The following is a 72,089-nucleotide window of genomic DNA, read 5'->3' on the forward strand; positions in this document are numbered from 1 at the left end:
CAAACTATATGTGACTAGACCCTAATTCCTTAGACCTTCTTAGTCTCCTCTAAAATTCATTAACCACCAATTCCTTGGTCAATTAATTCCAATTAAAGGGTACATGATCAAATTCCAGTTTGCATGCCACAAAAACTCTAATTGCCCAAAGAAATAAAGGATTATATGTCACGTATCCCGTTAAATCCAGATAATTAGAATTTAGGAGAATATGTTTTCAAGCTGTTGTTCAAGTATAGAGCTTTTCCAAGTTATACAAGAACTCAAATAGAAAGAGGGTCATACTTCCGTTCCACCCAAATTCATAAGATAAAGAACGAAAACAATTCTTAAATATAAATCCAAAACATAAATTAAAATAGAAAAAGTAATAAAATCAATCCATACAAATAGACAGAGCTCCTAACCTTAACAGTGGAGGTTTAGTTGCTCATGGAATGTAGAATGTAAATTTGTATAGAATTTCCTAATGGAATCCCCCCTAATGTCATCTACTTAAGTGAAGAGAAGTCTCCCCTAATTGTCCATTCTGCAGCTTCTAATCTGTGTTTTCTGGGCTGGAAAGTGGGTCAAAACAGCCCAGAAATCACCCCAGCGTTTTCTGTATTATTGCAGATCACGTATGTGACGCGTCCGCGTCGTCCACGCGCTCGTGTCATTTGTGCAGATTCCAGTTCACGCGTTCGCGTCAGGCACGCGATCGCGTCATTACAATTTCTCCATTCCGCGCGATCGCGTGAGCCATGCGTCCGCATCGGTCTTCGCTGATCATCTCTTTGGTTTCTTCTTTTTCCCTGTAGAAACTTCATCAAATCCCTCCGAATACCACCTAAAATAAATAAAATTGCACAAAACTCAAAATAGCATCCATAGTGGCTAAAATATAATTAATTCTTAATTAAACTCAACAAATAGATGCAAATTCACTAGGAAAAGATAGACAAGATGCTCACGCATCATTGGTCCCTATAGTTTCGCGAAATTTTTAATTAGGTCCCTATACTTTTTCCTTTTAATTGGGTCCTTGCTCCAATTTTTTTTCAATTAGGTCTCTCTTAGTAGTAATTGGCTTAATTGTATAGGGACCCAACTAAAAAAAAATTAGCTTATCTCTAACCCAACTATAAGAAGGAAGAGATTCATACTAACTTCCCTTTTTAAACATGTCAAAGAAAAACAGAAAGATTTGACATGTTTGGTTTGCAAATCCAGGATATTCTTATGGCTTAAAAGTATACGCAAAGCGGAAGATACAAGATAGGCTTGATGCAAAAGAGTTATAAGGTAGGCTGGTATTAGAACGACGGGTTTATCACTTCTAATACTCGCTTCATCTAGCTCCTAAGTTCTGCCGATTCTAATGGTGTCATCATACGTAATACTATCGAAACTGGTTCAACCTCTGACACTGAATCTATCACAACTTACTCTTTCTCTCAACACCTAATCGGTTATCAAAGAGATATTTCTATTGGCCTAAACTCCTGGTTCGTATCCAAGTCCAAAACTACGTCCAGTCTTTCCAGTCCTAAACTTCCATATCCGATTATGTAACCTAAATGAAAGCGGGGTCCTAGCTCTACACACAACAAATCTGTCCTACGCGTTCAGTATCATACTTACCTCGATCCTATCATGGCCAACCCGCATTTGCGGCTCACCTACGTGTACAATCCCTAGACATGTGTCCCGGTGCTCCACATCGAAAGCACATTCCCAGTCCGGCCCTGTGTGGCTCCTCTGGAGTAGTCTCACCAAAGTCTTCCTGTAGCAGTGTCCACTTCATGGAGCAATCTTCTGCGAGCTGGATCTTCTTAACCAACTTAGTGAAATTTGTTAGCTTTTGTGGATACACGTAATTAAAGATATCTCTCCTTAGTCCTTTCTCATACTGAGCACACTTCCGTTCCTCATAATTGGCTGGATTTCCTTGACAAGTTTTTGAGAAACGGCACAGGTTGTCAAATTCACAGGTATAGTCAGCAACGGACATATCCTTTTGCTTCAGCTGCATTAACTCCAATTCCTTTACAGTGCGAAATGCATGCAAGAAATATCTCTCGTAAAACTCTATCTTGAATCTATTCCAAGGGACATCCGTTAACTCTACCTGTAAGGTATGACATAACTCTTGCCACCAATTCTAAGCATCTCCCTCCAACATATGAGTCACTATCTCCATTAACTACTTCAGGAATGTGCTGAGTGTACAAAAACCTCTCCACTTCTCAAAACTACTGATCAGCCTCCAGGGCATTGCCGTTTCTGTTAAACAGAGGTGGACCATCTTGAGGAAGTCAGTAAGGGTCATTGACCTATAGTATCGACTTACGTTACTTGTACTAGCACTAGACTTTCCACCTCGACGTCCTTTCATTGGTTCAACCATAGGATTTCCTCTCTGAATACCTCGTTCGGATCCACGAGACGACATTTGGTCTGTGTTCACACCAAACAAGTGATATCAAGTTGATCAGTCTCAATATCGCAAGTCTAATGCTTCAAGTTCCAAATTCATGCTCATGAACATTTATACCACATATATCAATCAGATATCCTAATAGCACATACACACACCCAGAATATGCCCAGAAGCATAATCAGTCCATCCCTCAGGCTCTACAGGAACGAACTACTCTGATACCATATTGTAACACCCTACCACACAGAGCCTTACGCTTAAGTCGTAAAACAGAGGTGGAAAGGTATTACGACCTCTAAAAGAAAAGAAAATATACATAAATATAGTTGGATGAAATCATATCCAGGAGCCTTGAAGGATAAGCTAAATAAAAATGATATTTACTCATATCATCGGATATCAAACTCGATAATAATATTATTATCTAAACCCTATTTTTAAATTAAAATATCAATTACTCAAATTTAAATATACATATAAGTTTCATTACTTCTAAATTACTAGAATTATAGTTTTAATTATGTAGAAATTTCACCATAATATATATATATATATATATATATATATATATATATATATATATATATATATATATATAACTTTGATTGAACTCAAATAATTATAAAAATTAATTCAATTACTTATAATAAAATGATTTCTAAAAATAGGAAACTCCAATTTATAAAATAAATTGTAACATATTTATATTTATATTTTTAAAATTGAGGGTCGCTACAAAAACTATCTCTGAATATTTTTAATTGTATCTTTAAGATTTTATATGATGTTAAGATTGAGAAGTAATTTTGATGTAAAGTGAAAACGTTAAAAATAAAATTGAATACAGTTAAACGTTAGGACTATCTTTGAAGAAAATTACAAATATCAAAGACAAAAAATATACTTTATCCTTTTGATATGTAAGGAATCCTTAATATTGGTCTTTTAAATATGATTGCTTTTCCTGAATTATATACGGTTCAAACACACACAAAAAATCAATTAATCTAAAATAATGTATATATAATTTTTTTTATTCTAAAGTTAGGAATAAGACTCAAATATGAGACTTCTAGGTGCGAATAAAAACACTATATTATTTTAGTTATAGCTTGCTGACAATGTATATATTTTATTGAATAACATTAAAAATATTATAATAATAATATATATCGGACAACCATCATTGTAAAGATTAAAATGCAAATCAGAAGACATACTTTTACAGATTTATATATATCTTCAAACAACAAGCTAAGATCACACTAACCTGGTTTTGATATCTTTCAATACAATATTTATTAGGTTTTGAGAACCTTAGCTAATGTGTTTATTAGCTAATGAAGCTACCGAATTCATATATAGAAAAAATTTTCTTAGGGTAAGAAAAAAACGTAGGCTACAGTTTAGGGATTGTAAAACAATATAACAGCTAAAATATCAAAATTCAAAATGCAAGTTTCGAAATATGAATATCTTCTCATAAATTCCCCAAATTTTCAAATTACGCCAATCACCTATCTTCTTTTCATCGTTATTTTTCAATTTCCGTTCCCACCAAAACCTCCCCCAAATTGTGCACAACACTAAAAAAAACCCCTAAAATTTCCAAATGCACTGCTAGCGCGAATTGAAACATGAAAGAAAGAAGAGAAGAACCTGAAACAACGCAACGAAAGCAACGATTCCTTCAACAAGGGCAAGACCGACATTGACACTAAGCAAGAGACGCGAAAACAGTTGCCGCCTCTGAGCTCCGACATCTTCCCACATTGTCCCTTGTCGTATTCGCTTTTGGAAGGAATCGGTTAAAAGAGGTGGCGCTGACGCTGATGCTGACGGTAAGGATGCTGGTAATGGTGATGAGGAGACGAGGCGGAGAGGGAGCGGAGGCTAACGACGCAGCGAAGGTGGTACTGGTGACGACGGGGATGTGAGCTCGATTAGGGTAGCAAGGGTGAAAGAGTGACCAAGGGATGTGAGCTCGATTAGGATTGGGGACCGGGTTAAAAGACCGTCAATTGGGTTGGGGACCGGGTTGGGGGCCGAGTCTTAGGGTTTTTTTTAGAAAGCTTTTGACCACGCTTTTAAAGCGTGCCAAAAGAGTACCAGGATATGGACGCGTTTTGTAAGCGTGGCCGTAATGAAACCTTGTCGCCACGCTTTTAAAAAGTCCCTCTTCTCTCTATGGCCACGCTTTTGAAGCGTGGCAGAAAAAAACGTGGCCGTTTCTCTAATCAATTGCCACCATTCCAAAAGCGTGGCCGTTGACCCTTTTCGCCACGTTTTTAAAAAAACGTGGCCAAATCTCTATTCAATTGCCACCCTCACAAAAGCGTGGTCATTGACCACTTTTGGTCATACTTTTAAAGCGTGGCAAAAAAAGCGTGGCCATAAGCCTTTTTTCTTTTAATGTAGGTTTCTACATACATGATTTTTTCTTTCTTTCTAATTTTAGTTCTTGTAACCTTTTTTCCCCTTAATTTTCATCCCCTGCGCCTTATCAAATTCGATTAATGTTTTCAAAAAGGAAATTGGTTTTTTTGTTACAACGTTATTAAATAGTGATTAACTAACTTCTGACTTTGTTTTTTTTTTTAATACTTCAAACTCACAAAGGTCCCAGTAAAAAAAGTGAGCCACTTACAAATCAACAATTTAAGAACAAATATAATGACATCTAAATATCATCTAAACAGAAAAAAGTACAAAAAAATTTTAACTTGTGACATGGATTAGTGTTGGATATAACATGAACAACTACAGATATAAAATCATAAAGATACAATTTTAACTTTTGAATTTTATAAATTAAAGACCTAAAAATATCTTATAAAAATCAAAAGTAATGATATATGTACAATTTTTTTGTCAACTAAATTGGTCTATAATATTTCTCTAACTTCTAAAATGCACCTATCATAATTTGTTAACAGTGACAAAAAGTTTATCTAAACCTAACAGTAATACATTTTAATAGTTTACCATTTGGGTAAAACTCTTTTAAACAAAAAGAAAAAACAAACCTAAACAAAAAATCTCCAAAATACACCCTGAAAACAATAAAAAAATAAAAGTAGTAATGGGCAGTTGGAACGACCAAGAGAAAGAGGGAATGGGTGGCGGGAAGGGAAATGAAAAAATGGCGCGAGAGTGCTTTAGTGCCATAGCCCATAATGGATCATGGATTATCCTATTTAGACCTTCAAGGACAAACACCGTTACTGCTTAGCTATTACACCTCAAGAGATCGCTCTCATAACTTTGATTTTCTCAACATTATGACTTCTGGTGAACACTAGAAGAAAAGAAAGAACTTCCCCTGATTTTATATCTTGTTACTCAAAGGTGAGCTCTTTCTTTCTTTCTTGTTTTTTAGTCATTGCAAGATTGTCTTTCTGTCATAATCTACTTTTTAGAGACTTTTGTTTCAGGTTCTGTCCCTTTCATCACATTATATAGTTTTTTCTTCTAATCTTTTTGCTTTTATTAGTTATTACTTATTTCAAACGTAGACACCTGACGAGAGATTAGGGCAGAGGTAGTTCTTTAAAAAATAAGATGAGGGCAAATTTAGTTTTTCAAAGTTATGTCTATTTTTCTGCTCTGTTTCCTTTTTTTCTTTTTTAATTGGTTATGTGTCTGCAAAGGAGTTGATAAAAGAGTTGAGATTATTATCAAATGAAAGTTTGCTTTTTTTTTTTTTAATAAAAAGAAGATGAATCTTGTAAAGCTTTTGTTAGGTGTAGTGATTGATAGTGCAATAACCAACTTGTAAATTGTAATTTACTTGTAGGAAGTTATTGCAGACAAAATGTTTGGATCATCTACCACTCGTGAGCATAAGCCATTTCTGAAGAGACAGAAGCTGAATGAAGATGAAGACATGATCAGCAACCTACCTGAGGTCCTCATAAGTCGGATACTGTCGCTTCTTCCCACCAAAGATGCTGTCCGAACAAGCGTGCTGTCAAAGAAATGGAATCACCTTTGGATACTCATCACTAATTTGAATTTAGATGACAGTGTTTACTTTTCTCCCAAGAAAAAGGTTGGAGGGAAACTACATTTTATGAACTTTGTGTATAGGGCACTTCTTCTTACCAAATCACCAACCTTGGATTCCTTCAATCTTTCAATTGGTCACAATAATAACAAATATGATGTGTCTCTTCTTAACAGTTGGATCTCTAATGCTTTAAATAGGAGGTTGAAAAAACTTAGCATCAATTCTCAAATAGAGCTCCCCTTTTCCTCTCTTACCACTCTTTCCCTTGTTGACTCCAAGTTGTTGGAAGAATTGGTGCTTAATATGCACAGTTTTGCTGCCATAAAAGTTCCAACCAATTATGTTTCCTTAGGATGCCTAAAATCATTGAAGTTAGTTGGGATTAGATTCACCCTTGACTACAAATATTCAAAGGATTTGACTTTTGATTTCCCAGTTCTTCAAAATTTTGAGGTAGTGAGTTGCACTTGGTTACATGCAATTCGTGTTACTTTCAAAATGCCTCTACTTGAAAGCTTTTTCATGAAACAAGAAGCTGAATCTGCATCTTATAAGCCAAGTAGCTGCCCGATCTATGTTTCTGCTTCACATTTGAAAAGATTCAGATACTGTGCTTATGGTTTTATATCACAGTGTATTACACTGGTAGATCCACTGTCTGCTCATAATGCTTTTGCTGATATCACTCTGTGGAAATGTGAGAAGGACACACAAACAGGACTTCATGCTTTTCTACTTCTCAAACAATTAAATCAAGTGAAGTATATCAAATTTGAGGGTTCTGAGGTAGGCTTCTTCTCAAAAACCTCTTTTAACTTAGTGTTGACAACTTGACATGAAGGCCATATTGCATGTTATATAGTATATCTTTGTAGTTTCTTTTGTAAAATATTATTTTGTTTGGAATGGATTTTGCAAACATGAGCTGGAGCAAAAGCTTGTTTTGTATTAGATTTTATGTTAAGAAACTTGCAATTGATTTTGGTTAATAAGTATCATGCATTTGAAACTTACCATGAAACTAGTTTTCCAAAATAGAGCTACATTTTATGGCCTCTTTACACTTCTCAAGCAGGGGTTTAGATGCAAATGTTTGATTGAAATTAATCAAAACAAAATTAGTTTAAAAATCATATCACCTACTCTAAATGGGAGTTTATGATTGATACCATAAAACCAAACAAGCAATAAAATATGCTTCAATTGAGAACTTCCTGATATCAAATTGTAGTTTCCTATACCAATTGTATTAGATACTAGATAGTAACACTTTACTGATTAATTAGAAATCAATTATGTTATTATTTATAAAATAGTAACATGCATGAGTATTAATTCAGCTTGCTAGCATTAGGAGAAATATATGCTTTTATACATTTGTTTGTTCTAGACAGAGATTTATTATTCCATCTTATTTTTATATCATAAGTTTCATACAAATTGAGATTCTTTATTTGTCATGCAGGTTTTGCCACCATCAACAGGGCCAATATTTCCTTCATTTGGAATGTTGAAGCATCTGGAGCTTGGCTTAGTTGCTGGTGAAATTTTGTTGGGCATACTTCTCAAGTCACCAATTCTCAAGACTTTAATTTTAAAGGTTGATAATTATTTTAATTAAAATTAGAGACACTATTCTATACTCATATAAGTATCACAGTGATTATGCAGCCCCTAAATAATAGATTTTATCAATTTGAGAAAATGTTTGGTTTATCAATTTTACTTTGATTCTCATCTGGACTTTGTTTAATGATTGATCATCATCAGGGACTAAAATCTAAATTTGACAAAGAGCTTTTTAGCTCTGCTGATGTGCCTGAGTGTTTGCAAAATACCTTGGAGGTTGTGAAATTCGGAGAAGTACATGGACTTGAGCATGAGTTGTGGTTAGCTAAATTTGTGATGGAAAATGGTTTGGTCTTGAAGAGGATGAGTTTCTCTGTTCCTCCCTGGTTAGGCAATTTTAATGCCATTGAAGAATTTAAAGAGAAGCTATTCTCTTTCAAGAAACCTTTTAGTTTTGCTTTTGTTGAATTCTCATCTCTTCGAGGTGTTAGATAAGTTTGTAATTACATTTTGGTTTAGTTTCTATGGTAAGGTACTTCATTAAAGCACACGTGTTATTAGTGCTATGTCTAAATGGGTTTTTTGGGTCCACCATATCTCATTTAAATGGTGTGATTAAGATCATTTTACTATTTGGCAACTATTAGAATTTAGCAGAAGTATTTCACTGGAATTGGTTATGTTGAACTTTGTTGAAAAATGATTAACAAAATATTAGTAAAAATATTGCTTTTATATTTCTCCGTGCTTATTCTTTTTGAAAGCCATTGAAGATTATTAGATTATAAATGTAAGTTTTATTATTTTTACTATGTCAAAAGTTACATGTTAAATCTAGATTATCAGAAATAAATTAATTTAGCCAAATAAGATAATATAAACTGTCTAGACAATCTAAAATTAGATTATCATGTATGAATTTTACCATTGTAGTCTCTCAAAAAAATGAGCTCCAAGTACTATAATGGTCCTTAGAAATCTTTCTGATGATGACTAAGCTATGTCACTGCTGATGTGGCTATCCACGGTGGAGCATACACGACTAACTCAACGGACCAAAGTGCAATTTGTATACGATTTGATCTCTCCCTTCTTCTTAACCCTAACCCTCTTTGCCCCCCTCCCAATGAACATTAACTTCTGGTTCTTCCTCCTTTTTTCTCATTCTTCTTCTATCTGCTCACCATCTAGTGGCTACTAGTCAAGAAGCCTAACCTCTTCATTTTTTTTTTTAAAATTGCTCTCATAATGATACATAATGTCCAATAGTTCCTCCATATGAAAAAAAAATACCACATACATTACTTCAAAATTCAGTAACAAAGAACACTATTTTAATCTAACATATACACAATATAACAACATCCCAAATTCTAGACACCATCTTTATCAACCATATGTCACTCTATTAACCCACCCCTGTTCTATTTAAAAATGCAGAGGCTGAATCCCAACATACCAGAAAAATAAAAAACCTTAGCAACTACAGCAATGACAAAATGGAATATCGAGCGACATTCACATTGCAATTATAACGAAGAATTATCACCTCATTGCACAATTTTTTTTTTTAAGAAAAAAATACATACGTTCATTATGGACGATAATGGCGAAATCGCTAGTGTCCACGGGAGGGTGAGATGATCTAGCACAGTCCGGCGATGTAAATGAGGTGGTCGCAAAGTAAAGAACTCCAAAAACTCAACTCTAGAGTGGCGTCATTCATGAAGAAAAGTAGAAGAAAAAGAGTGAGAGTGACGAAGATGGACGAGTGTTTGTGTTTGTACACAAACCGTTTTTGAGCATAAGCTTAACACATGAATTCGTTTTGCTCTACAATAGGTACCAAACCAAAACGACATCGTTTTGGACTTTTGGTACATTCCAGCGAGACACACGATAGTTACGTCAGCATGACATAGTTGAGTCATCACTAAAAAAATGTCTAAAGGCTACAATAATAATCAGAACACAATTTAGAAAATTATTATAGTGAAATCAGAATCTCTAAGACTAAATTAGATAATTTTATGAATTTCAGGAACCATTATTCAGATTTACTCTATAAAACATGGTCTTAATCACACCAAAATATAACCAGAGTGGGCAGTACCTATATATAGTTAACAAGGATCACTTATAAAATTTACATTGTACCATGTTTGAATAAAAGCTACGACAGAAGAGGAGCATTCTTTAACCCATGGGTTAGAACTTCCTAAAGACGAAAAATCAAACACACTTTCTCTTTAGTTTTTCCTCCAAGTTTAAAGATGGATCATAAAGGAAGAAACCCATTCTCTTTATGAGCTGATGATGAATCTATCAGGGTAATACATTGTGGCAGATAACTATTGTGACGAATAGTGAAGTGTCTCAAAGGCGAAGCAGAAAATTCAAGGTGAATTCTATGATACTTATAGTACGGTGCCTAATTTTTGTCTAATTTACTTGATATGATAATTTTAAATATTTAATAATTTTTTATTTTTATACTTTTAAAATTAAATATTGATTTTTAACCCTTTTAGGAAGTTAGACAAACATTTGTAGGCACTGTAACATTCACCAAAATTTAATTGTATTTTCAAAAAATTTAAATATAAATAAATTATAATTTATTTTATTAATTGAAATTCCTTATTTTTAGAAACTAATTTATGAAGAATAATTAAATTAATTTTATGATTATTAAAGTTTAACTTAATTATGATTTATTCTATTAATTTAAACTATTTTTTAAAATGATTTTATTTGGTAAAATTAAAATTATTTTTATAATTATTATTATCATTTGAATAAATTAAGGTTATTATATAATTTTTTATAATAAGATATTTTACTTAATTGATTTTATGATAATTAGAGTTTAAATTAATCAGGATTTTTATATAATTTTTATTATAACAAGATATTTTGAGAAAGGATAAAATTATTATTATTATTATTATTATTATTATTATTATTATTATTATTATTATTATTATTATTATTATTATTATTATTATTTTATCCTCTTTGATTAAAATAAAGTTTAGTTAATATCATTACTATTATCGAGTTCAAAATCTGCCAATATGAGTAAATATCGATACTCTTCGGTGAACTTAGCTTTGCTAATGTTTCATCGTATATCTTTTATTATTATGTTACTAATGTCATTTATATTAGTAACTCATACATATTTATCCATATATATATATATATATATATATATATATATATATATATATATATATATATATATATATATTATTACTTGTGTTTTAATATATCCAAGTCGAGCCACTGAATCTTCCATAATCGCAGTTGTGAGGAGCATCGCCGTCAAGTTGCCGCAAGAAGAGTCAGACGAGATAGAGAGAGGATGCGATGGAGAAGAGAGGAAGGGGTGGTGGTTACGGGTGGCAGGAGTACCCGAACCCGCGGGTACCCGACCCGCACCTACCCGGTCGGGGCGGGTAATTACCCGCCCCAGAAGCGGGGCGGGTGCACTGGCGGGGTCGGGGCTGGGGTGAACCCGCCCCTACCTGCCCCGGAGTATATATTATATAATATATATTATAATATAAAATAAAATATATAATATAAATATATAAAAATTATTAAATATAAAAAATATATAAAAGAATTTTATAGTTGTGGGCTTTGTGGCTAGGGTTTCACGTTCAGAGTTTCACTCTTACTCTTCAAAGTTAAAATCCTAATTTCTTCTCCAGTTGAGCTTCTTCTTCTCCAACCCCCCTGGCTGCCGTCGTTCTCAATCTTAGAGAAGGGCTTCGCCTCCGTCCTCCGTTCGAGAGCAGAGCTTCGCCGCCGTTTTCTGTCTGAGAGAAGAGCTTCGCAACCCACCTGCATCTGAGAGCAAAGCTTCGCCATCCTCCTCCATCCTTCGCCGTGAGCCCGTTGCCGTCGCCGTCGCTGTCGTTGTGAGTCCGTCGCTGTCTCTGCATCCTGCAAATCACTAGATCTGTAAGTTTCTCTTTCTCTTTCTCTCATATTATGAATCTGCAACTAAACCCTGGAACTAGAACACTGGATCTGTAACTAGAACTCTGTAACTGTGAGTTAATTTCCTACTATTTGATGTTGATGGGTCAGGTTGTTCTGTTTATCTGAGTCATATTAGGAGGTGTTTGCAACGTTCATACTTGTATTGTTTCTAATCCGTGGCTAGATATATAATGTTTATTCTGGATTTTCTGGTTTTACATTAAAATTTCATAATGATATATGCAATGGCTACAGAACACAGAGGTAGAAGAATGTCGCTACCCACACCCACACGAACAAAGAACCTTTTCCTTTTTTCTCTATTAATAACTGTTAACTCATCATTTACATATTAATTATTAATTAACAATATACATCATTCTAAATAAATAGTTGATGGATAGGGATGAAATACTATTATTGTTTTCTTTATATAATGAGCTATATTATTGTTCCCTTTTGGCTTCGATTCAATCTTCATTTATCAATTATTCAAAGGAAAGTTTGTGATGTACATTGAGATATCCAATTTGCACGAGGGCCTCTGTTTTGTTATCTTGTGTTTTTTTATCTCTTGGCAGAAATTCATTACATTTTTTCTTTTTATTTTCTTCTTCTTCAATGACATTATAGCTTCTCCTTTTAATAATTGTCACTCCTACTTCAATGACAACATTTGACAATAATAATCATATTTTCATTCTAGAATGATGTGCATCAAAGAAAGAAAAGATCCTTCTTATTATTGACAAATCATGTACTTTGAATTATTATTGTTCTGTTTATCTGAGTCATATGCTTATGAGTTATTATTGGCAACTGAATCTGGACAATTATTCATTCTAATAATTTAAAGTCTTATACTATAATAGCACTTAATTAATTTTTTCCATCTGCTTTACATTTACCCCTCGTGTGTTTGAATGACCAAATACTTATAATTTATAATACTATATAGTGGTGTGTTGTGTTATTATTTGTTTCAACTTATATTAAGAAGACTAATATGCTGTTTATTGTCATCATATATTACTTGAATTATTTTTGTTTGTTTGTATTGAAGGATATTTTATGAAGATGTGAAAAGTGATCAAGAATAAGGATTGAAGACTATTTTATATCTAATATTGTAATTTATTTATTATGTTGTTAAATTTATAGTGATTTAACACTAGCTTTTTTTTTAAATTCAAGTTATTTGAGCTAATGACATTGTATGAATTTTATGTCTGTATTTTAATTTATCAATGAATTTTAAGTTTTTGTCTTCATTTATATATGAATATGTAAAAATTAAAATGATATTCGATTTTTATAACGACGGGTAGGGGCGGGGTGGGGCGGGTACCCGCAGGGGCGGGTTAGGGTACTGCAGTTTACTACCCGCGGGTAGTGATGGGGCGGGTAGTACCTGAATAAAAGGACGGCGGGGCGGGGTCGGGTAGGCCAAAAACCCGCCCCTACCCGCCCCACTGCCACCCCTAGTGGTGGTTTCCTTCACCGCCGTTGCTGTTTGAGGCTGACCGGAAGAGTGGAGGTGACAGTGGCACTGCTGCATGTGACAACAAGCAGCTGCGTTGTGCCAAAACTCTCTGCCGCTGTTGCTGGACAAGAGAAATAAGGTTTTTAGACGCGTTTGGTTTTATGAGTTCGACTATTTGAGGTAGGGGCTCTTTTCTTAAACTTTTTATTTTCAAGAATTGTTATAAGTCGATATTAATGCGAAAAATGCATTTTTATGATTTTTGTAAGCCTTAAATTGAAATGAGTTGCCTTGGATGAATGAAATTATTTTCTTGATTGAATTATTGATTTGTTTGGGTTGGTGTGGTGTTGTTGATAATAAATTGATTTGGAAAATTGATTTGGTTGAATATTATGAGTGGTTTTCTTGGTTTTGTTGATTTATTGAAAATGATTTGATTTCGGAAGCGGTTTGATTTTGGAATTGGTGTGATTTTAAAATGTTTTAATACTGGAAATGGCTGAGAATAGGTTGATAGATGGTTTGGTTGGGACCCTTGAAGGGTGGCAAAAGTCCGAGTTTTAGAAGAAATGCTGTCGAAATTTCTATAAAAATTGGATATTTGATTTGAAGTATTATTTAAAAAAAAGTTTGGATTCAAGAATGATATTATTTGATTTCAAATTATTAAGAAAAGAAATGAAGTATGTTTTGGAGCTTTATTTATTAAGAAAAGTATTATGTTTTGAATTTGATTTATTTAAGGAAAGAATTATGTTTTGAGACTTTTGAGAAATTTTGATAAAGTGATTATGAATTGAGTTTGATTATGATTTTGAACATTATTGAAATATGATTGGCAAGGACGGTGGTCTTATCCCACTTGCGTGTTTAAGATTGAAATGCGAGTATAGTTGATGTTGTGAGGACGGTGGTTTTGTCCCGCTCACAGATTTGGTGAGTTGAGGATGAGGGATTCCCTCGTCGTGGTATGGATGTGGGAAAGGTAGAAAGACACTCTCTTTCGTATTGTTTTTCTCCACATCTTTCTCTGGTTGTAAGGTGGAAAGATACACTCCTTCGATGTGAAAATGCACCCTCCTTCGTAATTCCTCTAGAAAAATGTGGAAAGGCACTCTCCTTCGTTTGTGTTCCTTCTGGGGATGTGCAACCTAGAGATAATGTCCGGGTTAGCTACCAGATGTGTCAGGTTCTAGCAAAATAACTGATGAGCGGATAATTTATACACTTTTTGGCATTATTTTTAGGTAGTTTTTAGTATGATTTAGTTAGTTTTTAGTATAGTTTTTATTATTTTTTATGAAAAATTCGCATTTCTGGACTTTACTATGATTTTGTGTGTTTTTCTATGATTTCTGGTATTTTCTGGCTGAAATTGAGGGACCTGAGCAAAAATCTGATTCAGAGGCAGAAAAAAGACTGCAGATACTGTTGGATTCTGACCTCCCTGCATTCGAAATGGATTTTCTGGAGTTACAGAAACCCAATTGGCACGCTCTCAATTCTGGTGTTCCATGTCAGCATAAAAATTCTGGCGTAAAACGCCCAAACTGGCATAAAAACTGGAGTTAAAAGCCCAAAGTGGCACCAAAGCTGGCGTTTAACTCCAAGAGAAGCCTATGCACGTGAAAGCTTCAATTCTCAGCCCAAGCACACACCAAGTGGGTCCCAAAAGTGGATTTTTGCACCATTTACTTATTTCTGTAAACCCTAGGTTACTAGTTCTCTATAAATAGGACCTTTTACTATTGTATTTTCATTCGTTTGATCATCTTTGATCTTGGGATCAGGTCTTTGAACCCTTTCTGCCATGCCTAGACCTTGTTCTTATGTATTTTCAACGGTGGAGTTTCTACACACCATAGATTAAGGTGTGGAGCTCTGCTGTTCCTCATGAATCAATGCAATTACTACTGTTTTCTATTCAATTCAAGCTTATTCTTGTTCTAAGATATTCACTCGTACTTCAACCTGGTGGATGTGATGATCCGTGACACTCATCATTATCCTCCCCTATGAACGCGTGCCTGACAACCACCTCCGTTCTATCTGCGAAAGCTTGAGTGTGTATCTCTTGGCCTCCTGGTTCACGACGCATGGTTGCCTCTCCTGACAACAAAGCTTCCATTCCGTGCGATCAGAGTCTTCGTGGTATAAGCTAGAATTACATGGGCAGCATTCTTGAGATCCAGAAAGTCTAAACCTTGTCTGTGGTATTCCGAGTAGGATCTGGGATGGGATGACTGTGACGAGCTTCAAACTCACAAGTGTTGGGTGCAGTGACAGTGTGCAAAAGGATCAATGGATCTTATTCCGACATGATCGAAAATCGACAGATGATTAGCCATGCGGGAAACCGTAGAGGACCTTTTTCACTGAGAGGATAGATGGTAGCCATTGACAACGGTAATCTATCTACATACAGCTTGCCATGGAAAGCAGTATGAATGATTGGATGAAGGCAATAGGAAAGCAGAGGTTCAGAAAGAACAAAGCATCTTCATACGCTTATCTGAAATTCCCACCAATGAATTGCATAAGTATTTCTATCCTATTTTCTATTCTATTTCGTTTTTCAATTATCAAAATGCCATATCCATTTGAATCTGCCTGACTGAGATTTACAAGATGACCATAGCTTGCTTCAAGCCGACAATCTCCGTGGGATCGACCCTTACTCAAGTAAGGTATTACTTGGACGACCCAGTGCACTTGCTTGTCAGCTGTACAAAGTTGTGTATCACGATTTCGTATACCAGTAACTGACATGTGAGTTCACAGCCAGTAGAACATGCATGCATCATACTACATTTATTTGCTTTGTCTGGGTGTACTTAAGTATTTTGGTTTGCCTATCTAATAATTTCTGTCTAATTGTTATTTATTGTACTTGCTGTAATTGCTCTCTGATTGTGTTTGCCTTATATTATTTGTGCCTGTGATTGATTCTATTTTGGGATTGAGTTTTGATGGAGATTTGTTTTGAATTTAGGCTGGAGGTCGAGTTGATTTGATTTAGGCCGAAGGCTATGATTGGTTAAATCAGTGGTAAATTTTGGTTAAACTGATTTCTTAGTAAGCGGTGAAATGTGTGAAATGTTATTTTGCATGAAATTTTTATAAGAAAAATATGAATTTTAAATTTGGATAATGAACGGTCGATTACTGCGGTTGAAAATAGTTTTATTTAAAATATTTGCTTCTAACAATTCTTAAATCCTCTATTGAGAACCACTAATCTCAAATACGGAGACAATGGGTGTTGGTAATGGTGGCAACCACTGAAGAAGCTTGATTGAAGCAATACTCTAAAAAATATAATTAGCCCGGAACTTCGAAGATTTTGAAAATAAAGACACCTCAAGTTTAAAAATATTGTGAACTGCTTCTAACGCCATGGAAGTACTCTCTCAAGCTGCCCTGAGATAGTTTTCCCTAGTTCTTCTCATCTCAATGTTTTCTCTTTCTTTTCTTTTAGATGTTACATGTTATATGTTTGGCATTTGTCACTTTTTTGTTTTGTTTTGTTGTCCTTTTGAGGATCAACCACGTTATTAATCAGTTAATAAAAAAGGGAAGTTTTATGGTGGCATGAAAAGTGGTGGTTAAGAATGGCCAAAAATTGACTAGCCTATAAGAAGAGGATAGGTGGTGATACAATGAGCTCTACTTTGACTACGACGCTCTAACTCTCTACAAGTCTACCGTGCTCCATATGCTCCAGCGCTGCTAAGTGTCAAGCTTGTAATATTTGAAAATTTTTCTAAAATTGTTCAAAAAGAGGTTTGTGTTGTGAAGATGTGGATGACCACGTATGTATTGAGTGGACTAACCTTCTCAAGATTGAAGGAAACAATTTTCAAGAGAGACTATATTTAATAAGGTTTGACAAAGTAACCTTATGTATGTATATAAATAGAGGTTTTGCCTCTAACAAAAGACACAACAATAACAATAAGAATATCAAATATTCTTCACTCTCTCTCTTTTACTATTTTCTCTCTTATATATTAAACATATTAATTATATCTATTATATTGATATAGTAATTCTAGTGAATATTACTACTAGAGTTATCCAATTATATTTCCATATTTTACATTTATTACCTCTTTCTTATTTATTTATTAAGTTATTTTACAACACGTTATCAGCACGAAGCTTTAACAAAATTTTAAGAAGACTTCAGGTAACAAATTTTTATTATGTCGAAACTCTTTCATCTTGAATTTAATACTTTTGATATATCTGGAAACAATTATTTATCATGGATACTAGATGCTAAAATCCATCTTGATTCAATGGATCTTGGAGATACTATTAAGGCTGAAAATAACACATCCCAGAAGGATAAAGCCAAAGCTATGATTTTCCTTCATCGTCATCTTGACGTATGATTGAAAAATGAATATCCCACATTAAAAGATCTTGCAGATCTGTGGAAAGACTATGAAGAAAGGTACAATCATCAAAAGACGGTGATACCTCCTCAAGCCGATATGTTAGAGAAAACTTTCTCAACCTTCCATGCCTCGAATGTGCTCCTGTAGTAGCAATCGAGAAAAACAATTTAAAAAATATTCTTAGCTAATTTCTTGCTTTCTTGTTGTTGAACGCAACAATGAGTTGCTCTTAAGAAATCATGAAGCGCGCCCAGATGGCGCCGCCCCATTTCCTAAAACAAATGCGACAAATTATAACCCCAAAAGAGGTAAATGGCAAGATTTTGATAACAAGAAAAAATTATGGAAGAAAAAGAAATTATGTTCACAAGAAAGGATCTCACTAGAAGTGGGATAAAGAAAGAAACAATGGGCAAAGTAAATCAATTGAGGATAAATGCTTCCGTTGTGGTGGAAAGGGCCATTGGTCACGTACCTGTCGTACCCCAAGGCACCTAGTTGATCTTTATCAAGCATCCTTGAAAAAGGATGACAAAGGAAAGGAAACAAATTTTGTTTCAAATGATGAAAATTTCACCACTCATTATGATATATCTAATTTCTTTAAGAATTCTGAAGGAAATATTGGCTATTTGATCAATGATAGAATAGTTTGATATGTGTATGTGTTTGTTAAGTATTCATGTGAATAATTTTACTGTGCATGTACTTCTACTCATTTTATTATTATTATCATTTGTCTTTGAAGAAAAATGGCAAGGACATATTCTGAAGATATTTGCCTTGCGGATAGTGCAAGTTCGCACACTATTCTTAAAAGCGATATATATTTTACCCATCTTGTGTCAAAAGAATAATATGTTAATACTATTATTGGCTCAGGCAATATGATAGAAGGCTCCGGAAGAACTATAATTTTTTTTCCTGGAGGAATAAAATTTATAATAAATAATGTACTATTATCTACTAAGTCTCCGAGAAACTTGTTGAGTTTCAAAGATATTCACCGAAATAGATATCATGTTGAGACAATGAATGAGAGAAATCATGAGTATTTATGTATCACAACTCATGATTTAAATAAAAAGGTTATATTAGAAAAGTTACCTTCACTTTTATCTGGGTTGTATTATACCAAGATTAATACAATTGAATCACATGCCATTGTAAACCAGAATTTTACTAGCCCAAATGAATTCATAACTTGGCATGATAGATTAGGTCATCCGAGAACAACCATGATGAGGAGAATTATTGAAAACTCCCATGGACATTCACTAAAGAACCAGAAAATTCTTAAAACTAGTGAATTTTGTTGTGCTGCATGTTCTCAGGGAAAGTTAATTTTAAGGTCATCACCAGTAAAGATTGGATTTGAGTCTTCTGAATTCCTAGAAAGGATTCAAGGTGATATATGTGGGCCTATTCATCCACCATGTGGATCTTTTAGATATTTTATGGTGCTAATAGACGCATCTTCGAGATGGTCACATGTGTGCTTATTGTCTTCTCGTAACCTGGCGTTTGCGAGATTACTGGCTCAAATCATTCGATTAAAAGCACAATTTCTAAAAAATCCAATCAAAGTAATTCGTCTTGATAATGCTGGTGAATTTACTTCCCAAGCTTTTGATGATTATTGTATGGCTAATGGAATAAGTGTTGAACATCCAGTAGCTTATGTTCACACATAAAATAGATTAGCAGAATCACTTATTAAACGCCTCTAATTAATTGCTAGACCCTTACTTATGAGAACAAATCTCCCAACCTCGGTTTAGGAGCATGCTATTTTACATGACGCAACACTTATTCGTTTGAGGCCAACGAGTTACCATCAATTCTCTCCTATGCAATTAGCTTTTGACCAGCAGCCAAATGTCTACCATTTAAGAATATTTGGGTGTGCGATATATGTTCCTATTGCACCACCTAATCGCACCAAAAAGGGACCCCAAAGAAAATTGGAGATATATGTTGGATATGATTCTCCCTCTATAGTAAGGTATCTTGAGATACAAACTGGAGATGTATTTAAAGCCCGATTTGCAGATTGTCATTTTGATGAATCAAAATTTCCAATATTAGGGGGAAAGAATAAGCTTTCTGAAAAGGAACTTAATTGGAATGCATTATCGTTGATGCATTTAGATCCTCGATCAGGGCAATGTGAACTAGAAGTTCAAAAGATTATACATTTGCAAAGAATAGCAAAGGAATTGCCTGATACATTTTCTAATACAAAGAGGATAACCAAATCTTATATACCAGCTGAAAATGCCCCTATTTGAATTGATGTCCCAGTAGGACAAGTAGCCAGTGAAGCAAATTCACGCCAGAAGCGTGGCAGACCTGTCGGTTCCAAAGACAAAAATCTTCGAAAAAGAAAAGAGGTAAATACGATTCCTATTGAAAAAGACATAGTAGAGACACCTGCAGTTGTCCAAAATTTTGATATAGTTTTAACGCCAGAAGACGTTCATGTACCTGAAAATTGTGAAAATGATGAGATCTCGATAAATTATGTCTTTACAGGAGAGAAATGGGACCGAAATAAGACAATTATCAATAAAATATTTGCATATAATGTGGCATTAAATATCATGCATGAAAGTAAGGATCTTGAGCCAAGATCAGTCGAAGAATGTTGACAAAGAAATAATTGGCCAAAATGGGAAGAAGCCATAAAGGCTGAATTAGACTCACTTGCAAAACATGAAGTCTTTGGACCTGTAGTCCGTACAGCAGAAAATATAAAACCTGTTGGATACTGATGGGTATTTGTGAAAAAAAATGAAATGAGAAAAATGAAGTTGTGCGCTACAAAGCCCGACTCATGGCATAAGGGTTTTTACAAAGGCCCGGTATAGATTATGAAAAAACGTATTCCCCTGTAGTGGATGCGATAATATTGCGTTATTTGGTCAGTTTATCTGTATATCATAATCTACATATGCATTTAATGGATGTGGTAACAGCCTACTTATACGGCTCATTAGATCGGGATATCTATATGAAAGTCCCTGAAGGACTAAAGATATCTAAACCATCCAATGAATATTCGCAAGGGTTATACTCAGACAAATTACAAAGATCTTTATATGGTCTGAAGCAATCTAGACGAATGTGGTATAATCGTCTTACTGAGCATCTGGCCAAAAATGGATTCAAGAATGATGATATCTGTCCATGTGTTTTCATAAAGAAATCTGTATCTGGATTCATTATAATTGTTGTGTATGTTGATGATTTAAATATTATTAGAACTCCTGAAGAGATTCCAACAATTATAAAAACTCTAAAAGAAGAGTTTAAGATGAAAGATCTTAGAAAGACTAAATTTTGTCTCAGCCTGCAGATCGAGCATACAAAAAGTGGGATCTTTATTCATCAAACAACATATACAGAAAAGATCTTGAAGAGATTTTATATGGATAAGTCACATCCATTAAGTACCCCAATGATTGTAGGATCTTTGGATGTGGAAAATGATCAATTCCGTCCTAAAGAAGAAAATGAAGATATCCTTGGTCCTGAAGTACCATATCTTAGTGCCATTGGAGCACTAATGTATCTTGCTAATAATACATGACCTGATATATCATTTGCTGTGAATTTACTAGCAAGATATAGTTCCTCTCCAACCAGAAGACATTGGAATGGAATCAAACAAATCTTTCGATATCTTCATGGAACGATTGATATGGGATTGTTTTATCCATATGGATCCAAGTCACAACTAGTTGGCTATGCAGATGTTGGATACTTGTCTGATCCATACAAAGGGAGATCTAAAACAGGATACCTGTTCACATATGGTGGTACAGCTATATCATGGAGGTCCACGAAACAGACGATGGCAGCAACCTCCTCTAATCATGCTGAAATACTAGCGATTCATGAAGCTAGTTGCGAGTGTTTTTGGCTGAGGAGCCTGATTCAATATATTCGGTCATCATGTGGATTGATTGATCATAAGATAGCTCCAAATGTCCTGTTTGAAGATAATACACCATGCATTGCTCAACTTAAAGACGGATACATCAAAGTTGATAGAACAAAGCATATTTCTCTCAAATTCTTCTTCACTCATGATCTTCAAAATCAAGGGACAATTGATGTCTAACAGATCCGCTCAAGTGACAATCTGGCAGATTTATTTATAAAGTCACTCCCAAAATCCTCCTTTGAAAAATTGGTAAATCAGATTGGGATGCGCCGATTTCGAGATATTAAATGATGTCAACAAGAGGGGGAGACTGTACTCTTTTTTCCTTGGTTAGGTTTTTTTTCATTGGGTTTTTCTTGACAAGGATTTTAATGAAGCAGTCCCTATCACAAAGGATATTGTACTCTTTTTCCTTCACTAAGGTTTTTCCCACTGGATTTTCTTTTAGTAAGGTTTTAATGAGGCAATAATCCTAAATGGTCATCCAAGGGGGAGTGTTGTGAAGATGTGGATGACCACGTATGTATTGAGTGGACTAACCTTCTCAAGATTGAATGAATCCATTTTCAAGAGAGACTACATTTAATAAGGTTTGACAAAGTAACCTTATGTATGTATATAAATAGAGGCTTTGCCTCTGACGAAAGACACAGCAATAACAATAAGAATATCAAATATTATTCACTCTCTCTCTCTTACTATTCTCTCTCTTATATATTAAACATATTAATTATATCTATTATATTGATATAGTAATTCTAGTGAATATTACTACTAGAGTTATCCAATTATATTTCCATATTTTAAACCTTGCCACCAAGAATAGATGGGAGATGATCATGCCACCATGTTAAGATGCTTCTTACTATTATATGGACAAATTATATATAAATCTTTTATTTTACTTATATTCAATTTTATTTTAATTTTAAAGTTATTCATTTTAAAATTAATTATATTTTATTTATTAGTAAGAAGCATTGAAGCATAGTGGTATGAACATTTTCTTTGTCAAGGGTTCAAATCCTTATTGAAGCATTTTGAAAATTTTCAAAAAATTTTCAAATATCACAAGCTTGATACTTGACAGCACTGAAGTATATGAAGCACCGAAAATTGTATAACTATTGAAATCCGGTGAGATAAGTTGTTTCCTTCATTTAAACAAAATTTTTTTATAATACTTCTTTCTACTCTTATATGATGAGTATCATCTCTTTTTTTAGACTCTTTTTCATGTAATTCTTTTTTTATTTAATAATTAATTGTCTAATTATATCTATTCTTTTAATGAATATTTGCTTTTTATTTATATATAAAAGTAGCTGTTCTTGAACATAGTTGAATAACTGTTGTGCCCTCTCAAAAATAGAAAAAAATTAAAAAAATTTATTATTTTATAGGTTTAAAAATAAAAAGTATTTATATTATAGTAATTTGATTTTTAATTTAAATATTAAATTTTTTGATATTATAATTTTAAATGAGTCAATTAATTTAAAACATTTTATTAAGTAGAATGATTTTACGATTTGAATAATTTTATTATAATTTTATTTTATTTTTCTCTTATTGATTCATATATGGCCTTAATAATGTGTGATGTGTACCTTATATACCGTGCCAATTTTTTGTTGCGAGTTGCAAGGGTGACAAAGGGACGGACTCTATAGGTCATGGGTGACAATACCAAACATGACATTTATAGAGTTGGTCAGTTGGAAAAGAGAGATTGAGATTGAAAAACAAAAAAAAAAATCTTCCTATTGTGTTTGATTTAAAATATATATAGTTTGATAGTTTGATTTAAGAAGTAAGACACGGATTCGATGAACGGCATCTGTGTTACTGAAACTCCTAAAAGTGATTTTGCTCACTGGTAAAGCTAGATTGACTAAAATAAAATATTTTATTTTAATAGGTCTTAAGAGAGAAATGTTTATATAATTTTCGTTATTTTTTATTTTTTTATTTTATTCACTTTAATCATAGTCTCTATTTCCATCGTTAACTCAGAACCTTCTTCGAGTTATCTAGATAATTAACAAACCAAATAATTAATTAGCAAAGTTATCCAGAGTTTCAGATTTCAGATTTTAATAAACTAAACTAAGTTAAACTAAATTAAACTAACATTTCAGATTTCTTAAATTCAGATTTCAGATTTCCTAAATTTAGATTTCAAATTTTAATAAACTAAACTAAACTAACATTTTAGATTTTCTAAATTCATATTTCAGATTTCAATAAAATTAAACTAAACTAACATTTTAGAGTTTCAGTATTTGATGTTCAGATTCATTAATAAAAAAAACAACTAAATTACTAACAATCTAAGTATCTAACACCAGAATTTATTTAGTAATCCATATTTCATCATTCATTAACAAATATCTAACTATCAGATATTCAGATTCATTAATCCATATTTCATCATTCATCACACCAGAATTCAAACTAAAAAAAATTAAAAAGTTAATTTCAGAACCAAAATGACAAAATTCATATCATAATTATTGATATTTAAATTTGATAAAAAATTACTTTGGAGAAGGAAGCTCAGACAGAACCGAAGAAGAAGAAAGGCAGCTCAGGCAACCGAAATCCCTTGTCGAAGTGAAGCAGAAGTAGATCGACAGTGTAGAATTTCAGAACCGCAGAACAAAGGCGTCAGGCAAGGAACGCACACCAAAGGCGAGGAACAGCATGTCGTGAAGCGTCTCGTCGAGTGCTCCGGCATGGGAAAGAATGAGGCATTGAGGAACCTTCAACATCAGCCTTCAGCTTCATCGAGGAACTGAAGAGTGGACATAAACGATGGTGGCGGCGCTGAACCACGAGGAAGAAGATGGCGGTGGATCCATTTGGCCTCCGGCGTGGCGGTGCATACAACGGTGGATGGCGGCGCAGACAATGGTGGGGAAGAATGATGGGATTGGAGAAGAGAGTGTTCTGTGTTAGCTGTTTGGGATTAGGGTTACCATACTCAGTTACATGAATAACGTCCCTTCTCTTTTTTTTTTGTTTGGTCCCAAAATGACGCCGTTTTGGCAAAAATGGGCACCCAAATCAAACTCGCTGACTCGCCCTCAAACTCGCGAGTTTGACCAATTTTGCCCGAATCTACTCAAGTCTACCCAGAAATGAGTTTGTGTCCAAGTTAACTCGATTCTACTACCCGAGTTTACGAGTTAACTCGCGAGTTTGACAATAATGATCCCCATGTGCACACCTCAATTATTGCTATATATGCTAAAGTTGGTGAATTGGGTGATGCAAGAAAGGTGTTTGATAAAAGTTCTCTAAGAGATGATGTTTCTTTTACGGCTGTATGTCTTGGAGGTGAAGGATTGTGCTGGTAAGGAGGGGTCGTGCGCGTTGGCAACGAGGATAGTGACAAAGAAGCCATCCTGCCCAACAACGTTACACTCGTGCCAATTTTGCTGTTGTTCCTCCCCCACTCTGACCTGATGCCTCCTCCCCTTTTCCGGTGTTCATCAATCTCTACCACCTGTGCAAAATAATACATAAAAAATTACCTTGTCCAAAAAACTTTTAATCAGTTTTGAATTAATTTAAATATTTAATTTTTTAATTTTTTGATATAATACTATAAAATATTTCAAATTTAATAATAATAACCATCATAAAATTATTATTTATAAAGTTATCTCAACACAAAAACCACATAACATTAAGTAGCCAACCACATAAAACTAAATTTATAAGGATATTTATAGTTGGATTAAAAAACATATAAAATCCAAAAATTTCTCATTAAAAACGCTGACAGCCAAATAATCTTGGCATTTCGGTGCCACAAATGTGAGTGGCTCACCAAATCCGTGCCCTAAAGTGTATATAAATTTAGGTATATACTATGGTATAAATACTTACTTAACTTACCAAAAAATTGATAAAAGTTAATATTTAAATTAAAAAAAATATAAAAATAAATAATTTTTTAATATTTAAAATTTATCATAAAAAATAAGTTCGACAATTTTACTATCAAAATTATAAGGAATTTTTTATTTTTATAAATTAAATAAATATAATAATTACTAAAATAAATAATTTAAAAAATATTTATCGAAATAAATATTCCTCTCTTATCTCGTTTACACGGTAAACAAGATAATTTTACATACAAAATTATTTCGTCTACGGTGTAAACGAGATAAGAGAAGGATATTTATGTTACTGTTAGTTTGTTATTTATTTTATGTTGTATATCTCTGATGATATTTTTGGTTGCTGCTAACAGGTTTATTAAGAAAAGCATATGATAAAAATAAGTTAACATACGCGATTCTGTTAATACGAAAGTCTAGAGTTTTATAAGATTACTAGGAAGTGACACCTAATGACTGGTGGTGATCCGGATCTATCAGAAATTGGGTCGTTACACTCTCTATCTCTCACCTCGGTTCACCATCGCTGCGCCAGATTCACCATATTTGTGCTCATGAGTTGGGTCTCGCCTACTTCCTCCATCTTGCCTCTCTCATCTGGCGACTTTTTCTTCTCTTTCAATTCTAATACTAAATACTGATAAATAGAAGTGAACATTTTCAATCCCAAACATGCTCAAAGCGAACAATTCAATGTCTAAGAAGAAAATATCAAACAAATCAACATAAAAATAGCAGCTCAATTTATCAGTAGATCTGGCGCAACGACGGAAGCAAGAGACACGGCGACGGTGAGCCGAGGTGAGAGACAGAGAACACTGGGATTGGGGTGTCATTTTGGAAAGTGGAAAAGTGAGAGTAAGAGAATTGGGGAAGGTCGGGGTGAGTTTAGATAGCCTAAGGAGTTTTTGGTCATTTTTAAATGGGTGAATTACATGGTTGGTCTCCATACTTTTACTAAAATTATAAATTAGTCTTTATTGTCAAACATGTACAACTCACATGTTTAAAATAGAGAATATGTTGAAAATATTCTGTTAAATCAAACACTTTTTGAATGGTAGAGACTAAATTGCAAATTTTAATTTTTTTTAGAGACCCAGTTATAAACTTTTAAAGTGTAAAGACTAATTTGCAATTTCACTTAAAGTACAGAGACCAACACCAACTATGTCATTTACCCTTAAATAAAATTAGGGGTGATAAAATGGGTCGAGTCCGCCGGGCCGATCCGCTAAACCCGCTAAAAAAGGCAGGTCGGGCTAGGATTTGGAGCCCACCAAATTAAAAAAATCCGCCAAACCCGCACCGCCAAATTGGCGAGTTTTTGCGGGGCGGGGCGAGCCGGTCCGCCGGACCGAAGATTTTTATTTTTCTTTTTTTTATTAAATAAAAGAGTGATTACTATTATAAAATTAATAATTATAGAATTTTTAAACACTTTTTTTTTCATTTTTTGTTTTTATTCTTCTTTTAGTTATTAACTTTATTTATTTTATTTTACAATTTCATATATATGCTCAAATTATGTGACTTATTTTTTAAAATGAAGATGATTCTATTGACAAATATTATTTTAAACAATTTTATTAAAGTTAAAAATTAAAAAAATAAAAAAATTATATTATAATTTGACTATTTTTTATTTATATTTGATTTTTTAATTATTATTTTTTTATTAATTTTAATAAATTTTATTTTTCAAAAAAAAAAGTCAAGCAGACTTACCCGCTAATCCGCCATAAAACAAAACAGACTAGCATTTTAAATTCATTTTAATTGACGGAACGGGCTGGTCCGCCCCGTTTGTGGGCCGAGACGGACCAGCCCACTTTGCCACCCCTAAATAAAATCAGTAAATCACAACTATAAAAGCGCGTCCCCTTTCCCATTCTTGCGTGTATCGAAGACGAGGTCTCACTTCTGGCACTGCTTCCTCTTTCGCAAGTAGCTCCCTCCCGTGGTCCCCGTCACTCTTTACACTGCCTCCTACCTTGCCATTCGGAACCGCTTCATTCGCCGTCCTGCTTCAGATTTTCTTCTCTCCTTCTCGCGAATTTGCTGGTTTTGTTCTTTTAAAAAAAACAAATTTGTTAAAATCATCTTGCATACACCATTCCCTGTTCTTCCTTGTGCTAAATCGTGTGATTTTCTCCTTGATTGAATTGTTAACATCGTTGAGAATTGCATGAGGAAAAAGCGTTTGATTTTGGAATGTGAAATGCCAAATCACAAAATTATTCAATATATTTGGTTTTAATCTGAAATGCTAAATGGAATCTGCAAATCATTTTGAAAGGTTAGCGGAAATTGATGAATTTATTGAAACCAGTTTCAGTTTGTATGTAGCACACTCCTCCTTTTTTGGTATAAACTGAAATGATAATATAGGAATCTTAATTTGAATTTTCAAGCATTTCCTTTTCGAATTTGGACCGATTAATACAAGTCCAATCCTAGCGTAGTTATGATTACAGTTGAATTAGGGCATTTGAGAAAAGAAATATTATTAAGGTTTCAGTCTTCTTCGTCAAAATTTTAATCCCTGTATCCCCTGTTTTTTGGAAGTGCTCATGGGACTGTCTGGTAATCAAACACAATAATAAATTTTAGTCTTCCATTCTTAACTTCCAAACACAATACTGATTACCTCAAAATAAGCACAACCTTATAGATTTGTTTTATTTGATTTGTGATTGTACTTTGTAGTGTCTAAAATAGTGTTTGTATTTAGTTTTTCCTATTGAACTATACTATAAATTAATGTATTGAGATCCTTCCTTAAAAAAATCATCTGTTTTTTAGACTTTCATATATATATGATATTGTCCATATCTATATGGCTATAATTTTGTTTATAAGAAATAAATATTCATATAAAAACATTGACAAATAACTTTTATGCAAATTTTCTTTCTCTAAGAATTTTTATTACATAAATTACATAAATTTTCTTTAAGACAAAATGTTAGAATATATCTTTCCCATGCTTGTGTATATATTTAATATTACCAAAAAAAATTTATTTTATTATCTTTATATTTGTTTAGAAACAAAAATACTCATTCTAGACTCTAGAGTAGTTAGAATCTTTGATTTACTATTTCATGCTTTTATGTGTTTAATTTACTCTTCTAATTTTATATAAAATCTAGCTTTTCTGTACTTAATTTATACACCGCCTTAAGGATGGACAGTACTACAATTAGGTAATAACTGAATACTTGAATGAAATTGTAGAAAGTTATCACAAATCATGGATAGTGGCTCTAGCACGCATGAGAATGACCCTGTAAAGAGGCAAAAAGAGAACAATGAAGGAGAAGACAGAATTAGCAAGCTACCTGACTGTATTATAAGTAGGACAACCAAAGAGGCAGTTCGAACAAGTGTGCTGTCAAAGGAATGGATAAACAATTGGAGATCAATCACTAGTTTGCATTTAGATGACATTGACATGGTTTATGGCAGAACCAAGCATATTGAACATGAATGCTTTGAAAGATTTATGTATAGATCACTTCTGCTTACCAACTCAAGATTGGACAACTTCTCCCTCTCTATCCATGACCACCATGATATGTTTAACCTTAATGAATGGATTTATGGCGCGTTGCGTAAGTTTCCGAAAAAGCTCTGTATTAAGTCACAGAGGAAACTCTCCTTTGCGTTTTCCACCGCTCATTCCCTCTTCACTTCTCAGAGTTTACAAGAATTAGAGATATATATGAGTTATTGTTATGCTAATATCACAGTTCCCAGAAGCCGTGTTCATTTGGGACAGCTCAAATTTCTGACTTTGCATGAAGTTAAATTTAGTTGCTCTGATAAGGATCCAGAGCTTAGCCTTCCGTTGCTTCAAAAGATCAAGACAGTAAACTGCATTTGGTTAGGTGTGAGGTGTGTCACTTTCAATGTTCCTCTGCTTGAAACTATTGACATAACACAACACACTAACAGTTCTTGGCTAGAAGGGAATTGTAAGATCAAGTTTCGTGCGTTGCACTTGAAAGAATTTTGTTTATGCGACTATGGTTACCTTTCAAGCTACCTTACCATGATAGATCCATCATCTGCTCAGAATGCTTCTGCTACTCTAATTTTGCCTCCATATGAGAGAGGAGTTTCTTCGACAGTGGAACACGGTGCTCTTGAGCTTCTCAAGCAATTTAGTCAAGTTAGATACCTCAAATTTGGTGGTCCCGATGTAAGCTTCCTTTTTAGACCCTTTTGAACATCACATAGTGTTGAGTTTTCTTCTTGTTATGATTTTCTTCATAAGTTTGTTATCAGCATATTAGTTCCTTCTTGTAACATAATATTATGTAAATTGGATTGGCTTCTTATTTGTGATGCAGGTTTTGGCACAAGAAGTGATTCTTCTACCTGAATTTGGAATGCTACGCCATCTTGAACTTGATTCAGTTACTGGTGAATTTTTGTTAGCTTTACTTTTAAAGACTCCAATTCTCAACACACTAGTTGTCGAGGTTTGCAACTGTTAAACTCTGCCTCTAATGCAATTATGGAGAAAATAACATATTAAAGATGTTACCCTTGTACTTATGATTTAGAAACTTGTACATGGATTTTAATTTGTTATTTTGTTTGATGATATATTGATTACCAGAGACTAAAATCTGAATATTACAAAGCACTTTTGAAATCTGCTGTTGTGCCTGATTGTTTGAGACATACTCTCCAAGTGGTGAATTTCAGAGATGTTTGTGGAGATAAGCATGAGTTGCATTTTGCTAAATTTTTTATGGAAAAGGGTTCAGTGCTGAAGAGGATGAGTTTCTCCCTTTCTCATTTGTTTGTCAAGTCAGAGGCCATTGAAGAACTTGAACAGAAACTGTCTGGACTCAAGAAATGTTTGACTTCTACTATTGTTGAGGTTTTGAAGGAAGATTATTACAACTCCTGGTGATAATTCTTGGTTTAGATGTTAGGAAGTTCTATGAGCAAAGCCCACCAAATTGTTCTATAAGCATGGAATCATTTCTCCTATAAAATAGACTCTAGTTTTTATGCAAAGGGTGATGGTAAAAAATAATGTACCCACAAAAAATACCAAATTTTGTCCATCAAAATTAATCTTTTGGGTGTACTCAAGGTTTATATTTTTGTCTATTTACTCAAGATTTCACGCATTTGTTTCCTATAACCAAATTTTTCACCATATGTATCAAGTGGTTTGAAAAATATTTCATACGGACATGGCTTACTGTATATAGGTCAATTTTACCAAAATAAAGAGTATCCGAATTCCATGGTAGAATGATCATCACTAACAAGCTCCCCATAAAAACCACTTTGAATCAATTAAGCTTTTTCATTTCTTAAACTCAAGCACGGTGTAGAAGTGGTCAACATGGAATGCCCTGAAACTGGGGAAGCCTACAGAAACTGCAAGCTGCCTGAACTGTTCTTCAGTCCTGTGCTTCCCTTTGGCTCTGTATATCGTCATGACAAATATGTCGCCTTCAAGCAATGCCCTTGTCCGGTGGCTGTCGTCGGAGTTCTCCGGCAGCACCGGCTCGCAGGCAATAAGCTTCCCTCCTTCTGGGAGTGAGTTGTAGCAGTTTTGCATTATCTTCTTGATCTCATCGTCTGTCCATGTTGTAAGCACCCACTGCACATTGCAAAACAAAACAAATTTTTTGATGCATAAATATAATAGATATATGATCAACATTTGTATTCGCTACTAGTGTATAAAAAAAAATGATGCGAATATTTAATCATTCATTGCTAGCTACTTTGGTAAATTGTCCATATATATATTTGACGATTTTAAAAATATTGTCTATATTTCTCTAACAGGCGGTTTGGAAATCCCTTAGTAAATATAATTTCAATGTTTAAAATATTTAAATTAGTTTAGATGGAATTCAATTCAATTGTTTTCTCAAAATGGATTCCAATCTAAATATGTTTGATTTGAAATTTTATTTTATTAAGATTTTATTTAAAACTTAAAATATATAAAATGTTTTTATAATTTAATTAGTTTTTTTTATTTTTTTTACTCACTTTCTCTCAATACCTCTCACATTTTAACACACATTTTCTCTTCTTTCACCACCTTCATTCTCTTCTCTTCTTTTTTCTTTAACTCACTTAATATAATATATATACCTTTGCATTTGAAAAACCTAATATATATATCTAAAAACAATATCCACACGTATAGATTTTATGCATCTAACTTAAATTAATAACACCAAATGTTTGTCAATACATCTGAATATTTTAAAGTGAAGTTGTATCAATCGTGACACTAACAAAAAGTGACACAATTTTATTCTATTTTAATAACATGAATGAGTTACTATAATTTACCATTAATAATTTAGCTTTTTTTTTTAATTTGCTATGTCATTAGATCACTCAACAAGTTAATTCTTGATAGTTGATGTGTATTTTTTGTTATTGATTTGTCATTGAAATCAACCATGAAGAACTATTATCTTTTTTAATTAATAATAATGTTTAAAATTTAATATTTTTAGATTAATTTAATTTTTATTTTTTTAAAAGAGATGAACAAATTTTAAGTAAAAAAATTATTTAAAAAACATAATTTTTTAGTTATTTCATATAATTTAATAAATAAATATTTTTATTATTTAAATTTAATATTATATTAATAAAGAATAAAGTTGTCTATTATAAAATTTTTATTCATTCTATAAACATTTATATAGTTTTATTAATTCATTTTAAACACTAAAATTCAATTCAATTATATACCATTAACAGTTTCCAAACATACAGTAAATATAGTGTATTTTAACTAATAATAAAATAAAAAAATACTATATACATACAAAAAATTAGATACTAAATTAGCTATTATATATTATGTGTACATATATATATGTGCTGTTTAATTTATTTTAAAAATATATTTTATATTTTAACATATATTCTATGATTTGATAATTAATTTCTTTTACACGCAGCACAATTGGAAGATAATATTTCAAATTGAAGTCTACGTTTTATTATATGATGTATGTAACAATTTCTCAAATAAGAGATATGTTTGCAACTTTGCATGATTCACTGATGTAATTTGGTTCGTAGCGAAGAAAAAGTCAGAAAGGTCCATATATATATTCCATGGAAGGAAAAACCAGAAAGGTGATTCTGCTGAGGTCAATTTATTTTGAGATTGCACCAAATGAAAGTGAAATGTCTACTCATCCATGAGAAAATTTGTTATTAGTGAATGCTATGATGTCTAAAAGGTGATATCTATTTATTAAAAAAGGTTAAAAGTTATTATTTAATTTAAAAGATATAAGAATAAATAATTTTTAAAAAATTAAAATTTATTATAAAAAATAAATTAGGCAAAATTTAGATAAAAACTCATAGACACTATAGAATTGATCTTTTTTATTTTGATGAAGTGATGTCAACAATTTTAGGTTACTTGTATTTTTAATTTACTCGGGGACAAATCTTTTTAAATAAAATTGACAAATAAATTTTAGGATAAATCACCTCATTAAATCAAAAGCTTGCCAATATTATCTAGTTCTCCCAAATTATAAAAGGCTACGTCAAAGTCTCAATTTCTATTTTTATATAAATCAAATTTATTAAATTCAATTTAATGAAAAACGTAGTAAATCAAATTCATTGGATTCGAATTAGGTGCATGGTAAATTGAATTCATGCAATTCGATTTAGTCACATGAAAAAGTTCATGGTAAATCAAAGCCAATGATTTCGATTTGATGGTTTTATAAATCGATATCCATTAATTCGATTTACATGTTGTTACCATTTCCACTAATTGGAATCTATTGGCTTCAAATTGCATTGAATATGGCTATATATACAAATCGAATTTATTTCATTCGAACTAGAAAACACACAAACCCTACACCTAATCCCACCACCCAGATCCAAAAATCTTTGAAAGCTAACCGGGAATCACCGAATCTGTACACATGGAGGACAATCCGAATCGTCTATATCGGCTATATGGAGTCGCGCATATTGCTGGCGCAGTCTACCTTGAGGTTAGTGAAAAAAAAATTTTTGAAAATAAATTAGTCATTTTTGTAACGTTCACATAGTTCATGTGGTTGTTGCTTAGAGTCGTTAATTAGGGATTATTCAAAAAATAAAAAATAAAAAATAGATGTTTGAATTAAGTGCATATTAGAAGTAGTGAGTTATTAGCTAGTTAGATTTTGATAACTTGAAATAGTACCTAAGAAGGTTATTTAAGATTGTAGAATATGTTAAATTTTTTAAGTTGTTAGTCCTATATTCAATGAAACACGGTTTATGATTAGGATTAACTATAAATCTTTTGAGTTTTCTAAAACAATAAATATAATTTTTTTTTTTTTGGACTTGTGATGCACTTGCAATTGTTGTGTTAGCATTTTGTATTTTTTATGTATCCATGAAGGACTATATACATTGGTAAAATTTTTTTTGTTTTTTTTTTTTTTGGTTTTTGAAGACTTGGATCATGAATTATGTAGTGATTTGTGTTGTCACCCATGAAGAATTGGTAGGGCGTTATTGTAAACATGTTTTTAAAGTTAGCATATGTAATGTCTATTGTTTTTAGAATTTTATGCATTGAACACTTTTTTGTGACGATTGTGATAAGGAATTTTCTATCGTTATCCAGCCCCATTGATGCATCACCAGTATGAGACAGCAATATGGTATGTTGTTCGACGAATGTATTTGCAGATGACCGATTTGTATCATCTTGCAAGACTGAACAAGAGTTGGTTCCGATGGGACGAGCCATTAGTAAGCACATTCGTAGAGAGATGGCGGCCAGAGATGCATACTTTTCACATGTCGTTTAGGGAGTGCACGATCACCCTCCAGGATGTAGCGTACCATCTAGGGCTCCCGATCGACGGTCAGTATATCAACGGATGCCTGACAGACTTTGTGCGACATATCGAGGGTGGTTGTCTAGCGTGGGTGTGGTTTGAGGAGTTGCTAGGTGTATTGCCTCCTGCGAACTGCATCGACAAGTTCACAATGAAGTGCACATGGTTTCAAGAGACGTTTAGTGAGCTTCTGCAAGGGGCAAACAATGGGACGGTTAGCAGGTATGCCCGTGTGTATATCATGATGCTCTTATCGACGCAGCTGTTTGGGGATAAGTCAGGTACCTGCCTCCACGTCCGTTGGCTACCCTACGTCGCCAGGCTAGAGGACATGGGTCAGTACAGCTGGAGGTCTGCTGCACTGTCATGGCTATACAGGTGCATGCGTTGTTTGGTGAACAGAAATGTCGTCAAGTTGGCCGGTACACTGCAGCTCCTCTAGTCCTGGATCTTCTGAAGGTTTCCTGAATTCTGGCCGGATGGATTTGATGTCTTCCATTGGCTGTTGGCGTCGAGGTACTCTCCCTTTAGTTATGCATACTCTTTTCCATAATTTAGCAGTTCACTTTATTGTTAATTAAATATTGTGGTTTTCAGATGGTCAGGTTATCAGCCGGCGTTGAACGATAAAGGGCCTCGTGTCGCGAATTGGAAGCTTAGGATGGATTTACTCCAGTCTAGGGATGTGAGTATTTATGGTTTAGATTTTTCATAGCCATGTAAATGTCGTATTTGATCTTTTACTATTTATCATGACTAACGATAAGTACTTGTATGCGCAGTTCCTGTGGATGCCATATAGCCTTTTGTATGACTCTGGCATCGTGATCTGCACACCCAATACCCATAGTGGCAAGTCATTATATGACTCTTTTCAATCTCCGTAAACCTGAGCCACAATCTTCTGTTTAACCATCTAAACCCTCCTGTATGTCGGTCTGAACCCGAAGTGTGCCTCCGTGGCATTCTGCAGTACCTTAATTGAGACGGCAGCATCAGCTCTAATCATAGGCAGTATGAAGGCCGATATGACATGATAATCAAGCTTCCTGTGATTACTAGATATCGATGTGGCTAGACAAATGTGAGGACCATTGTACCGTTTTACCTCCCAAATGCCTTTGCGCTGGCGGAGGCTAAACCAAATGAGCCATGCACACCCGCTGCCGAACTCCTTGCACTTGCCATAGTACTTGCGATGATTGGATTCCAATACCTTGTACTTAACCCCACGGCGAATGCTATAGGTCTTCACGCTTAACACAACTTCCTCTTTATCCTGAAATTGCTGACTAACCTGAAATTCATATACAACTCCTGCATTCTGTGTGTCTCTTGCCCCGAAGCCAACAGGTACACTCGGATCCCCTGAGATGCTATGGCATCCAAGTCCAGAGCAGAGATGTGCGGGGAGTACTGATTAGTACCTGAACTAGATGCTCCCCCATCCTCAGGCGGAGTCGTCCATGGTGTCTCATCGTCACTATCATCAGCTATCGTGGTGGGCTCCACATCATCATCATCATCATGCACTGCATCCTCAACCCCATCGGGTACTCCAACCACTATAAAAACCGGGACCATCGCAAGAGAATCAGTCGTCATGATTGCAACCTCCCCAAACAATCCAGCCTCACCAACTCCTGGATCATCACTGTGGTTCAGATTAACTACAAAGGAAGGAGAAGCAACTAAATCTGCCTCAGGTGCAATCACTGGCACAACTGACGAGGAACCAATATGCATGGAACTAGTGTAGGTTGGATGTTCTGCAGAGTAAGGATTCCTATTCGAGTCTCCGGAACTAGATACCACATCCACAAGTTTCGCCAACAGCTCCGGAGTCCTCACCTTAGGAAACTGACGACGACAATGGAATAGCACCTGCAAATCTTCATCACTGCTAATAATGAATGAATCATACTTCACATCATCGCGTAACACAGAAATCGGAATTCTATAGAATAACTTCTCTACCCGTTTCACGCCATGCAGTCCTAGTCTTTGGAGTATAGTATTCTTAAATTCAATAAAACTCATCGAAGGTTTGAGAAAAACACTCAACAGGTTCTTATCAGTAAACTTAATTTTTTATCGCATTTTTTTCTTAATGGACCACTATAGTGCACAAGGCTAAAAAACTCTCACCACTAGCCATTGTGAATCTCACTCTTGTAAAAATTTCGCGTTGAGCTCGTTTATATATATATATATTAGTGCTCTGTAAATTGAATTAAATTCCTTCGAATTAATCATATAGTACCAAAAATAGTAAATCGAAGCTATTGGTTTCAATTTACCATAAGCTACGTACATGTATAAATCGACTTCCAATGGATTCAATTTACATACAAGTATAAATTGAATCCATTTGCTTTGATTTAGCAGGGCTAACTTAATTCGAAGCCATTAGCTTTGATTTCTATTCAATCACAATTTGCACTTAATTCAAATTCAATGAATTCGATTCATTACGTTTTTTATTAAATTGAATTTAATCGATTTAATTTATATAGTAATAGAAGTTGGGACTTTGACATAACCTTTTATAATTTGGAAGATCCATGTAATATTGACAACCTTTTGGTTTATTAAAGTGTTTTGCACTAAGTTTTACATTGTTTAAAATATCAGACATTAATTTATAATAAAATAAAAAAAGACATAATGATTTCTAGTATTTTTTAATATATGAAAAATTAATTCCTAATTCAATAAAAAATAGTTTTGATAAAGATATTAAAGTGTCTAAAATTTTAAAAGATAAGAGATTTTTTTTCTTTTTTTAAGAATTAATAACTTGTCAAATATTTTAAGAGATTAGAAATTAATTTGTCAACTTCTTTAATTTTAATTGAAAACTAGTTTATCGAAATAAAAAATAATAAAGAACATTCTAAGTGTTTACTTATTTTCAAAATCCATTCTATGAAATTCTACCCTTTCATTGAATAAAAAAAAAAAGAAAAAACCTAATGTACTCAACCAAAGGCAACGGAAATACTGAATTGTATGATGAATACAAAAAGTTATAATTTGTTTATTTTGGAATGTGATTTTTTTTTTAATCAAAGATAAAAAAATTCAAACCTATAATATTTTAGATGAATATAAAAAAAATTATATCATTTAAAATATAACTCATTTTTGGAGTGTGATTACGTGGTGTTTCTAACGACTTCACATCCAACTTGTTTGAAAAGCAAAAAACCTGGAATATGACTCGGAAATTGGTTTGCATTCACGGGATATCCGTCCATCAAAACAAGACAAATTACCCCATAACAAGCTGTAGCTCTGTATATGTTAGCTCTGTATAAGATTATCTATTTTATTTTTTAGCAGTGTTGGGGTTTGGAGTTGTAGTTTTTGTGATTTGTAATTATTAGTTAATTATTATTAATATTTTTAATAATATAAAATTATATTTAATAATATAAAATTATTTTTTATTAATTAAATGTTGATTAAATTTTAATAAAAATATTAATTTTTAAAATTTTTTATTTTATTACATTTTTTTCTTTGATTTGTTAAAAATAGAGATAACAAAGCAAGCAAAAATATCTTTCAATAAAAAATTATATTCCTTCTCCTTCATGTTCGTCAATGCCTAAGATACAATAAAAATCGAAGATTCTATTAAAGCATGTCCCGAGAAATAATTGTAAAAAAATGATAAATAAATTTTTGATAATTTATATTTTTGATATATTACTTTTTTAAAAAATATATTAATAAACTTGTTTAAGATATTAAATATGAATAAATTAATTTAAATTTAAATTTTTTATTTTAATTAGGGTTAAGTATAATTTTGGTCCCTAATATAGAGGTCGAAAATTTATTTTATCTTCAACCTTTTTTTCGCTACAAAATGGTCCCCGAAGGTTTCAGTTTGTTTTAAAATCGTTTTTCGGACGAAAATACCATTTTCCTTCTTCCACAAAATCAATAAAAAACAAAAGTTGAACAAGAACTGACGCAGAATAGAAGCAGAAGCAGAAGCAGAACAGAAGCGGAACAAAAGCAACACCAATGAAACAACAACAGCCAGAAGCAAAGAACAACAATGGAATCAAAAGAACAACAACAACAAAAGCAGCTAGAAGCAGAAGAACAACAACAACAAAAGAACAACAAGAACCCAGAACTCAGAAAATCATCATCATCATAAAATCTCAGAATCCAGAACTCAGAAAAAAAGAACCCAAAACAACAACAAAAGAACAAAAATCAGAAGAATTGATAATCAGAAACAGAAGCAGCAGAACTAGAAGAAACTAGAAGAAACCAGAAACCAGCGAGGAGCAGCGACGACCGCGCGACCGAGCGAGGAAGAAGAGCAGAAACGGCGAGCGGCACGCGACGTCCACCCTCACTGATTTGCTGGCGTCGATGTCGAGCCAGGAAAAGGAGCAGCGGCTAGATCTGGTGGTGAGATCAAGCAGAGACGACAAGGACCAAACGACGAGGAACAGCGATGGCGGCAGCAAAGAGTAGCGGCAGCGGCGGTGAGAACCCTTCCCCTTCCCTTCCCCCTTTTCTTCTCGAAACCCCCCTTCTCCCTTCGCGTTTTCCCTCCCCCCCCTCCCATTTCCCCTTTACGCTTTTTATTTATTTATTTATTTATTATTAGAGGTAATTTAGTAATAAAAATAAAAAATTTAGTAAAAAGAACGATTTTAAAACAAACTGAAATTTTCGGGACCATTTTGTAACGAAAAAAGGCTAGGGACAAAATAAATTTTCAGCCTCTATGTTAGAGACCAAAATCGTACTTAACCCTTTTAATTATAAAGATTAATTTAAAGATAATATATCTATATATATTATTTTAAAAAAATTTATTAATATTTTTTAGATTAATCTATTCAAAATATAAATTTTTAAAAATTTATTTATAACTTTACTTTTTTTGTAACTATTTATAACTTTACTTTAATTACAAATATATCATATCTACATATTAAAATAATTTGTTCCAATCAATATATATAAGTAAAGATATGGAGTAAAATTGATCTCTTTTTTAAATCAAAGTTAATACCTTTATTTTAATTAAATGGTTCAATTACAATACTCACAAAATGAGGGATAAACATATGCAATAATCATAAATTTGGGAAAATTTCAGAAAAAAACAAAACCAAGCTAACGCATCACAGATTCAGAACAATAGGTAAAGCTATTTTTCCCTCTTCAGTTTAGGTAGCTATGTCTCCCAAGTCGTCCATATTCGTCTATAATTTTCAGAGTTTGGGACAGAATTTTTTCAGCTTCAACTCTGCAATTCTCAAAGATGAGAGTTCTTGGACAACCAGATTTACCAAAGAAAGTAGGTCACTTGACTGATTTTTTCTTTTAAATCTCTTCTTCTCACCTCTTTCATCAACTGACACCACCTCTCCCATGGTTCTATATTCGGATCTCTAGGTATCACACTAGTTACTGGTGATTGAATCCAAACTTGCCCAACTTCTGGACAGAAGATCAAAGCATGGAAGTGTGTTTTCGACAATAAATAACATCATGGACACAAATTGGGGATCTGAACTATCCTCTCATGAAGATTTGTCTTCACCGCTAGTCTTTTATGAGCAAATTTTCATAGAAAGGCCTTGATTCTTGGTTGACATAGTACCTCCCAGATGCTCCTCCATAGTTGTCTTCTTTTGAATCTGGCGTGAAGAGCTTCAATTGGCTTATGAAAAAAATTGTAAGCTACTTCATATCCTGTTCTAGCATTGTACTGATCTGAATCATGCTTTATCCAAATGACTGAATATTCACCTTTTTCAATGTCCATTTGACAGATTTGTTGTGCTATGTTGGGTCTGAACACACTGTGAATGAGCTATGTATTCCGATTCTCTGTCTCATTAAACAGTTGTCTTAGCCAGATCTGATTTTCGTCATTGCAATCTTCCTATAATCGGAATGGAGGTAAGTTACCAAACCATGGGTCTTCTTTGAATTTAACTATACCTTGTGTTGTAACTTTTCATTTGGTACCTTGTTCCAAGACTTTTCTACCTTTCAGTAAGCTCTGCCAGGTCTAAGATGGTCTCAGACCTAGTTTTGCTTCTAAAAAAAATCTAAAATATTTGCTTTTGAAGACTTTATAAAACAGAGAATTTGGTTTAGTCATTAGTCTCCACCCTTGCTTTGCTAACATCGCCACATTAAACGTTTTGAGATCTTTAAACCCCATACCTCCTTCCTCTTTAGTTCTGCTAATTGTATCCTAGCTAATCGACTGAAGTTTCTTTTCATTATGTTTTTGACCCCACCAAAATTGCATCATCATTTTGTGAATATCATCTAGTAGAGTTTCGGACAGTTTGAAACAACTTAAAGTATAGATAGGTATAGCACACCCCACAGCTTTATAGATTTCTCTTTCGCTTGCTGACAATAGATGATGCTTCCAACCTTGTAGCTTATTTGAAACTTTATCTTTTACATAAGCAAATGTTTGACTTTTAAATATGTTAACAATAGATAGAAGACCCAAATATTTGTCCTGCGCACTAATATTAGGGACTCTGAGAAAAGTAGCTATTTCTTTCTTAATAGGATGATGGGTATTTTTATTGAAAAATACTGCAGACTTACTGAAATTGATAATCTGACCACTTAGGGTGCTATACTGCTGAATAACATTAATCAAATTAGCACAATTATGTGGTGTTGATTTACAGAATAATAAAGAGTTATCAATGAATAAAAGGTGGTTGATGGTTGGACATCTACTATTCAACCGAAACCCCTAAAATAGGTTATCCTTTTCTCCTTTGTGGAGTAGAAAGGATATACCTTCTGCACATAATAGAAAAAGGTAGGGTAAGAGGAGATCTCCTTGCCGGAACCTCTACTTGGTTTAAAGAAATCAATAGGAGAATTTTCTACAATAACAAAATAAGAAATAGTAGTGACACATTCTTTCATCCATTATATCCATCTCTGACAAAAACTAAGCATTTTCATTACAAATCACACAATTTCATTCCATCCGATCATAGGCTTTGCTCATATCCACTTTTACTGCTAAATCAGTGCTCCCAAATAATTTATTTTTTAAAAAATACATGCATTCATGAGCCACAAGAATATTATCACTAATAAGTCTCCTTCTAATAAATGCACTCTGGTTGTCATTAATTATTCTATTCGTAAGAAGCTGCAAGCGATGGATAAATACCTTGGAAATAATCTTATAGAATACGGTGCTTAGGTTGATGGGTCGAATCTGCTCCATATTTTCTATATTTGGAGTTTTTGGAGTTAGACAGATTTGTGTATCGTTGAAACTCTTTAGTATTCTTCCTCCATTAAAGAAGCTCTTAACTGCCTTGCATACATCCCCTCCAATGATCCTCCAATAGAATTGAAAAAAATTTGCCGTAAATCCATCATCCCCCGAGGCAGCTCTTGGGTTAATAGAAAAAGCTGCCTCCTTAGATTCCTCTTCACTGATCGGTTTAGTAAGGTGCCGATTAGTCTCCGAGGAGATCTTCTTTCTCAAACCAGCCAGCACATGGGAAGGATCTTGAGGATTTTCTGTTGCAACCAACTCTTCGAATTATCTTTGCGCTCTTGCCCCAATTATTTCTGAAGTAGTACACCACTCTCCAGTCTCATCCTCTAACCTCCATATTTTGTTTCTCTTGTTTCTAACTTGACTCTTGGAGTGAAAAAATTTTGTGTTTTGATCTCCCAATTTGAGTCAATCGGTTCTTGATTTCTCCTTCTAAAACCTTTCTTCCATAATACATGCATTACTCAACTTTTCCTCTAGCTGTAAGATCTCTATTTTCTTAACAGAGATGGGATATTCCTTCAAGGCCGAGATTTTAGTCGCAATCTTTTCCTTTTCTTTTCTTGAATTTCCTACCCCTCGAAACTTGCCATTTAACTATTTTAGATCTGCATCGCTTTAGTTTCTGAAATAATTGGTACATTAGAGAGCCAGAGACGTTTGTTTGCCACACCTTCTTAACTATTGTATCAATCATCTCTTTTCCACACCATCTCTCTTGAAATTTGAACCTCTTTTTACTCTTGATGGTTTCTGAATTTGAGTTTAATAGCAAAGAACAATGGTTTGAACCAATATCATCCAACTGTGTGAGTGTAGTCAACGGATATTCCTTCCTCAGTTTTAGAGATATAAAAGCTCTATCTAGTCTCTCTCTAACTACTCTCTCATGACAACTCCGATTCCACCATGTAAATTTCTCCCCCAGATATCCCATATCCACTAAATATCCATGGTTCAAAAAGTTTTGAAACTTCTGAATGGATTGAAATAATTTCTCCCTTCCTCCCTCCTTTTCATCTGATGATAATATGGCATTAAAATCACTAATGACAACATATCTGTCTCCGAGTTGCCTAATAATCTCCGGCAAGGCCTCATATTGATTATCTCTCAACTAGTCAGTACTGTGGAGGTGAACTCCTAACATCTCTCATGTGATTCTTCTCTCTTGATCTTCAATTGAGAACGATATATAAAATTCTACACTGCTATTCACCTTCACCTTCACTCATTCCCTCCATGCAAGAGCCAAGCCTCCTGCTGCGCCGTTAAGATTAATACGAAATACCTCTGTGAGACCCACATTTTTTAACTGTCTTTTCACTAATGAGGGTTGATTCTTTGTCTCACATAAGAACACCACCTCAGGGGAATGAGAATTCTGAATCCCTCTAATATTTTGAACTGTCAGAAATTTTTTCAAACCCTGACAGTTTCCCATTACCAACTTCTTAGCCCCATGAGTGTCTTTGGTGGGTTGGCACCCTCACCCCAATCAGCATTCCTCTCAACTGACCCTTCTTTCTCAATCTGAGCTTCCTCCACATCCTCCCTAACCTTCGCATTATGTTTCATCCCTGTAACTATGTTGATGTTTCCAGCCTCATTGTTTTGACGTGCTAAATGCTTAATCTTCTACCTCTTCAAGCTCCTACAGTCTTTACCTAGTCAAATTGGTCCTTGAAAGCTCCTACAGTCTTTCCTCTACCTCTCTTCTTCTTCTAAGAAGCTTGATGTCAACAACAATGGCGGCACTTCAAAGATCTCTGCAAGCACATCGTCAGGTTCGGGATTGATTATCACCAAGCCTATTGCCATCAAAAAAAAGTGCATGGCGACAGTTCATTCTTCTTCTACAACAGCAACCACAACAACAGTTGGCGGCAGTTTGCAAGGAACTAGCGACGATTACCTTTCTGTTTCTTCTTCGTTTGAGCAAAAAATTTCAAGATCCAAATCTGTTGGTTGTGGAAACTTTTTCGGTGACTTTTTTAACAGAATCTCAAATAATTTTGGTGACTGCACTCTCAAAAAAGTCGAATCTTAGCATGAAGAAAACCATAACAAGCATCATCAGCAGTGCATGAAGAAGAAAATCAAGTGTGGAGAAATATTTGGCAGCTTCATGATGATGCCTAATACTTGTAGCTTCATAATGATGCATAATACTTATTCTTCTTCTTCTTATTGGCTTTCTTCCAATCATGGAATAGTTAAAATTTGGAGTAGTTAAACATTTGCAAGTCCCATTCACCAACAACAACAAAAAAAACCGTTTTTAGCTCGGGGTTTTGTTTTTTGTTGATTGATTATAACTCGGGACATAAAAGTTCATCAAGGGCTCCGTTTTATTATTATTATTAAAAAAGGAGTCTACTTTTGATCAAAATTTTTATTCATTGTTTATGCTTAATTTTTGTTTGGTGTTTAGTTATGATTTTCGCATTTTATTTATAAAAATTGGCTCTTTTAAAGGTAAGGGTTTTTTTTTCTATTACTAAAATTCTTGTTAGGATTGTGCCATTATTGATAAAATTGGTTTCTCTTTTGTGGTTTTTGCTGAAATTGAAAACTATTTTTAGGATTAGAGTTTTGTTTTGTCAACTACACATTTTTGGTACCTCAAAGTTAATAATTGGTTTTGCGATGATGATGAAAGTTTTTTCTTCTTCTCTTATGCGATGTCGAAATGAAAGTGAGAAAGAAAATATTGTGAGAGCAACGGAGACTACAACAACATCGTTTTATTCACTGGCTCTCAGTCTCACCCTAAAAAAGAATATCGATTTAATGTTGACATAGAACTTAATGTGTTAAATCAGTTTTTGGTAAGACCGTTTACAATAAAATTATCAGAAGGAAATGTGATTAAACTAAGTATTTTGAAGGCAGATTTAATTAAAAAAAATTGAAAATCAAATTGGAGATCGCATTATTATTTAAAAACCAATTTAACTATTTACTCTGAAGATGTCATTAGAAAAAAATGGCATAATGGGACGACGCACCTTCATGAAGATCGCATCACCTTGAGGAATGGATTTGAACATATCACCGCCCACATGGGTTACACCTAGAAATCACAATAATTAATTAGTTATGATACACACAAGTTCAGAATCTCAACCACTGTGAACAACACAAAATGTCATATCATGTAGTTGTGACTCGTGAGTGACTCCAGTGGCGAAGCTTTATGTTACAGCGGGACCATCGCTCCAAAACTCTTTATAGTTGATTTAGTTAATGTACCAAAATTAGAATTTCTTTTTTTTGGAGCTTGTGGGTTCAATAATTTTCAAATAATATAATTTTATATTCTCGTTCTCTTTTCTAGTTTTTTTTAAACAATATAATTTTATCTCCTCTTTATCTTATCTTAGTTTTTATAATCTTTTAAGAAATTATTTTTTAAAATACCTTTTGTGTTAATTTATTAATGTAATTTTTAAAAAAATATAAAAAATAATATTGAATATTCAATATTAATATTCTATTTTTTTCTAACCTTTGCAATTAATTTATCACTTTAATATTGTTTTGTAAATTTTATCTTATAATATATAAAAATGGTTTATTATAAAATTAAAAATTGAGTTTAAATGTATTTATTAAACGAAAAAGACTAACAGATATTCTTAACAAAACTTTAATGTAATTTGCTATTATTATATATTTTGCGTACTTTTGGCCTCACCAAAGAATTTTCTCAAGCTTCACCATCGATAGTCACTACTTTAAATATCAGATCAATACAACTTTACGGTTAAAAAATTTTGATATGGAAATAAAATGAGTGATATACTTTAACATGGTAATTTTTGGTATTTTTTAAAATTATGGGAGTACACAAATCGGACCCTCCGATTTGTGTTTAAAAAGTAAAAAAAATTCAGAGTATTGTTAAAAAATTTGAAAAAATTCAGAGTACACAAATCGGACCATGCGAGTTGTTTGATTTTAAAATTTTGCTTAACAAATCGCATGGTCCGACTTATGGGTAGGCAAATATGAATTTCGGAAGCTAGAAAACGGACCCTCCGAGTTATTTGTTGTTATCAATTTTTTTATGAAAGGAAGAACTCGCATGGTCCGAGTTCTATTCACTGACACCACATGGCTGTAAAGCACCTGTATTCCCCACATCTGAGTCTAACACCACTTTTTCTTCCATATTCAAATTAAAAAGTGCAACTTTACTATCTAATGTTTTAATAAAAAAATTTCTCATAATTTAATTTTCTGTAGTCCACAAATCATAGGTGTCTATAAGGTCATTTTACAAATTAAACATTCCATAGGACTGATTCTTTTCAACTGAAAAAATAAAAAAATAAAAACGTAACTCTTCTTTCAACTTAGCTTTCATGTAATAATAAATACGTAAAAAATGTTATTTAATTTTGTATAGCACAAGTCAATACAAAACGTAACCCTTTCATGTAACAATAAATTTTGTAAATTAACTTAAACATTCTTATTTCATGTAACAAATATCATTTGAACGAGAATGTTTAAGTTAATTTTAATAGATTAAAATATTTGACTAATATGAACAATTGATAAAATACTAATGTAATAATAAATTTTATAAAATCAACTAATTATAATTCAAATGATATAATATTTTTCATTTCGAATCTCATTCTTAATTTTGAAAAAAACAAAAAACACTAAACTCTATAAATTATTAGTCATTGTTATTGTGTGTACCTGGAATTTGTGATGCTTTGGCCACCACTTGAGGCAGGTCAAAGTTGATGCCTTCCTTGACATTCGGGTGTTTCTGGAGGATCATCCGGAGGCAGTCGCCGCCGCTGCCACCAACATCCACAAGCCTCTCGACTCCGCGGAAGCCGTCGTAGGCCTGAAGCATGGCCCTCATGAAAGGCACTGAGACCCCAGACATGGCCTTGACCATGAGCTCATTCATATCCCCTTGCTTGAGGTAGTAACTGTATGCTGCCTCTCCATTGGCCCTCTCAAAGGGCTCCTTTGAAGGATCGACCACTGCCTCGTGCACCAACGGCCATGCTCTCATCAACGCATCCTGTAAAAAAATAAAACAATTTTTTACTAATCATCTTATAAATTAAAAATTCACTGGTAATATAAAATATAAAATATTTATTAAAAATAAATAAAATAATATATAACAATTATATTTTGTACGTGTATATAATATTTTTATTTTTAATATTAAATTAATCAAACTTTTTTGTATAAATATATATCTTTGTTTTTGGTGACAAAATTTTTATTTATCTTAAATTATTTAAGTAATTATTAGCTCTAATACATCCAAAAAATTTCGAAAAAAATTAAGTGAGATAACATTAGAAGATATTTATAAATATATATCTTTGTTTGACTGACTTTTTTAATATTTATGTAATAGTTAAAAAATTAATTACTTCATTCGTTCATTTGATATATATGCATTTCTTTCATAAAAAATATTAATCAATTATTAAAATTAATATATATATAATTTAATTTATTTTTAATATATATTTATATTTTAAAATATATTTTATACTAATAACTAATTTTAATAATTAATTTTAGTGCACATAAAACATATCTCCCCTTTCATTTTCAAATTTATTGGCAATTGTAGCTAACAACAAGAATAATAAGGGAAAAAATGGGATTTATAATTATAATTACTTATCATTATTTTATGAATGACCTGGTGGTGCTGCAGTACATACGGCGCAAAAGATAACCCTTCCGAATCTGTCACAAGCGTTTTGCCTACATCGGTTAGCGAGTACTTCCTTTCTCCACCGGCGCCGGAAGGCGTATGCTCATTGAAGACGCCGTAGCTGGCTAGCATGCGGAGCACGCGCTGGAGGTTCTCGGCGTCGCCGTTGCCGGCGGGGAGGACTCGCTTCAGGATCTCGATGGCGGAAAGGGGATTGTTGGCGCCGCCCTGCCAGATGGCGTCGGCGACGTTGAGCCGTACGACGGCGTTCAGCGACATCGGAACACTTATCATGTTTGCGAGCTCAAGAATCGTGAGCCTCGCTTGTTTCCTGTTCTCGCTGGACTCATCCTCCATCACTCCTGCTCTTTCTCTCTCCCTTTTTTTTCGTTTGTTTTTCTTTGTGGGTACTTGAAATCTTCCTGCAAAGTGGGGTATATATATATATATATATATATTATTTCATATGACCATATTACATATATATTAAAATTAATCATTAATATAAAATATATATTAAAACATAAAATATATATTTAAAATAAATTAAATAATATATTTATATATAAATATATAAATAAATTTTAATAATTAATTTTAATATATAAATAATATTTTTATATTTTATATATTTTTAATATATATTTTATATTTAAAAAAATAGACTAAATTTTTAATATTTTATTATTAATCATAAAATATACAATTTTTTTAAATTAAATATATTTATAACAAGTTAAAATATTAAAAATAAGTACAATTTTTACATTATTATTACTGATATATTTTATTATAATGATTATTAAAGAGTATTTTAATCAAATGTATTAAAATACATGTTATTTAACTCTTATAAAAGAAGTGACAAGTGAGTACACATTTTAGAAATAAAAAAATGTCATTTTGAAAGTGTCATTTTTTTATTTTAATATATTTTATATAAATAATTTATTTTTTGCATATATTTAAGATTTTTTGTATGGTAAATTATTATTTTGGTCTTTAATATTTTAAAAATTTTATTTCAATTTAAAATATTTTAAATAGATTGAATATTGTTCTATTATTAAATTTGACTCAAATAATTAACAAAAAAACTCTTTTACATTAATTATTATTGGTGGATCAATTTTACTTATATATTAAAATCAAATATTATATTACTTTTTAAATATACTAATTATTTGTGTCAAATTTAACTATAGAACAATGTTAAATTTATTTAAATTTTTTTGAAATTAAAATATAACGTTTTAAATATTACAAATTAAATAAAAATTTGTCCCAAATTTTAGAGAATAAAATAGTATTCTATCCTTTGTAAATTACAGAAATTTGTACATTTATGTGCTAATAAAAGAAACGAAAAGATTGGTATATTTATTTTATGTCAATAACCTTTTAGATTTGCCTATGATCTTCCCATATTGCTCTATTTTTTTTGAGTAAAATATTAATTTGATACCTACTTTTTTTTAAATGACAATGTAATTTCTGACCAAAATAAAAAAAAGAGTAAATAGTTATTTTTGACCATGACAAATTTGAACACCGATAAAATTGATCATAAAAAAATTAAACTAATTTTTTACTCATGAAAGATTAATTTTGTTTGTCAAAAATATCCATTCGTTAAATTTTAAGTTGATCCCATTAATTTTTTTTTTATTTTCAAATTATCCCTTTTTACTTTATCCCAACCCTTTCAACTTAAGCCCTTTAAGAACCAAAATCAACATCTCTCACCCTCACCTCCCTCATTCTTCTACACTTACTTGACTTAGACTCTTACCTAATCACCTCCTTCATCCTCCTTACTTTCCAGTCCACACTCTCGCGCTACTTAGTCTCACTCACTCAATCATAGCGGCAAGCTCATGTTCAAGTGACACTATCTTTGGTCACCTATATCTCCTAGATTGTCGCTGCCAGCCTCTTCACGACCAACCTCATCGCCGCCAACCTCTTCGCCACCAGCCTCGTCGCTGCCAGATCTACTCCTTCTCACCAACATAGTCGTCTCGACTTGACCACTGAATTGCTTGATTGCTATTCTGCGCCGCCAATAGCTCCTTCTCCTTGCCATCTTCGTCGCCGCCAAATCTGCATCTTCTTGCCAACCTCGTTGGCTCATTTTAACCACTGGACTTTTTTATTATTATTCTGCATCCTTGATAGTTCATTCTCTCCGTCATCCTTATTATCACTAGAAGGAGGAGAAACACCACCCCGATTCTGAGTATACAAGTCCAATTTCCACTAGGATGACACTACAGCCATCAATAACAGCAATGCCTCCATAATTATAATTATAACTGCAACAGTTCTGAACCTCTTTACTGTTGAATTTAAAGGGTAAGGGGATGTTCCAAAGAGCAAAGAAAGAGATTATTTCTTTTGTTGAGTTGGAAAAGAGGTTGTTGCTTCTTGAGCTTGTTTTAGGTGGTACAATTAGTGGCTCTTTGATGATTTTGAAAGAGATTTAATTTTTTAATGGAGTTATTAGTAACATATTCTGCCTTGATGATTTGATTATTGTGAAAATTGATTTTGAAAGCTTATCGTCATTTTTTTTGGATGAATTCAACTCCAAATTCGGCTACCAGAGGGTGCGGCTGTTGAAAGTCAAGTTACAACAGTGTCAAAAATAACAATTTTTCAATCCTTCTTATAATTTGTCATTCTTCTATGGTTCTTCAATTAATAAGGTTTGATTGCAAATTTCATGGATGTTATTATGCGGCTCTTTTTTTAGTAATGGAGCATCCGTTTGTGTTATGCTCAATTATGGGATAATTTTGTACATTTTATGAATATGGAGAAGAATTTTTTAAAATTACAAATTATAAATTAGAGGCACATATTTGGCTTGGCAAAGAAAGCTTAAGGTCCGATTTGTGGAACGGAGAATTCAAATTCAGGGAGGCTCAAATCGGAACCTCTAATTTTTGTTGGGCTCTTTTTTATTTATTTTAAATGTAAAAAAATTGGTGGGTCAATTTTGTGGATAAAAAAATAAAAAAATTCAGAAAGCCCAAATCAGTGGGTCAGGATTGTAAACTAAAAAATATAAAAATTCAAAAATGCAATTCTAAGAGTTCGATTTGTGATATATATACGTCACTCGTGGGCCAGTTACACAAACTTCATCTTCTTCAACTTACTTTCTTCTTCTCTTTCGTTGTTTTTTGTTTTTAGTTTGTTCTTCTTCACTTTTGTTAATATAAACCAGTAAAGAAAGAGTAACATTGTTTTTTAAAAAATAGAAGATAGAGTTATGTTAAAATTATACTATCATATTCAGATTTTATTACAAACACCTGAAGGAGTGAGATTTATATGTAAAAATCTGTGTGATATTATTGTTCCATTTACATTGTCATTTGAAGAACTAAAATGTGTTATTTGTGAAAGAATAGATCCACATATATCAAAGAGGTATCAAGTATTTTGTATCGACATCCTGTATAATGTTTGGTGGATTCGTTCTTTTTTAAACGAAGTACGTTACCTATGAGACGAGCATGTAAGAGATATTTTCAATCTATTATGAAACTCAATCACAAGTGTCGTTTATTGAGTTGTACATTGAGTTTGAACAATCTGATATCAATCGAAACATCGAATGAAAATATGACAATAGTGATAATGTCGATGAGTTTGAAAACAACTATGAAGTTATTGATCCAAATGGAAATGATGATGAAGCTGATGACACATTGGAGGCAGATGTTCACTATAAGAAAAATGTTGAGTACCATCGGATTTAGCATCACAGAGTAGCGGCAAATTTATCGTAGGATTTACCAGCGGTAACAACCTCGAATTTATAAGGATAAGTAATTACCGGCGAATTTTGGTTTCCAACATTAAATTTGCTGGTAATATTTGGAGGAAAATAAAAATAAATTGGTGTGTCCATTAGGGTCGGATTTACTGTCAAAAAAATCCGACGGTAAACCCACTTGTTGAAACGTTGTTTTGGTGACTCGCAATAGTTTACCATCAAATTTTTAAATGATATATTTTTATGCATTTAATTTTAAAAAGCTTCTGTGGTAAAAAGTAAATCCAATGCACTTTCTCTCTGTTGAATCTGTAACCATCAAAGATATCATATTTGCCTTTTCATCTTCTCCTTCCATATCACTTATTTTTTTATTCTTTAATTTGTTATATTATTCATTTTTTATTTTTGGTTTATTTTTTCGTATATTAATTGGAAGGTGGAAAAGGTAAGGCATTGCTGGAGGTTAAGGTGAGTTTCATTATTTTGCAGCTTTTTGTTTTACCCAAAATTTAAAAATCGTCTACTGAGAACCTGCGAGGACGAAGTTCTCACCTCTTACAAACTTTTCTTTTCAGGATGGACGAGGAAGCTCACGAAGTTTTTGCTAAGTTCTTAAAGATGTTATTTCTGTTTGTATACATATGTTATAGATTCCCCTCCCCTATATTATTATATTCTTGTAAGACGGATACGAGTCGTAACTATAATGACATGTATGTCTATAATAATTTATAAGTTCCTTGAGTAAGAAGTTTTGTATATATGTATATGCTTGTTTGTTTTCAAGAAAAAATATTTTTTTCCTATTTTTCAAGGAAGGCAGCGATACAGTTTCGTGTCAAAGGCTCCTATTTTATTATTAAGTATATGAAGTCATCGTAATACATATCACTATTAGAGTGGTGCAGCCGAAAGCGTAACATTCTGATAGTAAGGGTGTTACGTTATGGTATCAGAGCAGTCTTTCCTGTAGATCTTGAGGAATGGACTGACTATGCTTCAATTGTATACTCTGAGTATCTATAATGTTGTAGGTCTTGTCCCGATGACGAGAGTAAGAGCTTTATGCATATGACGGTCTATTGATTAATGCCGTTAGTCTATCATTGCATACCTTATGGTATTAAGTTTGGACAACTTAACACTAATGGTTTATATATATGAGAGCACTAACGGGTTATCATAGACAAAATATGAGTAATACGTAACGAATGTCACAGGATTTGGGAAATGTTAGAAGTTGTGTCTCGAGGTTGCTCGGTTACGTATCTGTTCTTTCATGGATTTTCTTGAAGTTCTTATTTGAGATTTCTTTATTGTGACGTAACTTGAATCTTTTCCTAACCCTATTCTTTTGTTCATATGCGTTTTCGTTGATCTTCATTGCATATGTCTGTTAACATTTCTTGGATATCTGCATTGTGTTGTTTAAAATTCACTTTTTGACTCATGTATTCTTTAATGTAACTTGGACTTGTTTGATGCATCAAAGTCAATCGTTGAAATATTTGTGAACCTTGTCCTTATTGCTTGTCCTTTATCTGAGGTTTAGTATCTTTTTGAATGACTCGAGGTTTGTTTTGGTCTCACGTGCGACCTTTAAGCATAGCAAGTGATGCGTTAGTTCTTTAGTACACGTCTTGTGGATACAGAAGGCGAAGCTTGTAAATATGCGATATCACATGAAGTTGTGGAGCCTTGTTTCACGTGAAAGAATTTTGTTGATGTTAGGTTTGTGATCAGTAATGGATTGCAAAGTGTGTGATCTGTTTATTAAAGTACGGATTGGAATGCTGAATATATGTCAGGTTGAAGTTTGAATGGAGGAATTAGTGTTGAATTTGGATGAATTGTGAGTTTAAATAGTATGGGCTTGGGCTCGGTGAAGCCCAGTTCAATTGTTTTAGTCTGTTGGCCTAACTTTTGGCCAAAACCTTTAAGATTAGTGCTTTAATTCGTATTCTAAATATTTTCATTCTCCAAATTATAAATTCTAATTTATTAATCTTCTTTACTCATATTTAATTTATTAATTAATTATTCATTAATTTTCTGGATTTTACATCCTACCCAATTTAATAAAAATTTTGTCCTCAAAATTTAGTTTCTTGTGAATAATTACGGATAATTCTTTCTCACATCTGTCTCCAATTTCCATGTATGTTCTTCAAGGCTTGCTCGACTCCAAGCGACCTCAACTAACAGAACTTTTCCTTCTGCGAAGTCTCTTGACACTAGCTTGTGACCTAATAGACTTGACTTTACAACTTCATACCTACACAATGGAGTATTGGCTCTCACAATTCTGTTGCCATCAACCACTCACACATGATCATAACTTTGCATTTCAGTTTTCAACAACAATAAAATCTTTATTTATCACTTCTCATTAAAATTCTCATTCTCAATAATCATATTGTAACAAGGACCCAATCAAAGTCACAATCCTCAACCTCGATTTGGGTACCTACTCAAATTTTTCATTCTCGGGCACAAAGTCATAAACTTTGACATAATAAACAACCAATGAATTCCCTTTATCATAATCACAATCAAATGCTAATCAATTTCAAATCCAACAAAAATGCCAAATCCAAACCTAAGCCATACTCATTTGTCTCACCATTAGCTCCATCTAACTTTTCGCCTAATGAGTCACCTAATTTCAGTCTCACCAAATTAATCCCAAACTAACTTCAAATTATCCATTACTCAAAATTCTATATAAATCCTCCATTCTCGTGGGCATAGCCATTACTAAGGCAACTCAACATAATAATCAATCAGTCAACGCCATAAATATCTATCTTTAATAAGCATCATCTAAACACCTTAGTTTAAGTCAATTCGTTGTAACATAAACCACATACTCACACTTCCTATTCCTCGATGCTTCGTCAATCCTCACAACAATCTCATATCCCAAAACTTCTCTTTCACATTATAACAGCCCTGAGGCCGCCAAAAATCGTCCCACTTTCGCTGCACTACTCTAATCGTTTGTCATTAAAAACTTAATCATTCTCCCACATCAACCAAACATCTCTTTGAATCTCTTTATCTCTCTATTTAAACTTCATTGAACTTTGCTCATTTATACGAGTTCTAACTCCTTGGTTGTCTCCACTACCAAATCCATTTTCTCCTCCATTCTTATTTCTAACTTGTTGTCCCAACCTATCAATAGTAGCTTGCATAGCAGCAGTCATATTCTCAAGAGCAGCCATAAAAATCAGTCGGATAACCTCGCTCACGTTCACGAGATGCCATTTGGATCTTGTCCACTCTGAACGATTGATCTCAAGGTTATCAGTTTTAATATCTTAAGCCCAGTGCTTCAAATTTCCAAAGGTATACTCATGAACATTTATGCTATATATGTCAAGCAGATATACTAAATAGCATGTACACACAATCCAAAGTATACTCAGAAGCATAGTCATTATGACCCTTAAACTCTATGGGAATGAATTGCTCTGATACCATAGTATAACATCCTACCACACAAAATCTTACGTTGTAGTCGTATGTTAGAGGGGTGAGGTATTACAACCTCTAAAAACAAAGTACATATGTATAAATTGAAGAAAAATATAATTTAACTAGGAGCTTGGAAAGAAAAGATATAACCAATAATCGCATCACACTCGAACGCCGACGATATACGAAAACGACAGAAATATATATAATTCAAAAGGAGATACATAACAAATACTAGTCCTGACCTACGAAGACAAGAAAAGATACAAAATACAATCTGTTTCTCCAAAGTTAACCTCCAAGAGGGACATACAGTTACAATATATAAAAATGGAGAACAAATATAGCTAAGTACAAAATATAAAAGTCCCAAAATAAAATCTTCGCTTTCCAGAGAGAATCTAGCATGCTCAACAAGGTATTTTATGTCCTGCATCTGAAAATAAATAATTCCTAAAACGGGTGAGAACATCATCCTTTCGGGTTCTCAATAAGGCAACAATTCTAGATAGAGACGATGTAAAACAAGATGAACCTACTAAGCAATCCTATACTCCAATCATTCAAGGTTCAAGCCTAGGGTCCTTTCTAGTCTAAACAGGGTAAAGTTACTAAGTCTCAGTCCTTGTCAACTGTCTCTAATCTCAATTCTTTCCAACATTAAGCTATTAATCCTCTCAATATCATTATTGTTCATTGTAGTATTAAACCCTTCTAGTTTTTATCAGTCTCTAACCATTTATATTAACAAAATTCAATCTCAATAGTACTAATTAACATCATTTTTCTCAACAAGCTTAGTAAATCTCAACAGTCTCAATATAAGTCGTCAGTTATATTAGTACTCTCAATTTCTCAATCTGAAGCAAGTGGGAAACCACTGCATCTACTCAGGGAGCTCAAATATCAATAGATACTCATTTTCATCATTCAATTATTAACATCACATCAAGAACAGCCCTCAGCATCACTATTGCCAGCATAAGGGACCTCTCAATTATTCAAACACATATAAAGCAATACAAGGAATACATAAGTAGAGAGAACAGGTAAAGCAATTAGGTCAAGTAGCATATAAATACAATTAATTAACAAGGCAAACTAAATACAAGAGGCACACCTAATCAATACACACAAATACAAATGATGTGTGCTTCTAGTCATGAGCTCACGTATCGATTAAACTGTCAGAACCCAACACATCTGGTAGGTAACTTGGATATTGTCTCTAGATTGTGCATCTCCAGGAGGAAAAACATATTCCAGACTATAACAAGATGGTCTCATCTCAGAGGGAGAGTTCCCTGTCACCTTTTCACTAGAGGTATCATTTCGTCTCAAAGGGAGAGTGTCTTATCACTTGTCTTTGAGGGAGAGTGCCATGTCACCTTGAAATCAGAGAGAACATAGGCAAAACAACCCATGACATCCCAAAAAAATATTCTTAGCTTATCTCAATCTGGTCTCAGAGGGAAAGTGTCATGTTACTTATCTCAGAAGGAGAGTGTCCTGTCACTTATCTCAGAGGAAAAGTGCCTTGTCACTTTCTCATTGGGAGTACTATTCTGCCACCTTCCCCAAGTCATCCCGCAACCACAAAACAAGTGAGATTAATCATCGTCCTTGCCCAATGTAGGTGCCAACGCAATAACCAATTAGAACACAAGTAGGATATCACCCAGACTTTGTCAATCTGGCCAATCAGGCCATACTTAGTCATTACCAGTGTCTTTCAGTAATTTCATAAGTTATTAAACTCATTAACCCCCATCTCTTTATCAATTTAACAAAATAATTGATTCTTTAATCTCAATTCTTTATCAAGTAATCGATTCTGTTTTTTTGTGAGTGGGATAACACCACTGTCCTCACTGTGGACAAAATAAGGTGACCATTGATCATGGAATTTGTATCTCTACAATTTCCCTTCGGCAAGTATACTGAGTTATCGTCAAGTAAAAACTCACAAGAGTGAGATCGAATCCTACAGAGATTAATTGATTGAGCAATTTTAGTCAAGTGGAAAATCTAGTTGAACAAAGCATTAATGAAGTTTGATTGCAAGAATTTCAATGGCGGGAAATGTAAATGACTTAAAGTAAATGACTGAAATTAAATGGCGAAAATGTAAATGCTTGAAAAGTAAATTGCTTAAAGTAAAGAAAAATTAAATGACTGAAAATTTAAAATTGAAGGGGATGATGAACATAAAAGTAAACAAGAAAAATAAAAGAAAGGGGTAGATGAGAATAGGGAGGATCATTGGGTTTAGGAGATATTGAATTCTCTGGATCAGTGTAATCTCATCTCTTTTTTAATCATGAAACATCATTGATCTCTTGGCAATCATGAGTGATTGAACCTCAATTTCTTGGCAATTCAATATCTTTAAACTTGAACAATTGACAATTCCTTGATCTAATTGCTCATGGGAAGAGATGAAGCTTGGTCACTGATTATACTATACACCTTTCTAGATCAAATCATCAGAAGAATAATATGTCACTATATCCGACCAACCCCCAATCTAGTCCAGTATGAGAAAGAATTTCTAGCATGATTCCATGATTCCTCTTCCAAGCTTCCAATGGAATCCATGTATATTCAATCTCTTTTCCAAGATAATTGAATAATTGGATGAAGCACGAAATCTTTCAAGCAAATCAAAGAGAGATGAAGAGAAGAAGAAAATAAGAATTCTATTGATCCATCAAATTACAATAGAGCTTCCTCCCCTAATGAAGTGGGGTTTAGTTGGTCATAGCTCCAGAAAATCCAAAAGCAAAGTAAAAGTGCATGAAAAGTAAACTAAGTACAAGCAAAAAGAGAAGAGAGAAAAGTATATCTAGCTAATGATTAATGAAAGTTTCCAATCTTGGATCCCCCTTTGGAGTTCAAAACTCCACTTATTTATACTACTTCTCTAACTTCAAGTGAGTCTTCAAGTCTCTGGATGTGGGCTCTTGGCCCTATTTGAAGTAAGTGAGGAAAACTCAGGCCCTTCTCATAACGTTACTACTGGCGTTATCAACGTTGCCAATGCTACCCTGTGTGCGTCAGCATTCTGGATCACGCATATGCATCCTTGTGAATTCTGCCATTTTTGCGTACGCACACTAACTTGTGCATACACATGCATGCCAATTTTTCTTTTGTGCGTACGCACACTAGGTCATGTGTACACACACTACCTAAATCTTCCAATGCATTTGTCGAAGACGTTATTGGGGCACTTGCATTGTTGGCGTTGGCAACGCCCTCCTAGTTGTTCTTTGCGTTGGCACTGGCATTGTTAGCGTTGGCAACACCCTTTTGATTATGCTCATAGCATTATTGGCCAATGTTAGCTTTACCAACACTACAAGAGACACGTTGTTACTGGCGTTAGAAACACTAACGCTCTTCATTCTTGCATGAGTGCCCCAACGTTGGTAACGCCCCTTGTCCTTAAAGCTGGTGTTAACACTGACGTTACCAAAGTTGGTAACGTTGATGCGGCGTTATTGCCAGTGTTACCACCGTTGGCAACGCCCTTGGTTCCCTCTTGAGTTGGCGTTACCAGCGTTGGTAACGTTGATGCTAGCGTTATTGCCGGCGTTACCAACATTGGCAATGCCCTTCACTCTGCTTCTTCTTGCCTTGCCTATCATCAATCAAACAAATACATCAAAGCTTGATATTTCATGAATAATCACAAGATATTTCATCATTCATTCCATCACTTAATTCTTGTATTAATTTCATGAAAATGATTACAATTCACTAATGTTTAATGAATCAAGAGATGCACAAATTATTCATCCAAATGCTTGCTTATTGATGAAGATACTGCATGAAACTAAGTAAAAACTTAATAAAAATGGCTTGTGAAACTAGTCAAGATGTCCAGGCATCAACCACCCGTACTTAACCCGGAGCAAGTGGGACAAACCAAAACCTTAGCATCTTACTCAAGTGTTTTAACTCTCAACCTGGAACAACTAAGACAAACTACAATCTTTGCATCTTACCCAGACAATCAATCATTAATCATTAACTTTAATCAAATCCTTAAATTATTAGATAGATTAACCCCCATTCGTTATTAATTCTCCAAGTTTAGGTTCATTAACCCCAATCTTTTATCAATTTTCCAATTCCTTTAACACGTGAGCAAGATAGAACCTCCATCCTCACCGTAGGCAGAATAAACCACCACTCGCACAATGTCTTATCCTGTTAACTAAGTGGTTAGTCCGGAAATAATTAAATTTAATTTGTTGGAATTAGTGATACCATAGTTGTAAAAACCGAACCGAACCAGCTGGTTCGACTAGAAAACCGATAAACCGGACCTTAAACCGGTTCGGTTTATCTTTTGGACCGTTCAAGGAAGAAAACCGGTAAGAACCGAAGAAACCGATCGAAACCGGTGAGAACCGGTACAAACCGATCTAACCGAACCGGTTTGTTGTGAAAGTTGTCAAAATGCTAAAGCAAAGATTCGAACTTAGAACCTTTGGAATGCAGCCTCTTTCCCTTGCCACTAAGCCACATTGCTCCTTACTATTACATATGTCAAATAATAATTATATAGTATACATAATTATATAATATTATAAATATTTAATTTAATTTTTTATTTTTTATTTTTTATTTTTTTGTATTAATTATATTTTAATTATGTGCCATTATTAATATAAATATAATGTTCACTAAAAATTTATTAATTTGCTTGATCTATTTAAATGCTAGTATTGTAATTAAGATTATTTGTTTTGATGCTAGTGTTAAAATTTACTGATATTATAGTTATATGACAAGTTTTATGAATGAATTGTTACTCTTATTGTGTCAAATTAAGATACTATTGTAGTAGTATTGATAAATTCTACGTTTTTCTATTAGTTATTTTTAGAATTTGAGACTTGATTTTTCATAAAATGTTAGTGTAGATATGTATTTCAAATTTTAATTTTAAGTTTTTGATTATTTTTTATTTTTTATTTATATGAGACCGATTTTATCGGTTCAACCAGTGATCTATCGGTTGAACCAATAAACCAGTAAACCAGTAGGTTGACCGGTTTGATCACCGGTTCAGTTTTTACAACTATGAGTGATACCCTATCTAGGGTTTAAAAATGAGTTATTGGGGTTCATTTAGGGGTTATAGGGATTTACAAGCGAGCTGAGAAGGCCAAACAGTCAAAAGCAGAGTTTGTTCACAAAAACAGGATATAGTGTATGCACACAGTCATGCACACGCACACCTTGTTGTGTGTATGCACACCTATCGTGCGTATGCACGAGCATTATTACCCGTTCTATTCTGTGTGCACGCACCATAGTGTGCGTAGGCACGTATACTAGAAATTCTTATTTTCAACAAACTCTCAGAATTCAGTTTAAAACACCAATTTTAATAACTCAGGACTTCCTCTATTAAAATTCAGTTTTCTATCATTCTTAAACCATTTTAAAGCTCTCATCACCACCTTAATATAAGATAAATTTCATTGAATTCCAAATTTTGAGCGCCAAATTATGACCCGTCGAAGTTGGTCAAAAACTCATTTTTATCAAATATTGTACAATGCTCATTTTGAAAGCTCTCATCACCACCTTTAATATAAGATAAATTTCATTGAATTCCAAACTTTGAGCGTCAAGTTATGGTCCGTCGAAGTTGATCAAAAACTCATTTTTATCAAATATTGTACAATGCTCATTTTGACAAATTTTCAAATCCAACTTGATTCAAATCACTCAATTACCATTTCTAAACATGCCAAATACTCAATCATCAAGTCTCAACTATTCCAAGCCTAATCAAAATAATTTTAACTCATTCAACATCGTTCATTAACTATGTCCACTCATAACTTTATGCACAACACTTATACATCCAAATCTTTATTAATCCAACAATAATTCACTCATGGCATATTCATTACATAATGTGACTTACCATATAGGGGACATCTCACCCAATCTCGGCAGTCGGCCCAATTTTTCATACCAATTGACATCATAATTAAGCATATCACAACTCAAATCCAATACCACTCATTCATATGCACATTTATATCACTCAATAACCACTCAATTCACAAATCACAACCATTAATACAACATCAACCAATTCCATTCAATCCTATCTTAGAGGCAATTAACCTAGGCATTCACAAAATCTTACATAATACCTACTCAGAACTAAAACCCGTACCTCTTTAACGGTAGTTCACACCCTTGAATCCTTCCCCTTTCCGGCAATTCTAAGGTTCACCCAATGTCAATCAAGCCTCCACAAATATTCCACAACTAAATCAAGCCATAAAATTGCAACACAACTCAACGGAAATAAGCCATCGTATTCATTTTATCCGACAATAACTTTTTTATTAGACAAATTTATTATCAAATTCGCCGGTAAACCCGACAGTAGCGTCACATGCTAAATCCGACAGTATTCAGCATTTTTTTTGTAGTGATGGCAAAAAAAGGAATAGAAAAAAAGAAAAATAAATATGCAAATACTTAATGCCAAAATGTCTACAATGAGTGAAAACGACAAGCTCTTCATGTACAATTTATTTAAATTGCTTTATTTAATTGTTGCAAATTGATTTACTTAATTGTCAATTGTATTCATATAGTTAAATAGTAAATTAGCATTGCTTATTTAATAATCGTTACATATTATTTTCATTTATGATGTACATATTTTATTTTATTTGTGATATACTATGTTTTATTTCTTTATGATGTAGCTTTTAAAATGAGTCAATATTATTAAGAATTAAGATTTACAAATTAAAAATAACTATTACAAAAGTAATTATTTGCTAGTTATTATAAACTAGCCATTACAATTTAACAGTTACAAATCGGTCATTTTAAAACTAGTCACTTTAAACTAGTCATTGCAAAAGTAGAAGTTAAAAACTAGTTAGTTATTATGAAAAGACTTATAAATATCAATTATCGTTTATTTATATTCATAGACTATTTTAAATTTAGTTTCTCTTTATATAAGACTAGTAAACAATTCATTTCAACAAATAGCTAAAAATTCTAATGAAAACGGACTTTGATATTATGTTTAATGAATCTTTTGTATGTATTGAAGGTTACATATGAAATAGTAAAAAGTAAGCAAATAAAGAAAACCGAAAGGAGAATGAACTAAGTGAAATTATCTTGCATAGAATGATGAGTCTCAATTCTTACAACTAACTTTTTCTATTTATATATGATGAGCTAACTAATTAATTATTACACTAACAAACTTGTTGTAAATATAAAAGTTTCTATAACTAAATCATCTATGCATATCTAGAATATAATCTAAATTAACTAACTCTAACAAGTTATGATCACCTATATCAATTAACATCTTCTGTTAAGCTTGGAGGATTGACCAACAAAATGTCCAATAAACCAAGTTTAAAGTTCATGCTGTTGAAAGGCACAAACACTAATGATTTAGTTAGAATATCCACAACTTGATCATGAGTAGATATAGAAAATAAATAATTTAATTCCTCTTGTAGTTTGTCCCACACAGAGTGGCAGTCAGTCTCAATAAGATTCATAACCATATAAATGGTAAAATTGTTATCATAATAAATGTATTTAAAAAAATTACAAAATGCCACTTTTAATTTTATTTTTTCCATGACAATTCAATATTAACGAAAAGTCCTTATATTTTAACAAATAATAGATCTGTTAGAGAATAAATTAGAATCAATATTAGATCAATTAATATCATTTATATTTATATAGCATATCTGTATATTAATTATAGGATTGTATATTTTTATTAATCTGATTCTTCTAGCACTTATATATACTCCTTATACATTGTACTTTTTCACAACCTGAATAATACACTCTTTTAGATTACTCTCTTCTTTCTAACATGGTATTAAGAGCATAGGTTCTTCTTTTTCCATGTAAATTCGTTTATAGCCCATTTGTTTCTTCTCCTCCAGCAGTGTTCTTTAGCCTCATTTTTCAATCTTTTTCCAAAACTTTGGTTCGTCACAGCCATTTCTACCTTGTTCCTATCGTTGTCGTGATTCCAACGCATCCAGATTTGCCGTCATCCGCCACCAGACGCTGTTGCGACCAGTATTTTTCTCCTTCCAGATTCATCCTGCGCCATCAAATTGGGCTCCGCGATCAACGGCCTAAAGCTCTCCACGTGTCGCCCGCCTTTTACTCCACGCTGACCCAGCAGCCCGCACTTGGACCCGACCTAGTCCGCCAGTTGACCCGCGTTCCAGCTCACCTCGCCAGCGTGTCCTCCCCATCCACTTAGACGTCACCACATGGCATCCATTTGTTGATATGGATGTTGACGTGGCATTGACGTGGCAAACAGTGGGACATTCTCTAAGATTTTTTGGTGAGCTCTTTTCGATTCTGCACTCCGTTTTCTCATTTTCTACTCTAAAATTGCAGTTTTCTCTCCTCTCTTTGATCTTTGTGTCTACTATTATCGAAAAGTCAGATGTTGTTGCTGCCACAGACAGAAAGGATAAATTCTGTCGAAACTATAACCATTCCGAACACCTCTTCTCCGACTGTCCTTCTATTGAATGTCGGACATGCCACCAAAAAGGTCACATTAGCTACCATTGTTCATAGCTGTTCTGCCATTGTTGCAACCTCTCGGGACATTTGATTACTTCCTATCCTGCTCACCCACCATATCCTGATCAACTCAAGTATCATTATCGTTCCAACTTCTCCAATATTGTGCTTGCTTCTGCTGTTGCTGTCACTACTGAATCTACCACCTCTGATCCTCTCAACCCATCTCCTGTGTCTCTATCTGATATTGCGTCTCTTCTTCAACATCTTCTCTTCCTTTCTGGTAATACTCCTGCTGCTTTTTCGACTCCTCCAGGTAGTTCTAAATGGTATTTTGACTCGGGTAGCTTTAATCACATGTCTCTGTTGCGTAATCTTTTCTCGTCTCTGTCTACCACTACAAATGCACCTTTTGTCAATACTGCTAATGGTTCCCTCGTGCATGCAACACATAAGGGTTCAATTTTCTAGTCAACTCTTAATCTCCCTGATACTTATTATATTCCCAAATTGAACTTTAATCTTATTTCCGTTGGTCAACTTGTTGATCTAGGTCTTGATGTCACTTTTTTCATGTCTAGTTATCGTGTACAGGATCGCCGAACGGGACAAATCATCGGGGCTGGACGTATGGTTGGAAGGTTGTTTGAACTCGAGAATTTTCATATTCCTCCCGTGCCAAATCTCTGTGCTGTTTCTTCTCCATCTACCCTTCACTTATGGCATCAAGGTCTTGCCCACAGCTCCTTAGGAAAATTGCATCCTCTTGTGTTTCAAGGTGTTTTGGGTCAGGTTCCTAATGAGTCTTTTGATTGCATTTTTTGTCAAACTGTGAAACAACCTGCTTTATCTTTTCACAATAATTCCTCTCCTGCTTGTTCTCTTTTTTATCTTATCCACTCTGATGTTTGAGGCCCCGCTCCCACCGCTTCTATGGGAGGCGCTCAATACTTTGTCATTTTTATTGATGATTATTCACGCTTTACTTGGGTTTATTTGATGACTAATCGCCATGAGTTACCTCAGATTTATATTAACTTTTCCACTATGATTAAAACTCAGTTTTCCAAGGGCATTAAGATTTTTCGATGTGATAATGCTATGGAATACCGTGATTCCAAACTTTTAACCTTTCTTGCGAAACAGGGTACTTTGTCTGAGTTTTCTTGTCCTGGTACGTCTCAACAAAATGGACGAGCTGAACGCAAACACTGTCACATTCTTGACTCTGTTCATGCAATATTTTTTTCTTCTTCGTGTCCTGAGCGTACTTGGTGTGAAGCTATTCTTACTGCTGTTCATGTTATCAATCGACTTCCTTCTTCTATTCTTGGTAACATTACTCCCTTTGAGCGTCTTTATCATACCTCTCCAGATTACAGTTTTCTTCGAGTTTTTGATTGTATTTGTTTTGTTCTTTTTCAGCCTCATGAACATAGTAAACTTGAACCTCAGGCTTGTATGTGTTGTTTCCTTGGTTATGGCACTGAACACAAGGGTTATCGTTGTTAGGATCCTCTCTCTAAACGTATTCGTATATCTTGTCATGTTTTCTTTTGGGAGCATCACATATTTTCTTGGTTCTGCACCTTTGAGTCCATTCTTCATACTCAATCACCTTTTTTCACTAACCCCATTATTGATCTTTTTCCTAGTGATAATTCTACAGGTTCTATCTTGAGTCAACCTCTACAGCCTCCTGTTCTTCTGCCTTCTCCATCTCCCGATGATTCTAGACCAAATGACGATCCTGCTCCTACTGTCATGCCTCCTCCTTCCACTCGTTCTTCTAGGGTAAGAAATTCACCTCCTCATCTTCTTGATTATCATTATTTTTCTACTATTCTTTATCAACATGAACCTAAGTCATTCAGAGAAGTCTCCACAAATTCAAATTGGCAACAAGCAATGCAGGAAGAAATATAGGCACTTGAAAAAGCACACACTTAGGATTTAGTTGATCCTCCTTCTAATAAGGAAGTTGTGAAAAGTAGATGGGTATACAAGATCAAGATTCGCTCTAATGGTTCTATTGACCGTTATATGGCACAATTGGTCGCTCAAGGTTGTATGCAATAGTATTGACTATGAAAAGACTTTTGCTCCTGTTGCTCGTCTCACATCTGTTCGAGCTCTTCTTGCCATTGCTGCGATAAAAAAATGGTCTCTCAGTCAGATGGACATGAAGAATGCATTTCTTAATAGAGATTTGAAAAAGAAGATTTATATAAAACTCCCTCCGGGTTATCCCTGTCCTTCTAGCAAAGTTTGTCTCCTTCGCAAGGCACTTTATGGTCTTAAGCAATCTCATCGCAAATGGTTTGACAAGTTCAGCACCACTATATGCAATCTCGGTTTTCACTTGTAGCCCTCATGAGAATGCTCTCTTTATTCGTAAAAGTGAACGTAGAATTGTTCTTCTGCTTTTGTATGTTGATGACATGATCATTACTGGAGATGGTGTTGATGGTATCTCTGATCTCAATGCCTCCCTTCACCGTATTTTTGAGATAAAAGATATTGGTTCTCTCAGTTATTTTCTTGGTCTCGAGGTCATATCGACATATGATGGTATCTATCTCTCTGAAACTAAGTATGCTTCAAATTTTCTTGCTCGAGCCGGTATTATAGATAGTCGCACTGAGTCTACTCCTCTTGAGACTGATGTTCGTTTTACTCCTATGAATGGCACTATTTTGGATGATCCTACTCTTTATTGGCGGTTAGTTGGAGGACTAGTCTACTTAACTGTCACTCGACCGAACATTGTCTATCCGGCTCATGTTCTTAGCCAGTTCTTGTCAGCTCCTCGTTCTACTCACTATGCGGCAGTTCTTCGCTACATCAAAGGCACCCTATTTCATGGCATTTATTTTTATGCCTATTCATCTTTATCCCTTCAAGTGTACTCAGATACTGATTGGGCTGGTGATCCAACTGATTGTCGTTCTACTACTTGTTATTGTTTGTTTCTTGGCAACTCTTTCATTTTCTGGCGAGCTAAGAAGCAAACATTCACTGCTTGATCAAGCACAGAAGCTGAATACCATGCTCTTGCTGACACCACTGCTGAGGTTGTCTCGATTCGTTGGATTCTCGAAGATTTGGATGCACCGTAGTCGTTTCCCACTGATATTTTTTGTGACAACCGCATTGCTATTCAAATTGCCCATAATGATGTGTTTTATGAATGCACCAAACACATTGAGATTGATTGTCACTTTGTTCTGTAATGCATCCTTATTGATGTTGTTCTTCTTATCATTGTTACGAAGAAGGCTCATCATCTGATTTGTTTTCGGACTCTAGTATCTAAACTTAAGATGGTATCATTAGCCCCCACTTGAGTTTGAGGGGGGATGTTAGAGAATACATTAGAATCAATATTAGATCAATTAGTATCATTTATATTTATATAGTATATTTGTATATTATTTATAGGATTGTATACTTTTATTACTCTGATTCTTCTAGCACCTATATATACCCCTTGTACATTATACTTTTTCACAATCTAAATAATATACTCTTTCATATTACTCTCTTATTTCTAATAACATTAAAATCTAATATTAAAAATATAAAAAAAGTTGTCTGCACACAAAAAATAATTATTATGTGTATAATTTATTTTGATATGTATTTATATTTTAATATATATTTTATACCTGTCGCTAATTTAATAGTTAATTTATTGTGTATATAGTCGTAAAAATAATCAATCCTTCTAAAGAAGTTAAAAATAAAGATATTATTAAATAAATTTTGTAACATTTACAATACAAATAAAACAAAAGAAAAATATTTTAAAAAATTGGTATTTACAACGACCATTGGCTTAATTAATTCCCATTTTAGCTAAACTAATTCCAAGTGGATCCTAATCCTAGATAAAAGGTGGTCCAACAAAGTCACTTTCGCATAGGAAATAGCCACATCTATCTTGGTAACCATTGACTTTGTCGCATGTGTGCGCAAGAGAGAATACAGAAAAACTAGAGAAACCAACTCCAATGAAGGGAATACGCCTTTCACCACCACCAACACAAACCACCAACACAATTCAATTACAAAGCTTTCCCACCACTTCCACCAACCCCAACCAAGTTCAATTCCTCCCATTCCAATCAAAGCATAACAACAAGAAGAAAAAAACCAAGGCCCCAATCCTATGTCTGTCTTCGACAAACCCATCCAAAATCCACCCACAACCGCCGCTCGTGGTGGTCGGTTCCGCCAATGCCGACATCTACGTGGAGATCGACAGGCTCCCAAAGGAAGGCGAAACAGTGCCAGCTAAGACTGGGCAGACCCTGGCGGGCGGGAAGGGCGCAAACCAGGCAGCTTGCGGAGGGAAGCTGTCTTACCCGACGTACTTCGTGGGGCAGGTCGGGCAGGACTCGTATGGGAAGCTTGTGACCGAGGCGCTGAGGAGTGGTGGAGTGTGTCTTGATCACGTGACGACGATTAGTGGTGGGACCCCAACTGGGCATGCTGTTGTGATGCTGCAGTCTGATGGGCAGAACTCCATAATTGTTGTTGGTGGTGCGAATATGAGCTGCTGGCCTGAGATTCTTCCTCAGCATGATCTTGATGTTGTTAGGAACGCTGGCATTGTCTTGCTCCAGAGGGAGATCCCTGATGCTGTCAACATTCAGGTCGCAAAGGTTGGGTTTTCTTCTCTTTCCAAGCCAATTGCATTTTGTGTTTCTTCCGTACTGCTTCAGAAGCTAAAAGTGATTGAAAGAGATATGATTGGCATTCTTTTACAACATTGGCCTCGTTGTGCCTACTTTTTCGTCAAATTTCATCAAAATTTCCCCTTTCTCATTTTCTTTCCTTAATCAAGTTTCTAGTGAGAGATTTTGATTAAAAATTATTTGTTTTGTGATTATCGCATTATGTATTATGATGTTATAAATACAGGCTGCAAGGAGTGCTGGTGTCCCAGTAATTTTTGACGCTGGGGGCATGGATTCTCCAATTCCACAAGAATTACTGAACTGTGTTGATATTCTGAGCCCTAATGAAACTGAACTTGGTCGCCTTACAGGAATGCCAACTGAAAGCTTTGAAGATATTGCACAGGCTGCAGCTAAATGCCATAAATGGGTGAGTTCTATATTACATTTGGGGTTATCATCAAATGCTTTTTTTGTATTACCTTTCTTGTATACCATATTCATTGCCTATGGATCTCTTGAGAGGAGTATATTGTTTCAGTATCAATTTGAAAATCTGATCACTCTGTGCATTGATGTTATATGCGATGTTGGTTAACTAAGATACGCCATTATATATATTTTATCCCTTAATTGGGTGCCACACAGCAACTGTTTAATTTTATGGTTTTCATTACCCACCCTCATAATTTTCATGACTTACATAAATAAATAAATAAATAGAAGTTGTTCAATAACTGTTAAAGCTATTTAATTGCACTTGTCCTCTCAATAGCTTGATTGTTTTTTGGATTCCGAGTTGTCTCAATTTCTCTTCATGTGTCTTTGTTGATTGCAAAATGCTGATTGATAGATGAATGACACTGTGGTTGCAATGGCGTTATTTATGTCTGTGTGATTCTAGTTTGTATGCCATTAGTGTTCTTTATGTTTCTCTATTGTTAGGGAGTTAAGCAAGTCCTTGTGAAACTCGGGGAGAAAGGATCAGCACTTTTTATTGAAGGAGAAGAACCGATTCAGCAACCTGCCATATTTGCTAAGAAGGTTCTCGATACGACTGGGGCTGGTGATACTTTTACAGCTGCTTTTGCTGTTGCATTAGTTGAGGGCAAATCCAAAAAGGAATGCCTCAAATTTGCCGGTATGCTTTACCGTATGCATTTCCCTTTTCTTTCTACAATTTTCCATTATGGAAGATGTGCCTAACTCTTATGTGCCAATTTTGTGCAATAGCTGCCGCGGCTTCTCTTTGTGTTCAAGTGAAGGGGGCCATTCCCAGCATGCCTGATAGGAAATCTGTTCTGGAACTTCTTAACTATCATTGAGAATCTTGCATAAAACAAAAGGTGATGATTTTCATACTCACCCAGTCACCCTTCTTTGTACTTCTTATTTATTAGTCCGAAAAATTCAAAAATCCTCTTCTGAATTCATTTAGTAAACGACATAATGTCAAGTTTTCGACTTACATAGGAAGTTCCTGGTGTTTGGATCTTAAATTGTCAGTGTTCATGATTCTTGGTTAATTATTATTTAAATGAGAAATGATAAATTCCCAACATTGGATCCTCCCAAATATCCTTCCAATGTCTTGAAATCTTAAGAAGCAATAATCACTCTGTTTGAGAATTTTCAAATACACCTTTGGTGATCATTCCATTTATTGAAAAAGTTCTGTAGTTTAATGTTCAAAACTTGTTCTCTAAGGCTGTGATTATGATTAATTATGAAAAAGTCTAGGGGGCCAGCACTTTTATTGAAATCTGGCCAACACTTAACCATCAAAAGAAAAATGAATAATCCTATACCATTAGATGTCATCTCACACCATTAAAAATATTGATGATGGCTACACATCACAAATTCCGCTGGCCCCTAGCATTCCTTTAAGGGTGTTTGTGAGTTATGATTTTGAAAGCGACGAGGAAAGGGAGGGTTACTCTTCATACCCTTCCTTTCCATGCATGTGCTCTCGCATTAGAGGTGTGGTACCAGTGCTTGCATTGGAGAATCTTGTTATTTTTCTTTCATGTCATTTTTAATCAACTTAAACAAATTACAGTCAACATTGATGACGTTGAGACACAAAACTGATATCAATTGACACATATTCTTTGCAACCTTTGATCTGCCACAGGTTAGATTCATTACCAGAGTCACCACGCATGACAAAGGGAAAGAAAGATCCCTGAAAGAGGACACAAGGAAAGCAGAATTTTTCGCCAAGTTTATGCCATTAAAATAAGGTTAAGCTACCCACTTAGGCTGAATAATCACTTCTGAGGTTAAAGAAAAAGTTTGGTTCATGGGGTTGTAATTTTAATAAATTAGCTTGTTTAATTTTAAGGGGGAAAGAAGACAAAAGGAAAAAGATCTCCTGGCTAATGTGATGAGTTTTCTGGCCAAAATATTAGCTTGTTGGCTCTCTAGGATTTTCCTTAGGCTATATTTGGACTGGTGGTACTCAGAGGAATAGAACTGAATTCAGCAAAATTTAATGAGTTTCGATTGTTTGGATTAATAATATATGATGGAATGAAAAGGTTGGTAATGAAGTAGATTTCACTTTGCTTCATTAAAAGATTCCGTTTATGATGCAATGAATGAAGTCTTTGATGAATGATGATCAAACAATGGATAAATGACTTTCAATAATTTTGGGGTTTATAATCATTTAAAAGGGGAACAAACTCCTACCCGATTCCTGTCTATCTACACAAAGGATAATACTATCTTTAACAAATTGAAAGACCAATATCCAAAGTTTATGTGAGTTGTGTTTATTATTGAGTGATCAATATTCACATACAGAATAATAATAGATAAGAAACAGAAAATAAGTATACTTGTTGGTAAAATCATATTTTATTTAAACAAAAAGTAGTGAAACCCGTATAATTTGTCACTCACTCATGCTTTCTTTTCTGTATACTTTTATTTTGAACGAGAATAGACACTATGGTGTTCATTGGACGGGTGAAATCGGATTTAATGTGACTCAGACCCAACATTTGCAATTCAATATACATAAATAGATACCATATATTTATATTTTTTTTAAAGCTCCTTACTTCTATAATCTTTTTTTTCATACAATTTGTAATATTTGAAGGGTCGATTTTTTTTTTCGTCTTAGTTTTTACCCTTCCGAAGAAAAACACGAAAATTTTTCATTATGATCTGGATTGGGTCTTTCTCTTTCTTTCAGTTAGTAATTGGGATATTCTTTTGTTAGACTCAAATTTGACTCTAGACCCGATGAAACCTACACACTTTCGGGCCACGATTATATCGGGTGAAAACCGAACCGTTAACATTACCTTCTTATAAGTTAGCATGTGAAAATATCCAAATTTCTAAAACTCCAACCATTATTTGACATGGTAAAATTCACTTAGAAAAATATAACAAAAATCAACCCTTTCCTAAAATTAAAGCATAACTACAATCAATACTAATATTGTCTAATAACACCAAATGTTTAAATCAATACAAATAATACAATATTATGCATTAGTCTAAAGTCTTATGTATTTTAAACATAAAATATTAACTTATAGTTTTATAATGACTAATAACATAAAACTTCTGTTGTTTTTGTCAATCTTTGAATTCTAAACTTTTAAGAGAAAAAAAATGTTAGATACTTAGGATTGAGGGTTGTCCAATCCATTTTACCAAAAAAAAAAAGAAACAAATGTTAAATTAAGTCAAACAAGTATTTTTTTCTGTAATAACATTACGAGAATATAAATTGTTTAAAATTAAGTCGATTTTATAACATTACGAGAATATAATTTTTTAAAATTACGTCGATTTTATCTTGACATTATAAATTATGGCACAAAAAATTTATAAAATTAAATTACTTTTATAAAAAAGTCGTAGGACTAAGA

At 33.6% G+C, this 72,089-nt stretch overlaps 4 protein-coding genes across 5 annotated transcripts; 3 read left to right on the forward strand and 1 right to left on the reverse strand.

Moving 5' to 3' along the window:
* Positions 1-6,704: 6,704 nt before the first annotated feature.
* On the forward strand, positions 6,705-8,572 carry LOC130940165 (uncharacterized). Its single transcript, XM_057868225.1, has 3 exons — positions 6,705-7,217; positions 7,897-8,031; positions 8,202-8,572. The coding sequence occupies exons 1-3, from the start codon at positions 6,735-6,737 to the stop codon at positions 8,493-8,495; spliced, it is 912 nt and encodes a 303-aa protein (XP_057724208.1). The 5' UTR covers positions 6,705-6,734; the 3' UTR covers positions 8,496-8,572.
* Positions 8,573-27,655: 19,083 nt separating this feature from the next.
* LOC130941335 (F-box/FBD/LRR-repeat protein At3g14710-like) lies at positions 27,656-30,855 on the forward strand. Of its 2 annotated transcripts, none has more exons than XM_057869806.1 (4): positions 27,656-28,044; positions 28,986-29,952; positions 30,104-30,235; positions 30,376-30,855. In XM_057869806.1, exons 1-4 carry the CDS (start codon positions 28,019-28,021, stop codon positions 30,673-30,675), a joined length of 1,425 nt encoding a protein of 474 aa, XP_057725789.1. In that variant the 5' UTR covers positions 27,656-28,018; the 3' UTR covers positions 30,676-30,855. The 2 variants fall into 2 exon arrangements, with proteins under 2 accessions (XP_057725789.1, XP_057725790.1); XM_057869807.1 differs by having other exon boundaries at positions 27,656-27,809.
* Positions 30,817-48,060, reverse strand: LOC130941337 (nicotinate N-methyltransferase 1). Its single transcript, XM_057869808.1, has 4 exons — positions 47,644-48,060; positions 46,665-47,001; positions 44,960-45,024; positions 30,817-31,380 (listed from the first exon to the last, which is right to left on the reverse strand). Exons 1-4 carry the CDS (start codon positions 48,013-48,015, stop codon positions 31,081-31,083), a joined length of 1,074 nt encoding a protein of 357 aa, XP_057725791.1. The 5' UTR covers positions 48,016-48,060; the 3' UTR covers positions 30,817-31,080.
* Positions 48,061-67,448: 19,388 nt separating this feature from the next.
* On the forward strand, positions 67,449-70,766 carry LOC130940665 (ribokinase-like). The gene is made up of 5 exons (XM_057868875.1): positions 67,449-68,178; positions 68,438-68,623; positions 69,139-69,334; positions 69,427-69,539; positions 70,331-70,766. The coding sequence occupies exons 1-4, from the start codon at positions 67,525-67,527 to the stop codon at positions 69,516-69,518; spliced, it is 1,128 nt and encodes a 375-aa protein (XP_057724858.1). The 5' UTR covers positions 67,449-67,524; the 3' UTR covers positions 69,519-69,539; positions 70,331-70,766.
* The last annotated feature ends 1,323 nt before the right edge of the window (positions 70,767-72,089 follow it).

This window comes from Arachis stenosperma, chromosome 7 (assembly GCF_014773155.1).
Source record: "Arachis stenosperma cultivar V10309 chromosome 7, arast.V10309.gnm1.PFL2, whole genome shotgun sequence".
Lineage (NCBI taxonomy): Eukaryota > Viridiplantae > Streptophyta > Magnoliopsida > Fabales > Fabaceae > Arachis > Arachis stenosperma.

Excerpts from the sequence above, each read along its gene's own strand:
- LOC130940665 (XM_057868875.1), top strand. The coding sequence starts at position 67,525 with ATGAAGGGAATACGCCTTTCACCACCACCAACACAAACCACCAACACA. Across the intron at positions 68,179-68,437 it reads TCAACATTCAGGTCGCAAAG|GCTGCAAGGAGTGCTGGTGT; the intron begins GTTGGGTTTTCT and ends TTATAAATACAG. Across the intron at positions 68,624-69,138 it reads CAGCTAAATGCCATAAATGG|GGAGTTAAGCAAGTCCTTGT; the intron begins GTGAGTTCTATA and ends CTCTATTGTTAG.
- LOC130940165 (XM_057868225.1), top strand. The coding sequence starts at position 6,735 with ATGCACAGTTTTGCTGCCATAAAAGTTCCAACCAATTATGTTTCCTTA. Across the intron at positions 7,218-7,896 it reads TCAAATTTGAGGGTTCTGAG|GTTTTGCCACCATCAACAGG; the intron begins GTAGGCTTCTTC and ends TTTGTCATGCAG. Across the intron at positions 8,032-8,201 it reads TCAAGACTTTAATTTTAAAG|GGACTAAAATCTAAATTTGA; the intron begins GTTGATAATTAT and ends GATCATCATCAG.
- LOC130941337 (XM_057869808.1), bottom strand. The coding sequence starts at position 48,015 with ATGGAGGATGAGTCCAGCGAGAACAGGAAACAAGCGAGGCTCACGATT. Across the intron at positions 45,025-46,664 it reads CAAAGCATCACAAATTCCAG|GTGTAACCCATGTGGGCGGT; the intron begins GTACACACAATA and ends TGTGATTTCTAG. Across the intron at positions 31,381-44,959 it reads GTGATGCGATCTTCATGAAG|TGGGTGCTTACAACATGGAC; the intron begins GTGCGTCGTCCC and ends TGCAATGTGCAG.
- LOC130941335 (XM_057869806.1), top strand. The coding sequence starts at position 28,019 with ATGGAATCTGCAAATCATTTTGAAAG. Across the intron at positions 28,045-28,985 it reads TCTGCAAATCATTTTGAAAG|AAAGTTATCACAAATCATGG; the intron begins GTTAGCGGAAAT and ends ATGAAATTGTAG. Across the intron at positions 29,953-30,103 it reads TCAAATTTGGTGGTCCCGAT|GTTTTGGCACAAGAAGTGAT; the intron begins GTAAGCTTCCTT and ends TTTGTGATGCAG.